General features: G+C 37.2%; 5 protein-coding genes across 7 annotated transcripts; 2 read left to right on the plus strand and 3 right to left on the minus strand.

Moving 5' to 3' along the window:
• Nucleotides 1-171: 171 nt before the first annotated feature.
• LOC149391191 (Leucine-rich receptor-like protein kinase family protein) lies at nucleotides 172-5,544 on the minus strand. The gene is made up of 3 exons (XM_089620690.1): nucleotides 5,053-5,544; nucleotides 1,613-4,274; nucleotides 172-1,064 (listed from the first exon to the last, which is right to left on the minus strand). The coding sequence occupies exons 2-3, from the start codon at nucleotides 4,161-4,163 to the stop codon at nucleotides 715-717; spliced, it is 2,901 nt and encodes a 966-aa protein (XP_089476816.1). The 5' UTR covers nucleotides 4,164-4,274; nucleotides 5,053-5,544; the 3' UTR covers nucleotides 172-714.
• Nucleotides 5,545-20,853: 15,309 nt separating this feature from the next.
• Nucleotides 20,854-21,453, plus strand: LOC149391192 (uncharacterized). The gene has a single exon (XM_089619954.1). The coding sequence runs from the start codon at nucleotides 20,854-20,856 to the stop codon at nucleotides 21,451-21,453; it is 600 nt and encodes a 199-aa protein (XP_089476080.1).
• Nucleotides 21,454-24,451: 2,998 nt separating this feature from the next.
• On the minus strand, nucleotides 24,452-29,474 carry ETR1 (Signal transduction histidine kinase, hybrid-type, ethylene sensor). Its single transcript, XM_089621232.1, has 7 exons — nucleotides 29,260-29,474; nucleotides 27,817-28,827; nucleotides 27,082-27,450; nucleotides 26,705-26,971; nucleotides 26,490-26,617; nucleotides 26,082-26,270; nucleotides 24,452-25,430 (listed from the first exon to the last, which is right to left on the minus strand). The coding sequence occupies exons 2-7, from the start codon at nucleotides 28,717-28,719 to the stop codon at nucleotides 25,088-25,090; spliced, it is 2,199 nt and encodes a 732-aa protein (XP_089477358.1). The 5' UTR covers nucleotides 28,720-28,827; nucleotides 29,260-29,474; the 3' UTR covers nucleotides 24,452-25,087.
• Nucleotides 29,475-46,534: 17,060 nt separating this feature from the next.
• MLH1 (MUTL-homolog 1) lies at nucleotides 46,535-53,558 on the plus strand. Of its 2 annotated transcripts, XM_089619659.1 has the most exons (16): nucleotides 46,535-46,999; nucleotides 47,113-47,285; nucleotides 47,462-47,534; nucleotides 47,855-47,989; nucleotides 48,100-48,310; nucleotides 48,678-48,826; nucleotides 49,178-49,276; nucleotides 49,831-49,900; nucleotides 50,040-50,175; nucleotides 50,442-50,536; nucleotides 50,613-50,721; nucleotides 51,348-51,513; nucleotides 51,950-52,111; nucleotides 52,211-52,373; nucleotides 52,580-52,740; nucleotides 53,328-53,558. In XM_089619659.1, the coding sequence occupies exons 1-16, from the start codon at nucleotides 46,739-46,741 to the stop codon at nucleotides 53,370-53,372; spliced, it is 2,208 nt and encodes a 735-aa protein (XP_089475785.1). In that variant the 5' UTR covers nucleotides 46,535-46,738; the 3' UTR covers nucleotides 53,373-53,558. The 2 variants fall into 2 exon arrangements, with proteins under 2 accessions (XP_089475785.1, XP_089475786.1); XM_089619660.1 differs by lacking the exon at nucleotides 51,950-52,111.
• Nucleotides 53,559-55,285: 1,727 nt separating this feature from the next.
• On the minus strand, nucleotides 55,286-60,243 carry LOC149391195 (uncharacterized). Of its 2 annotated transcripts, none has more exons than XM_089619499.1 (7): nucleotides 59,787-60,243; nucleotides 58,638-59,348; nucleotides 57,659-58,011; nucleotides 57,160-57,371; nucleotides 56,204-56,460; nucleotides 55,921-56,099; nucleotides 55,286-55,822 (listed from the first exon to the last, which is right to left on the minus strand). In XM_089619499.1, the coding sequence occupies exons 1-7, from the start codon at nucleotides 59,998-60,000 to the stop codon at nucleotides 55,739-55,741; spliced, it is 2,010 nt and encodes a 669-aa protein (XP_089475625.1). In that variant the 5' UTR covers nucleotides 60,001-60,243; the 3' UTR covers nucleotides 55,286-55,738. The 2 variants fall into 2 exon arrangements, with proteins under 2 accessions (XP_089475625.1, XP_089475624.1); XM_089619498.1 differs by having other exon boundaries at nucleotides 57,659-58,026.
• Between the last annotated feature and the right edge of the window lie 4,778 nt (nucleotides 60,244-65,021).

Here is a 65,021-nt window from a genome sequence, read left to right on the forward strand (position 1 = left end):
TTGACACCAAAATATTCCCTCAAACTTTTAATTCACTAGAAAACATATTAAACAAACCAAAACTTACTCGAGAACGCGTGAAATTCAAGCTCGGAAACTAGTTATAATCACGTATAAATTATGTTCATCAGGAATGCCGGGTCGATGATGGACGATGTTGTGAAGATGATCTCAATGGAAAATCTCATCTTGTATTGGCATTGTACTTCAGAGACAATTTCGATTACAACAAAAGCGACAAGGACGATGACATTTCATTTTTGAATTCCATTCATCCGCATCCCAACCCCGTGCCTGAACCAATTTCGAAAATGGTGGTTTAAACTTAGGACCTTTGCGAGCCTTCTAAACGAGACAACAAATCACGCTTAATTGTGCGCTCTCTTCCTTATCAAACGCCATCCGAAAAGTCCCAAGACAGGGCCAGAATATATTCCATTCCATCTGGTCCTACACCGTCATGGAACACCATGGTTTCACAATCTCCACAGTACGGACATCCGGGCCAAGAGAAGAAACATAAAAACAAAAAAGAAAGCTCATGTTCCTTCATCTAAACACACTTATTCACAATACATCAAAAACAAAAACACAAAAAAAAACCCTCAAAGTCATATTACAAGATCCAAGCTTTTGCCTTTTTTTTTGGATCAAAAACAAGATCTTAGCTTTTGCGTTTCTACGTAAACCGGTGGAGTAGAAGCGGGGCTGGCTCTAGAGAAGGGGCTTAACGGCGCTGGGCTTGGGATGGGCGTCGAGGATCATGTTGACGACGTCCCTCATGGCGGGGCGTTGCGTGGGGAGCTTGTTGGTGCATGCCACGGCGATCCTCAGGAGCCTTATCATCTCGTCGCGCTCTCTCTCCGTGGCCGCCACTCTGGCGTCCAGCACTTTCGCCACCTCATCGCGCGAGCTCAGGTGCGTCGAGACCCAACACACCATGTCTTTCCCTTCGCCGTACTCTTCCTCGCCTATCGCCCTCCGCCCCGTCACCAGCTCCATCGCCACCACCCCGAAGCTGTACACGTCGCACTTCTCCGTCACCTTCATCGTGTACGCCACCTCTGCGAGAAATCAAAATTAATTTCTGTATAAAGATTTTGACAGTTTTTATTCATCTGTTTTTTGGTGCCTAACTCGGTGTACTTTTTATGCGATCGTAGAAAAACAGAGTATTGCAGCCGCCCTTAACATGGAATTACAAGCCTAACTCAATTTGTCAAATCTTAAGCAAATTAAAGAGTGTTGCAATGTAACACATTGCTTTTATCTTCCTAATTGAAGCTAAAATCTGAAATGTGATCATAAATTGTACTGCCACAAGATTAAGGATTCCAAGCCAGATTACAACTAAAATCAGAAATGTGATCATAATTAAAATAATTATAAATAAAAAATAATTTAGATTTGTTGCAATGTAGCACAAAACTTTTTACTTCCTAAATGAAGCTAAACTATTGTGACACAGCAAAAGACTATCTTCAGTTCCTAAAAGATATAAATTGTACTGCCGCAGTATTAAGGATTCCAAGCAAAATTATACCTAAAATCAGAAAGATGAAGATGATTAAAATAACTATGAATTATAAATAAATATATAAAAAAAGCTCACCAGGGGCAATGTAACCATGAGTCCCGACAACAGAGCTGAAATCGAACCCTTTGCAGAGAACCATCTTGGCAACCCCGAAATCCGCGACCTTGGGCTCGTAGTTGTTGTCGAGAAGAATATTGGTCGACTTGATGTCCCGGTGAATGACAGGTGGCGAGCAATCGTGATGCAGGTACGCGATAGCCTGCGCGGTCCCGAGGGCGATCCTGTACCTGCGGCCCCAGTCAAGCTCCGGTACGCCCGGCTTGACCTCTCTGTGCAAAGCCCCGAAAACGTTCCCGTTGGCCATGTACTCGAACACCAAGAAACTCGACCCGCCTCTGGTCAAGCACGCGTAAAGCTTCAACACGTTTACGTGCCTCACTTTCCCGAGAATCTCCATCTCCGCCACCTCGCCGCCGTTCCAGAGCCGCTTCACCGCCACCGTGCCACCCTGGCGAAGCTCCACCCGGTAGACCTTCCCGGTCCCGCCGCTCCCGATGAGGCTCTTCTCGTCGAGATCGCAGATCTCCTCGGCGTCGATCTCGATCTTGTGGAACGAGGCCATCTTCCACTTCTCTCCTTCTCCTCCGCCGATCCGCTCCATCGCGTCTTGTCTCTGGTGCTTCTTGAAGTTTCTGTAGCTCAGGAAGAGGAGCCCCGAGAGGATCGCGATGAGAATCGAAGCGGACGCGATGAAGAGGACTTGTCTGCTTCGAGGCATGCTTTCGTGGCCGGATTTCGCTGCACAGGCCTCGATCGCGGAGTTTCTGAGGGATTTCGTGCTCCAGTCGATGCAGAGGCCGGGGTTTCCTCTGAACGCCACGTCGCCGCCGGCGGTGAGGAGATCCGCCGGTACTTTCCCGGAGAGAGCGTTCTCCGACAAGTCTAGGGAGCTGAGCTTGAGCTTCTCGAGATCGCGGGGGATTAGACCGGTGAGTTTGTTTGAGGAGAGGTTCAGGGAGTTCAGCGAGACGATCTGCGAGAATGTGATAGGGATTTCGCCGGTCAAGGAGTTCCGAGCGATGTTGAGGTCGACGAGCCGAGCGCAATCGCCGAGCTCAGGCGGTATTTGACCGGTCAACGAGTTGTATTCGAGGTGGAGCGAAGAGATATGCTTCAGAGCTCCGATCTGTTTTGGTATTTCTCCGGTGAAGTTGTTGGCGCTCAGGTCGATCTTTTCTAGGCTCGTCAGGTTACCGAGCTCCGGCGGAAGGTCGCCGGATAAGCTGTTGTTGCTGAGAATCAGCTGAGCGAGGTTCGTCGAGAGGCCAATCTGCGGAGATATTCCTCCGGTGAAGCGGTTGTTGCCGAAATCGATCATCTGAGCGACGGGAAGTCCCCAAACTCCTTCGGGGATTTTTCCCGACATTAGATTCTGGTTGATTCTGAATCTTTTGAGAGTCTTGCAATCGGAATAAGAGTTCGGAAACTCGCCGGAGAAGTTGTTCTCCACCGCGAGCAAGAACTCGAGCTTCTTATTGTGACACAGAAAATATGGAAACCCGCCGGAAAACAGATTCTCTGATACGTCAATGCCTTGAAGAGGCGCGAACCGGCCAAAATTGGCCGGGATTTCGCCGGAGAATTGGTTCCTGTACAGAGAAAAGCTCATCAATCTCTGCATATCTCCAAATCCCGCTGGAATTTCCCCCGAAAAATTGTTGAAGTACACATGAAAAATCGTCAGATTCTTCAGATTCCCGATCGCCCGCGGCAAACTCCCGTGAAACTTGTTGTTGGAGAGATCTATCTCCTGAAGGAGGTTCAGCTCTGCTAGCCCAGCCGGGATTTCGCCGGTCATGTTGTTCATGTAAAGCTCAATCTTGTTCAGATTCCGAAGATTAGAGATAGAGTTAGAGATTCTCCCGGTTAGCTTGTTCCTTGAAATGTCCAGAGTCTGAAGCTCCGCGAGACCGTAGATGGATTCCGGAATATCTCCCGTCAGATTGGATTTCGCAAAGAACAGCCATGTCAAGCGCTTCAGATCGCCGAGGCTCTCTGGAATCTCGCTCTCATCGTAATCGTTCACCCCTAACCCTAACTCTATCAGGCGGGTCAGATTACCGATCCAGCCCGGAAATTCTCCGGAGATTCGATTGAAAGATAGGTCGAGATACTCCAATTTCACTAACCTCGAGAGATCGGGAATCGAACCGGTGATTCGATTTCCAGTGAAGTTCAGTACTCTCAGGTTAGTCCAGTTTCCGAGCTGAGGTGGCAATTTCCCGGAGATGTGATTCGCTGGCAGAGAGAGGACGGTCAGGCTCTCGAGAGCGGAGAGAGAGGGAGAGATTTCGCCGGCGAGGGACTTGCTCTCGAGAGAGATTCCGACGACCCTCCCGGTGGCGGGGTCGCACGTGACTCCAGCGAAACGGCACGGGACAACCGATTCGCGCCACGTGGCGAGGGCGTTGTGAGGGTCCTTCAGGTGTTTCTTGAACTCGAGGAGGGCTTGCGTCTCGACCGTTAGGGCACGGCACCAAAATGGCGGGAAGGCGATGAGAGAGAATAATGTTATCAAAGCGAAGCTTGTGGAGAAGCGGAGGGGCAGTGATGTAATTTTAGCCATCGATTACGGGGCAAAATCGTAAAAGATGGTAGATTCTTTTATTCGGAATTTGGATAAAACTTTCAAACCAATGTCACGCTATTTCTTGATTGCCAAATTCGCTACTCCGCTCTAAAACAAACAAACAGTAAAACAAAAACAAAGTTAGTCATTTCCGTTGCTTGGATTGGGATTACAATTTAATAAATAAAAACTCAAAAAAAAAAGGTCTAGGAATAAACAATTAATTAGTTAACGACGACAGAATAAACTAATCGATAGCGATAATGAGACTAGACTAGATTATAGAGAGCCAAAACTCTTGTATGCCCTGATTTCGTCTTTTTCTTGGATGACTAATAAATTATTTTCGTTACCATAAAAAATTAATTAACGGATCATGACTAGAATATTATACTTGCTAATTGAGTAATGATGGTTTAGATATGCCTACAAATTAAAACAGCACTAAAAGCATGCAGAGATCTTAGGGTGGGATTTCAACATCAGTTTATGTTAGTATCAGATGATTTATTAGCACATACACACTTACTTTAAAGTCACTCATATTATATGTCCTTAATTGCATATTTGCTCACTAAGCAAAAGGGAAAGTGATTGAAGAAGAAGAAAAATAATCCTGAAGTGCAAAGGAAGTGAGAAGTGTACAAATGCTAGGAAGTGAAGAAGAAATGAAAAAGAAGAAGAATGAGAAGTAGAAATAAAGAAGAAGAAAAAAAAAAGTGTACTTTGCCTCAACTTTACACAATCAAAACTGTAGTGTAAAGAAATAATTATTATCATGTACATAATAATTATTACCCAGGTACCAAATCACCTTTTTATTATCTGTTTAACTAAACATCTTAAGAAGAAGAAGAAGAAGAAGAAGAAGAAGAAGAAGAAATACCTGAAAACTGAAGACGTGTTTCCATTTATGGTCACAGCCGAGACTTATATAAAGAACAAGAAGAAGAAGAAGAGACTGAAAACGAGAATCGTCGTCGACTTTAAATGTTCGGTCTTTTGGTTGACTATAGAGACCGATAACGAAGCCCAAAAAGAATGACACGAATAACGAGAACAGAGAATTAATTTATTACCATTGGACTTCGCGTTGAAGAAGGGGAAAAAAAAAAGAGAAGAAGAAGAAGAAGGGTAAATATCAATGATGTTCTAGAAACAAATTAATAAAAATCATCTATATCCGACATAGACGCACATCCACAGGCTTCTCGAGTCGATCACGGAGATCAACAAAGGCTTCAAAGAAATAGTTGGTTCGGTTTTCCTTTCTCTTCTCTTTTTCGGATCGTGTGATGAGAAGGATTTGAGGGATTTATTTCGGAGTGGGTTTCGTTTGGACTTTGGAATCAATATTCCACAATTACTTGCACACTTTGGTAACAGTGAAAAAAACAAAGCGCAACGCAACAAAATATACGGTTTTGCATTATTTGCCTGTGATTGTGATGGTGTCGTGATGCATCATTTTGAGGTATATTATCAGGAAAAATATAACTAGAAATGAGAAATTGTTAAGAATTTACTACTAAAATGAAATATTCAATGATAATTTTATAACTGATTGTTAAAAAATTTCAATTAAAATGAACGTTCTTACTTCATATATCTCTCTTATTCATTTTTTTACTATGGTAAAAAAATCTTCTTTTTAGACAACTAGATCTTTTTCTCTGTTTTTTAGTAGTTGACGGCCCGAGATTTGTCCTGCAAAAAACAAAAATGAAAAACTAGAGGAACACTGAAGGGCTTTGTTTTTTTCTTATTTACATAACAATTAAGGGAGTTTAAACCTTAAATTCTTCGCATACTGAATTTAATTGCTGGGATTAAAAATACTATCTTACTGATAATTTAGAAAAATAAATAAATAAATAAACGTAGAATTTGGTGCTATTATGATCTTCCAAAATTATTTTATTCTTCATGTTTTTTTTATTATGTTTCAATAATCCAAGTCTATTAATGAAAAATATAACCAAATAGGTCACTTAAAACGTGTAAATTGTAATTTAGCCAATGTTCACATATATTTTAAAAATAGCTAATGTATCATAGGTTGCAGTTTTAATTCTATGCAAATTTACGTTCTTAACCACACATTCGATAAATTTCTAGAACTTGCTACCTTTACCGCAAGGTAAACTCCGAGCATCTCGAAACCGTTGTGAAATACTCATACTTATTTTTTGTACCAAAAAAATATAATTATTTTTTCAAATTGATTTAGATTGTCTTATCGACCTGTAATAAAATTTAAATGATTTGTTTTAAAGGAATTTTTGTAGTGATTTAATAGTAAGGTTTTTTATTTATATATATTTTTTTGGGGATTTATTAATAATGTAGGACAATCGATCCAACCAGTGGAACCAAATAAAGAAGTGAGATACGGTTGTTGCACCTGCTATTGCTTTTTGTGAAAGGTCTTCTTTTTAGTTATTATCAACATTGCAAGTTAATTGAGCAATAATATATTATGCTTCTTTTCTTTCCAGTTGAAGAATTTGGTTTTGAAAATTCAAACCTTACTCCTCTTTATCCTAATGAGATGAATGAAGTATATATAATCTTGACATCGTATCATTGTTAATCAATAATCAGGTGATCATGCGTGCTTCTTTATTCTAGTACATTTATTGTTTCTTTAATATTTAGAAAGAATAATTATTGCGTGTAAAATTTATATCATTTCAATTGACAGTACACACGGTACAGTACAATGACAATTTTATTTTACTCGCTCCTATAGTGCTTTAATTCTTTGTCGTGATGTGGTTTCAAGATATACGTTCGTAAATGACTTCCTTCCAAATTTATTTAATAAAACTTCAGATATAATTAAAACCAGCGGATTGATATTACAGGTACAATATAAATTATGCAAGAAAAATTACACGGATTAACCAGTTGAAATTGTAAATTAATCAACGTTTTATGTATTTTTTAAAATAACCAAATTGAGTGAGGTGGCAATTTGGGCATATTTATTATACCTAATTTAACCTTCAATTATTATAAATTTTGAAATAAAAAAATTGCATTTAATTTCATGATTCTCAATTTAAACATGTTTGACTTTTTCTTTTACAATAATATTTTGGGAAGTTCGTGTAGGAGAATATTACTGATTTTCTTGTATTTATTTCTTTTTGTTTGCCAATGAGAATCCATATTATTTTCAGCCCAATCAAAGTCTTAAATACATAGCTTTCCTTCTTTAAGTTTACAGTTGCTAAATTTTTTTTATTTCCACTTAAAACTATCATTTCTTACGAACCAATGTCATTAAGACTATTTAATTAACATCTCTCTCTCTCTCTCTCTCTCTCTCTCTCTCTCTGTGTACGATCTCACCCTCTAGTTTGTCTAGTTTGTAATTCCAGCGTTTGAGATTGGCTAATCCGTGCAATTTTTTTTTTTTTTTAATTCTTGAAATCTCTGAGAGAACGGAGATTTTTTTTGCACGCACGGCGAAACCCTGCTAAAAAAATACAAGAAATTAAAAGGAAGATCATAGAAATACAAGCAAGAGAAGCCACAAAAATAGGTATGAAATTACATATCCAAGATTGTGGTTATATAGCAAGTTTGAAAATGGGTTAGTGGTTTCTCTGGGTATAAACTCACAAATATAAGAGTTACTGTGATAATATTTATAAGTATATATATTTATAAATCATTAACAGAAAATATTTTGGAATTTTATGTGTTCAGTTTTGATGAATTTTATTAATATGAAATATTATTAATTTTAAAATACAAATCGTCTTCGAAGTTCACCTTGAAATCAGCACTTGACCGAATGCTGTATTTTTTTTTTATTGTTGTACTAATATAAAATAAAATTTATGATAGGAATCAATGGTTAACCGGCGGCATGCACGTAAACAAGCTGAACAAATCACTTTGACAAGCGTTGTAATATATAGTATTACATAAATTAGTAAAATAGCCAACTAAAACGTTTGACATTGCTAATTAGCCAATGTGTGATAAATTTTAGGTAAATAGTCATTTCAGACGTAAATCTTAAGTAAATAGTTAATGTTTGATATATGAAAGTGATTATTTACTTAAAATTTACATCTGAAAATGATTATTTATCTAAGATTTACCAAACGTTGACTATTTAGTTATGTCAAATATGTAAAATTTACTATTTTCTTAATGGACCATAATATTATATTTTACTTATTTAATATATACTTAAATAATAATGAAAAGAGAAGAAAATTAACTCAGGTTTATGCAGATGAGGGATTTCATGATCAAACTGTCTGGTAACAAGTAAGCAGCGAACCAACCAGTATTAATAAATAATAACTACTCAAGCGTACATCTATTTCTTGTACATATGTAGCATGAAAAATTGTGAATTAAAATTCGTCTTTTTTGTTTTACTATTCAAGTCATTCACTGGCCCAAATAACCTCTGCAGGAGTCAACACAAGCAAAGATATTTGTGGTAAGCAATATAAGGATACAGATATTTATATTAAGTAATAGCATGATAATTTAGTTAATACCATAATAATTTTTAATCTGCTGGTAACTTATTGGTTCACCACTCAGGCAATTTACCTGTCCCAACCTTAGATGAAATCAACATGGAAAAACTAAGTGTGGTAAGCAATAATAACAATAAAAATCAGATTGTTTAACATTTTTATTAATAACATACCGAAAATATTCAATATTCTTTGGGACTGAAAAAGCAACCTCATACATCCCCATAATTACACTAAAAATATTATTTTTAAAGTTGTCTATTGATAAGTGTGATTTCTACAGACTTATCATGACCTTTTAAGCTTTGAATCAAAGCAAATTCTTAAGTTTTTATGATATTTTTTTGTAGTTTTACTTTATTTTATATGTCTTTCATGGTCTACAAATATTTTGAAGGTAATGGAGCAATTTCAGAATGATTCAAAAACTTATTGCATAGTTTAGAGAGAAACAAAAAACATGGAGCATGCATGATTTTTAGATTTTTAATTGAATATTTTGGATGATTCGAATAAAAATTTCTCTTAACTTTTCAACGCTTTTTTATTTGCGAAAATCGGATATCAAAGCAAAAACTTACCATCGATTCAAAATTGTTACTCATCAATGCAAAATACACCGCGCTATGCTCAAGCTCAGACCGCACCGCGGTCTCTCATTTTTTTTACATGAATTTTTACCCTTTTGTAACTATTTAGATCAAGAGCCCCGAAAATTACCCTAAAACTTATATACGCCAATTTAGATACCTTAAAACACACTTTTGTTTGGTTTAAAATTTTAGAATAGTGTTTGGTTAGTTTTTAGAATGATTATCTTAATTCTAGAGCTATAGGGGTCGAGGATTTTTGAAAAAATTTAATGTCCATGTTTTTTTTTAGATTTAGTGTAGTATCCGTGTACTTCACTAACTTAGTATTAATTAAATATGTGTTATCAGGTTTTTCTATGTGTGTGCGACCAAGATCCACTTTGACCTCTAGGGAGGTCAAACAATTGTTTTAGACTCTCTCTAAATAAAAGTTTATATCATGTAGAAAAGACCTAAATTTAATATATTTTAAATCTAAATTATGTAGAAAAGACCTAAATTTAATATATTTTAAGCTTAATATATATATTTTTTAGGCTTAAATATATTAAAAAGTCTAAATAAATTTTTTAAAATGCCTATAAAAATAAATTTGCTTTAAACTTCAAAAATAAATCTTAGAGTCGGGCCTGCGTGCAACATGCTTCAAGGATTATGAACGATACTTTATGCAGAAACACACATCTCCACATATAGTGCAATTTAATACCCTATGCACAATTCTATTAGGAATAAACACTACTACAAAATTGATTTTCTGATGCGCAAGACTATCAGATGCGACTAGTCGCATCTAAATAACTTTTAGATGCGACTAGTCGCATCTGATAATCAATCAGAAGCCGAGAAAATTCGCTCAAATTGTCTTTTAATTTTGACAATCCGATGCGACTAGTCGCACCTGAAAGTATGTTGAAACTTTCAGGTGCGACTATGTCGCATCAGATAGTTTTAAATTTTTAGGCGGGCCTCATCTCCCCCTCTTTTATTTCATTAATCTGACGTGGCGAATGAAATTTTTATTTTTTTTTAATTATAATCCGGTGCGACTAGTCGCACATGAAGAATTATCAGGTGCGACTAGTCGCACCTGATGATTAGGGTTTGTTTAAACACCAAGGTCGCGATGCTTTCTTCTCCAGCCGCTCAAACACCATTTTTTCACTCTCCCTCTCTGCTAACTTCCCTTCTCCGACCACCCTCTCCTCCGTCCACGCAGCTCTCCTTCGTCCCTCTCTTCTCGGCCTCTTCCTTCGCCGACCACCACGCCACGTACCCGTACCCGCCTCACAGCCTCGTACACATTCGGCCTCTTCCTTCGCCGACCACCACGCCACGTACCCCGTACCCGGCCACCGGACCTCGTCAGTCACCACTGCCTCTCTCTCACTCGGTATTTCTCTCTCTCACTCCCTCTCTGTCTCGCTCCCTCTCTGCCTCGCTCTCTCTCACTCGGTTTAAACTCACAGCCGTCGTCTCGATCGTGCCTCCGGACCTCGCCGTGCTCTCAGCCCCGGCCCCGCTGCCTCCGAGTCACCATTGCCTCTCTCTCTCACTCGATATTTCTCTCTCTCACTCCTTCTCTGCCTCGCTCCCTCTCTGCCTCGCTCTCTCTCACTCGGTTTAAACTCACAGCCGTCGTCTCGTGCCTTCGGACCTCGCCGTGCGCTCAGCCCCGGCCCCGCTGCCTCCGAGTCCCAGCCACCGAGTCGTTGTCCCCGAGTCCCAGCCTCCGAGCCGCTGTCCCCGAGTCCCCGGCCGGCCGTCCTAGCAGGTTAGTGTATATATTAGTTTTTTTTTATAATCATATATTACTTAGTTAACTAGGTTAGTTAGGTTGATAAATATATATTAGTGTATATATTAGTTAGTTAGGTTAGTGTATATATAATATGTTAGTTAATATGTTAGGTTAGTTAATTAATGTGAAATATGTAAGTTAATAATAATGTGTAACTTAATTAGTATTAATTTGATAATTAATTTAACATGTTTAGTAATTTGGTTAAGTTTAATAATTCTATTAGTTTAGGTTAAAAGTTTAAATTGATTGTAAATTAGTTAGTATTAATATGATAATTTCACATGTTTAATAATGTGATTAGTTTATATTAGGTTAAAATTAAGTTTTAATTGTTTTTTGACATGTTTTGATATATAGTTTGTGACATTTTTAAATTTTTTTCTTTTAATTAATTTAGATTAATTGTACGTAAATTATTACCTAGAAATTGTAATTAGTTTAATAATTACATTTATGTTGCTTAGTTTATAATTAGTTAATTAATTTGTGATAAGTTTGTGTAGTTGATTTAACATGTAATGAAATTGTAATTTAAATAAGAAAAATAGTTTTGTGACATGCGTTGATAGTTTGTGACATGTTTTGATAGTTTGTGATATTTTGTTTATTTCGATTTTTCATTTATAAATGTTGCGATCGAACCACGGAGGTTCGGTTTAGGGCTGAGCTAATTTATAGGATAGTTCTGGATGGGTTGTGTATGTTTTTAAATAATTTTGCAGGTTTTTGGTTTGTCAGTATAATAGGGGAAACTCTGCCGAAATTTCGGTAGAGTTTCGAATTAATTAGTTTAAAAACTCCCAACTTATTCAATCCGAGCTCAAAATAACGTAGAATTCATAATCTCTCTTTCATTTTGTTCTCCGTCGTCCTTTATCAATAACTCTTCCAAACTTTCATTTATCGCTCTCATTCAGCGAAATGTCCAATCCAAGTAGAGATTGGATCACGGAGAATAATCGGGTGACATTGCAGTACAAAACCGGTGTTAACGAGTTTATTCGCGCTGCAAGAAGATTCCATAACGAAAATGGCAAATATCGGTGTCCTTGCAAACCTTGCAACAACGTGAGATGGCACGACATCGGGGTTGTCAGGAATCATTTGCTGAACAAGGGGTTTACCCCAGGCTACACAAAATGGTATCATCACGGCGAGCTCGAGCGTGTCGTCCTTCCTCATGAAGAAGATTCCATCGGAGGAACAGATCAGAGAGGAATAGGAGGATTGCACGGTGCTTTGGAGGATATCAGGGATCACGAGGATTTCGACGATGCTACGGAGCCGACCCAGAGCGAGGTGCGTGCAGAGGAGCAAGTGGAAGACCTCTTCGCCGAGTTGGAAGCAGAATTGTACCCTGGATGCAAAGAGTTTTCTTCTTTGTCGTTCTTGGTTTTGTTGATACACCTCAAAGTCACGAACCATTGGACGAACAAGTCGTTTACAGAACTCTTGCAGCTCTTGAAGAAGTCTCATCCAGCTGGTAATCGAATTTCGGAGAAGCATTACGAGGCAAAGGCGAAGCTGAAGCGTTTTGGCATGGGATACGAGATGATCGATGCGTGTATTAACGATTGTGTCCTATTTCGAAAAGATCTCGCGGAAGTCGACGTGTACCCAGTATGCAACGAGAGCAGATGGAAGCCAACTGGGAAAATGATACCGCAAAAGATTTTGCGATATTTTCCCCTGAAAGATCGATTGAAGCGGTTGTACGCGTCTCGACACACGTCGCTTCTGATGCAGTGGCACGAAAGAGATCGCGTCAGGGAAGTTGGTGTTCTACGACATCCTGCGGATGGTACGACGTGGAAAAACCTGGACGAGAGATACCCAGGCTTTGCTGCAGAGCCTCGAAACGTGCGGCTTGGACTAGCTGCGGATGGATTCAATCCGTTCGGAGAAATGAGTTTATCGTACAGCATGTGGCATGTGGTACTAACTGCGTACAACTTGCCGCCTTGGTTATGCATGAAGAAAGAGTACTTGATGCTGACGCTTTTGATCCCGGGGCCTCACTCACCAGGAAAGGACATGGACGTGTTCTTGCAGCCAATTGTCGAAGAGCTGAAAGAACTGTGGGAGACTGGATTCCGCGTTCGAGATGGCGCCAACGATGAAGTGTTTCGATTGCGTGCCACGCTACTTTGGACGATTAACGATTTTCCAGCTCGATCCTATTTATCGGGATGGAGTGGCCAAGGGTATCTCGCTTGCCCGACGTGCAACCTTGACACGCCGTCTTTGAAAGTCAGAAACAGGATCGTCTACTACGACCATCGTCGATTCTTGCGTATGCGTCACCGATTGAGAAAAAGCACCGATCACTACAAGGATCGCCACGAGAAACGCAGTAAACCCGAGAAGTTGACTCCGCAAGACATACTCGCTCAGTTGGCTAGTGTCTCTTGCACGACAACTGGCAAACATGCTGGCTCCGTGGGCAGAAAACGAAAGCGAGCCGAGTGCGAACTAAATTGGGCCAAGAAAAGCATCTTTTACGAGTTGCCGTACTGGTCAGATTTGGAGTTGAAGCATAACATGGACTTCATGCACATAGAGAAGAACTGCAGAGTAGGGAAGATGGGACTTTGGCCTCGGCGTTAAACACGTGGGAGAAAAAACATCAAGATGATCAAGGCAATTGGACGACAGCTTGGGCTCAACAAGCATTTGTAAGTTACTTGTGTTTAATTACTTAATAATCAAGTTTCAATAATCTTAATAATTTTTTTAACATATGTTTGAAGGCGCGAATTATGACTCAAGTCGAGGATATGCAGCGACAAACAGCGGAGTCAGGCCAAACGTTTGACATAGACCAGGCGGAGCAGTACGCGATGGATACTGTTCTCGGGCAACGTCGAGATTGGTATGTCGGGATAGGTCCCTCGATCCCGAGATCCTCGTATCTCTTAGCTCAGGCTCAGGACGACATCTCGTCCTCAGGTTCTTCATCGAGGCACGTTCCAGATCCAGTGGTTAGCGAGCTACAAGCAGCGTTGGCCGCACAACAGGCTGCAATGGAAGAGATGAGGTGTGAGCAACGAGCTGAGATGGAGACGTTTCAGCGACAGTTCTTTGCCTACACACAGCAGCATCCGTCTCCCATGCAGACATCCCCCGCGACGCTGCACCCTGGGACGACGCCGCCATCAGCTTCAATTCCGAATGTTCAGACGCCGACATCCGCTTCAATGCCGAATGTTCAGACGCCGCCATCCGCTTCAATGCCAAATGCTGATCAGACGCCAGGTTCGGTAGAATTTCAGCGACATCGTTCGAGCGCCAGCGCACCAGGCCGCCAAGGTGCACGAGGAAGATCTGGCGGAAGAGGAGGCCGTGCATTCCAGAATTGGAAGACTTCGAGTGAAAAAAGGAAACAAACAAAATAGATTGTAATTTTTTTAATTTATTGAACGTAAATTATCAAATTTTATGAATTTAATATTAGAATTTCTATTAAATTATTTATATAATTATTCTAATTAATATGATTCAAATTATTTATTTAATTATTCTAATTGATATTATTCAAATTATTTATTTAATTTAACAAAAAAATTATTTAATTAATTTTGAAATAATTTTTTAAATTATAATTTTTAAATAATTAATAGGCTGATTCTATTAGAATCAGCATTTAAAAAAAAAAAACTTCAGACAATCAGATGCGACTTGTCGCATCTGATACCTTCGTGGGAAAAATATCAGATGCTACTAGTCGCATCTGATTGTACTGTAACCCGCCAAATATTTCGCGGGGAATTACTATCAGATGCCACTAGTCGCATCTGATACATTTCGCGCGAAGGTATCAGATGCGACTAGTCGCATCTGATACTTTTAAATAACTTATTTTGGAGGATATTTATGTGCGACGTTTGGTGCGAGAAGTCGCACCTAAAATGTCGCACCTGATAGTAATGACTTTCAGGTGCGACTTGAATCATCAGGTGCGCACTTTCAGATGCGACTTTGTCGCATCTAAAGTCGCACCTGATGATACTTTCAGGTGCGACATTGGTGCTTTCAGGTGCGACTTTTGTCGCACCTGATGCTATTAATTGTACTACTGAAAGTATGTTAGATGTTCGTAATAATCTTGTTTTTTTTTCCTATGTTATGCCCTTATAAAAAATTGACAAAATGTCGCATCTAAAGTCGCACATGATGATACTTTCAGGTGCGACATTGGTGCTTTCAGGTGCGACTTTTGTCGCACCTGATGCTATTAATTGTACTAGTGAAAGTATGTTAGATGTTCGTAATAATCTTGTTTTTTTTCCTATGTTATGCCCTTATAAAAAATTGACAAAATTTACACGAATGGAAAATTGTCAAATTATTCTGACTAGGAATGGTTACAGTCTTAAATACAAAATAATAAATAGGAATTGATTTCATAATTAATAAAATGACCCGCTACTTATATAATTCTCATGCACACGTAATGGTTGCCACTCGCGAGTCAGAACAAATTGCCATCCTAGCTGTAGACATGACCATTTTGTCATTGCTTGCTATTATTTTATTTTTAAGGAACTATTTTTCTTATATCATGCATATGTATAGATAGATAACATTGTATATATCTTTACAGCTAGGTAGCTATATATATAACAATATCGGCACCGACACATGGCTATCCTTAAGTATCACATGCTTCATAAGGATTTGCCCATCTCCTGCTGTCCCACCTTTTACTAGGCAATTAATTGCATAGAAGAACAAAATAAAAGATTATATATATACGGAAAATGATACTTAAAAAAATAAGGTTTTAAAGATAATGAATTCAGATAATTTTCAAAATTCAAAATAATAATTTTTTTTTTTTTATGATTTTTAGACATTTATTTTCGATAATTTTCTACTTTAGAAATTATTGGCGAATTCGACCCGATTTTGCATACTTCGAAAAGCTTGAAAGTTGATCCTTCAAGTTTAGATGAAATAAAGAAGGTCTAATTCATAATAAGAAATACAAGAGTAACAATAAAAGAAAGAATTATATTTATAAAATTAAATAAAGTAAGACGTTATTCAGTTATCAAAAGTTGATATCATAGATAGTTTATATATATATATATATATATATATATATATATATATATATATATATGTACAAAATTTATAAAATAATTTCTTACCAACAAACTGTTTAATCAACTTAAAATATGGGCTTTACTCTTTGATACTTAACGTATTTTTTATTTAGCTATCTGCATTTTTATTTTAGATAATATTAGTACTTATAAATAAATAAAAATTATATTTCAGTGAAAAATGTACATTCGAACATATAATAACTATATATTTTGTTTGTAAAATTGTTTCGATGAAACTTCTTAAATGGATAGATCTCAAGAGAAAAATGTGCTACGTTCATCTCAATCAAAATTGGTTTATGCTTCGACGATGATCCACAAACTCTGTTTATACCAGATGGAATTCCAAATGAGTATTTTAACAATATTACTAAGCAAATATTTAAGTAAAGACAAAAACAAATCCAAGTTAAAATTAATAAATAAAGTGTAGTTTATGACATTAAAATACACATATAAAAATTATGAGCTTGAAACTTTGCCGTTTTCGTTGATATTAATGAATATTGTTAAGAGGAAATATAGAAATGGTAAATTTAAGGAGGCGAACGTCAAATAAGAGGCTGTCAAAAAGTTTTATTTTAACCTTTGAAGCATCTTATGGTAATTATTATTAAGATTGTTGAGCGTGATTTTCGATTTTCATAATTCAATTACGACCTGATAATGGTGCATATATGATATATCATAGAAATAGAATTATCAATCGAATACCCAATTAATGTCCTTTCTTACCTTGAAGAATCTTTAGTAATGATTATGATCACTTATTTTTTCTGTACATGAGAATGAGTCAGAATATGAAGAAAAAGAAGAAGAAGAAGTAGGTTACTCTGATCTCTATTTTTTGCTTCATCTTTTTTTAAGTAAATTATATTCTCACTCAACAACCATATACAGAAATCAAAATTAATTGAATAGGGACCCATATGGGGATACAGATGTTTGTCAGCTGGTAATAACAACCAGATAAGAGACATCGATTTGACCCTCTCTCGGACAAATTAAGAGCGTAGATAGTCAAGTGTGAGGGTACAATTATATATATTTTGATTGTCCATAAATTTAATAATTTAGCACAGAGAAAGGAAAGGTAAGATGCAACAATCTTCCACCTAATTATTCATAACAAAGGTAACGTACAAGTGTTTTTAATTTGGCTCAAAATCAGTTAAATTGATAAAAGTATATTTACTTACTCTTACCGTATTTTCGTACGCCATTTTTATGAATTATCTAGAGTATATTCTACACACGCAATATATCATCGCATATATGCCTTTGAAGAAAACAAACAAACAAAATAAACTCTGCAATCTCTAAGAAAACATATAGCACTTTACGCTATCGTCTTTTGCATTTTGACCTTTTAACTTTCGTTTGTAAAAATTAAATTTTTTTTTTATTATGAAAAAACTTTGTAACTTATCTTGTGTTGTTATCACTGCAACGATCTCTATATCCAATTCTCTTTTCCAAAATAGATACAAAACGACTCCACTGCCCTGGATATGGACTATTCAAAAGATCCCACTATCATCTTATTTCCAATATAGCTATATTCCAAGCATAAGAAACTCATATATCTTGAAAAAGGTTTCTATTGCAAGTGTGTTGGGCAATAATAACACTAATGAATAGTGGGAGTTAGATGATGAAACACGTCTCCCGATTCTGCCGATATCGTCGATGTGCTAATCGTGCTAGTCCTTTTCCACATTCAAATTTATAATATAGTGCGTTGGATTTTAATTTTGTCTTTTTTTCTTGAATTAATGACAATTACACAACACCATGTTCTAACTTCTATGTATGTCTAATAAACTTGTGACGTAAATTTGTGTTTTTTTGTTGGTATACTTCCTTTCAAATTACGTGGATGATCAATGACTGAGCACATATAAATGTGCGATGTATAAGATATAGCACTTTCAGTGTTCGAATTCGTGTCTGTCCAACGTGGAAGTACGATTATGACATGGTGGTCAACCAACTATAAATGATCACGTTGAAATATGAAAGGTATTGATTTTGGTGGTGATCAGGGAAATACAAATCCTGTGTTATTTGTTTATTTGTTATTTTGTGCAATGATTTTATATCATAAATAATGAATAATCACACGCGTCAGCATCATATATAAATAATAAAATACCAATTGCTGTAGAGTTGATAGTGTTGAAAAAAATGTCAGAACAATTATCCCTCATTAGTTCGGTGGAGATCTAACGGAGATTTTAAAGTTAATTTAGGTTAACTATTAAAATAAGTTGAATACCATAAAATCTAGGCTAATTTATTCAGAACAAGCGTGTATCTATGGACTATATAATAATGAGAGAGAGAGAGAGAGAGAGAGAGAGAGAGAGAGAATTGAGAAGCCAACAAGCGTTGCCGTCTAACGAAACCCGTAACGACTTTTGGATGAAAGTTGGATGTGAAACTATTCATCTTATCATAAAACACTATTCATTTTATTTTACTATCGGTTTTTTTCTTTAATTAGTCACATTATGTTTTCATATTATTTTTTTCTCACATAGTATTGTGATTGCCACAAGAAAATACATATATTATCTACTTCATTCTACCTTACACACAAATGATTACTCATCTTTTTTTTCTTTCTCTCTAGCTCCTTGCATTCTTCATTCTCAATTCTCAAATTAACTTATATTCTCTTCGTTTGGTTTGATTATTTATCTTTCTCTCAATTCTCGTCTTCGTCGGCTTTTCACGATTTTCAAGTATTATCCAACCTCGTTGCATGGTTTAACCCCGTTGCTTGGCATTTTAAAATGTCTTTGTTTCTCTACTTTTGATTTCTATGAATTGGCTAGCTGATATCACGATTTTTGTATGTCTTCCGGCCCTCTTGTAGTTATAAGAAGATGAATCAATTAAATGTTGATAAGAGTGATGATGATAGGTGAAATCAATGATGAATGGTTGGTCGTGGATTCATTATACTCACGATTCGATTGTTTATTTATAATTGTCGACTATGTGTATGTATAGAAGTTATATTGATAATCGTTATACTCATGTTAAACGCTCGATTGACTAGTCTTTTTCAAGGTTCGACATCCCGGGGGTTCCGGTCGGGATCCCCTGAACCGGAGGAGACCGGGACGGGACTTGCAGAAATCGGTCCCGTGAACCAAACCCGGTCGAATCCCGGTCGAACCGGACCGGATCCCCCGGACCGGGTCCCGTTTTGGGTATAAAAAGAATTGTTCCTAAAATCGTGAAACCCTATTCTCCCGAGGAACAAATTTGCGCGTCCCGTCCCCACCGGGTCCCGTCGAATCGCTGGCTCGTTTGCTCAAATCCCGGCCAAATCCCGCGAAATCCTTCACTTCTGGTCTTCGTCCCGCCGGATCCCGTCTAGTCGAAGCCGAATTTGTCTAGATCCCGGGGAACCCGAGAGGTATCATCCGAGTTCTTCAATTTTTGGGATTTTTTTTTCAATTTTTAGTTATGAATTGATGATTATTGTGATGATATTGTTGAATTTTAATTAATTTCGAGATTAGTTGATTATTGTCATGATGAATTCAATTTGAAATAAAAGTGTTGATTACAATTAATTTGATGATTATTGTAATGGTTATGTGGATGATTATTGTGATGGTTATTATGTTGATTTTTGTCACATGAATTGATGATTATTGTAGAATTTTAATTAATTTCGGGATTATTTGATTATTGTGATGGTTATGTTGATGGTTGTTAATTGTCATATGAATTGATGATTATTGTAGAATTTTAATTAATTCCGAGATTATTTGATTATTGTGATGGTGATGTTGATTGTTGTTAATTGTCATATGAATTGATGATTATTGTAGAATTTTAATTAATTCCGAGATTAAAATGTTGAATTGAAATGATTATTATTACGAGGTATGTCGTCCGACCCGACATACAAGTATTGCGACCCCATCGAAGGACGAGCACGTGATACAAATGCAAGTTTTGCGGGCACATCATTGGAGGTGGTGGAATCACACATGTGAAGAACCACTTGGCGAACGTGGACAAGTCAAGAAGCGTTAAGTTTTGCGACAAAGTTCCTCCTGAACTAAAATTGGAAATGCAAAATTTACTCCACGGGAACTTACAAAAGAAAAAGCAACGTCAGAGTTTGGGTGAGTCGATACGAGCAGACCTCCGAAAAAGTCTAGGGGGGAGTCGAGACTCTGACGAAGATGTAGACGAAGAGCAGGAACTTCGTCGCGTGATGAAGAGGTCACGAGAGGCACAAGCTGCCGAACAATGGCGGAAAGAACGTGAAGGTCCCGGTGGATCCTCCGGAACTCCTCCAACGACCGCACTGTCATTGTACCGGAGCGATAGTGCGCGACAAAGGAGGGTTGATGAAGCGCAACCCGGCATCAAGAAGAGGTTGGCCAAAGCCATCGGCCGATTTTTCATTCACTCGTAAGTTGCCACAAACAAGACACTTGACCATCACTTCCTGAACATGATTCATGTTTCCAGTGAAGTCGGTAAGTAAAAACTTTTTATATCGATTTTACAAATATAAATTGCAATCTTTTGTATTTGACTTAGATATATTGATCTTATTTACCTGTAGGACCTAATGTCCAGGTGCCCAGCCCGAAAGACATTCACGGGTGAATACTCGACGAAGAGGTACGAGACATGCAAGCGTATGTCGAAGAACAAAAGGTCAAGTGGAAGACGTACGGATGCACTATCATGGTCGATGGATGGACGGGACCCACGAGATTAAGCACAATAAACATTATGGTTTATTGTGGTGGGTCCGCCGTCTTCCTGAAGTCAATTGACGCGTCCGACAAGATCAAGAGTGCGGAGTACCTATTCGGGATACTCTCCGAGGTGATTGATCAAGTAGGACCAGAGAACGTTGTACAGGTCGTCACCGATAACGGGTCCGACTACAAGTCTGCGGGGAAGAAGCTGATGAGGAAGTACAACTTGTACTGGACTCATTGCGTCACACATTGCCTAGACCTTATGTTCGAAGATATTGGGAAGAGGCCAAGTATCGACAATGTGGTGAAAGCCGCTCAACAGACGACCAAATTCATCTACAACCATGGCTCCGTTTTGTCCAAGCTACGAGAGACTAGTACGGGTGAAATTGTGAGGCCCGATGCGACAAGATTCGCGACCAACTACTTGGCTCTCAGAAGTCTCCGAGCCAAAATATCACCTCTCAGGAACCTCTTCACGTCTCAATGGTGGGATGATTTGAACTTGTTGTCCTCACGATAAGGGAAATGGGTTGCCGAAAACGTTTTACAAGCTTGTTTTTGGCAAGGTGTCGACGACGTGTACGCTATATTCGAGCCCATGTACACGTGTTTACGACTAGTGGACTCAGAGGTGCATCCCACCATGGGGTTGTTGTACTATGTTTTCACTGAGATGCGAAAGCGGTTGGAGTCACTTCATGGTCGTCATTGGGTCGTAGACATCATCGACAATAGGTGGAACAACCAATTAGGCCACCCGTTACATGAAGCAGGTAGTCTATTTTTTTAAATTATAATAAGTCAATTATGATCCTAGCATTATTTTAAATTATGTGCAGCTTTTTTCCTTAATCCAAACTTGCAGTATAACAAGGAAATCCATAAGGAGAGTACTCATATGGCCTCGGTGACCAAAGTGTTCAACGCTCTACACCCCGACGAAGATTCATCGATGTTGGCAAGTGAGTTATTGTCATTTCGAGACATGCGAGGTGACTTCGCCCAGAAAAGTGCAATGACTACGAGGGGCACCGTGAATGCAGGTACAATCTCATGAAAATGTTATTAAAGTTTTTTGTTCACTTTTTAAGTCTTAACTACATTCGTATTGAGTGCAGCTACGTGGTGGAAACTATATGGGAATCATACACCTACGCTGCAGAAGCTGGCAAGACGAATCCTATCGCAAACGGCGTCCTCATTTGCTTGTGAGAGGAACTGGAATACGTTTGCTTTGATTCACACGAAGCAAAGGAACCGTTTGGCGCACTCAACGCTCGACAAGCTTGTCTTTGCAAGCTACAACATGAAGTTGAGCTTGAGAGACAAAAGAGCGAGGTATGCGGACGAAATGGAACCTCTCGATCCTCTTGATATCATTGAAAGGGCTTTCGATAGGTCAGGCGCGGATAATGATGGCGACGATGAGCTTTACCGTTGGATCGATCCGGTCCACATGGATGGTGCTGACAACTTGTCCGATCCTTTGGCGGAATCTCATGCTCGGACAGAAGGAATAAACGTCGAGCAAGTTTTGAGTGAAGAGGTCGGAGTTGATACCCGTGGTCATGATTTAGGTGGCGACTCGTCACACGGGGGTAGCGGGTCACCATCACACGGGGGCGACGAGTTTCAATACACGGGCGGGGAGCAATCCAGGGCCGGAGGATCTCAATACCAGGGCGGCGGGTCTCAATACCAGGGCGGCAGGTCTCAACACGGAGATGAGCCATTCAATCCGTTCTTTTTTGCTCCAGAAAGTGGAGGAAATCAAGGCGGAAACCAAAGAGGTATGAACGATGCGATCTCAATGTCGGGTAGTAATGAAATAGATACATTGACTTCAGAATTTGGAGGGTTCTCTATTACACCCGACGGCTCGGAGATTGGTTATCCACAGTTCCCGGCGTCATACGACCGTTACGAGAATCAGTCTTACTCATCCTACACTTATGTCCCCGTCCCCGTCCCTGTCCCCGTCCCCGTAATACTCGTGATCGCAGTGGAAGACACACAGGAGTCCTACAATGGGTACGGTCAAACCCCTTTCACACGTTGGGAGGACGGTTATCCTCCGTACTCGCGTCCTATTAGTCTTAGTCAAGAGACCTACGATTATCACTTCCGTACGTGGTTCAACACATATTCTAGTTACATGACGTGGTACCAGTATAACATGATGGTGGATGATCAACCACGTCGTAGATCTAGGCGACGCAGATTTCAACCCCCGAAACACTCCACTTATAATTAGTGTATTTTATCGTACGTGTTGTAATAATTTTATACTCTACTTATGGTATTTTTTGTTTAAGAACTCAATTTATGTTTGGTATGAACCTTTGTTTGAAGTATGAACTATGAAAACTATTTTTATTATTGTAAAATATTTGTCTGAATCCCCATCGGGTTCCTCCATTTTTTGTCGGGTTCCTCCATTTTTTGTCGGGTTCCTCTCCGATAAACAGGTTCCTACCGGTACCGGTTTCCTTTTTTTTTTCCTTAATCCCCCTCGGTTTCCTCTTCGGTAAGCGGTATCCCCCAAAATTGGAGTCCCGGTACAGTAACGGTAACGGTACGGCGATCCTCGGTCTTTTTATTGAATCGCTAGGTTCTCAAATTATTTAGTCATTTGAGTCCTCTACTCACACCAGTCACACTTTACTTTTGACAGTTAAGTACCTAATAGATTTTGTTTTGTTTTATTATATTCAGGTACTTAAATTATATATTGCTGATGTTACAATGACCAAGTAATGAAAGGTGTATTTATCTAATCATGATAAGTGACATTCTACTGTTTTTGGTACGTGTACGAATAGTCTATCGTTAAAGGAAGTCTATTTCATTTATTTTTAATGGAACTCTATCTTCCAAACGATTCCTTGAAGTTGAAAGCACAAATCAATTAATATGTTTTTGATGTCTTTGGTGGCATGGCATCTGTCATCAGGAGCGCAGGTTCGTTGAATAGAATATTTTGACCTCTTCAAACATTCAAAAAAAGTAAATGGTAGTGTTCTAAATTTATTTTTTGTTTTTAAATTTTATTTTCTGATTCTAATTTTAAATTTGAAAAACAGATTTAAAATTACGTTTCAGAATATTTTAAAATATTGTTTGATTATGTTTTACATTCAATTATTGTAGAGTTTAATTTAAAATATAAGAGAGATAAAATAAAAAACACATTTTCATTGTTTTCTAAACAAATTTAAAAAAAAAAGAAACATGATTCTAAATTTATTTTCTAAATACTACAACCAAACATGTTTTCTAAAATTGTTTTCTAAACTTTAGAATTAAAAAACAGAAAACAAATTTGGAATCACAATTCAAACAGCCCCTAATTCTTTGGGAATTATTAAAGAAATTATTTTTTTTTAAATATTATCTTTTACCTGATTAGAAATCTTATGTTTAAACTTTGAAGTTTGAACAACTGTTTATAGATTCGACTCGATAAATAATACTAACTGATAGTCCACTCATGACGAGACTAATCACAGACAAATTGATTTATAACTTGCTTAATTTTTTATTTTAATCATGCTTTGGTACTTTTGTCTTCAAGCAAAATATCTGTCCGTAGAAGAAGTTTTCCACTTTCCAGTAGTGAAATTCCCTCGCCACTTTCTATCAAACAGAAAGGGGCGAACATTCCTGAGATTACCTGGAAAAACTCACTTGAAAACCACTTGAAGGAAATTATTAGTTTCTTTCACCAAAGCAAACAATATCCTTTACCAAAAAAAAAAGTGTGCCTCAGCTAGATATTCATTTGCTGCGTTCAGTTTTTTTTTTTTTTTTTTTTTTTTTTTTTTTTTTTTTGTTCCCTTCTATTCTTGTCCCCTCTCTTCTTCTTATCTAATGGAATGCACATGAAGCTCTATAAAATAAAAATAAAAATAAAATAAAACAACCTGCCTTTTAGGGGTCAAATTATTTGCACGGTTCACCTCATCACTTCTCCCATGGAATCGCTGCAATGCCGTTGTGTGTGCTTATTATGTACACAAGACAGCAAAAATCGCTCTAACATGCTCTCTCATGACCTTCTTCTCTTCCCTATGGGATCTTTTTTCTCTTTTTTACGGATTTGTTCGAGACTTCTAGTTGTGTTCCTAGTAAGACGGGCGGGCAGGTCGGTCTTTTCACTCGTACAAAACCCGATGTTCGAGCAACTCCGCGAGAACGCTCCTCATCTTGTCCACGGAGACGGGCTTGAGAATGACTCCGTCCAGACCGAACCTAGCGCAGCTCTCCTTGGTGGCCTTGTCGGTGTTTCCGGTGAGAGCCACCACGAGCGGCCGATCGTGCCGTTTCCCGAACCGCTCGCGGACTTTTCCGGCGAAATCATAGCCGTCCAAGCCTACGTCCAGAAACACGACTCTGTGATCGAGGGAAGCCATTCGTAAGCACTCGTCACCGGAGCTCACCGCAGTCACGTCGCACCCCAGGTACACCAGAAGCCCCTTTGTCGCCGACCGGCTTACCCTGTGGATCGTCCGAACAGTTTGATTTTTATCATATATAAGAAGAGTACTATAAAAGCAATAAAATTTTGAACTTCAGAATCGGATAAGAAATTCTAATCAGAACTCTCAAACACTTCCTCGAACGACTTAGCAAGTTTTTATAACTATAAAACAAAAACTATAGGAAGCATGAAATGATGGAACTTGACGAACTTCCCATGCAAAGTTAAAGGTCAAAACTGCTCAATTCTTATCCCCCGGTTTATTCTGTAAAATAATTTATTTAGCAACTTGTGATGGATTCTACGCATAATATTTGTCTAGACAAGAAAAATCAAACACTGGATCTTGTCTTGTGGGACACACAAATAATATAAGAGTCAGCTCTGTATCGCACGTAAACCAGAAGAGTTCGTAGTCTATGCCTACCCTAGAGGCCACATGGGAGAAACATTAAAACTAGTAAATACTGATTCACCATATGCATGTCGGTGGATCGAAAGTGAATGGAAACAGTAACTGTCACGATATTCCCTATTATCTCTAGAAGCCCTTTCAGAACAATTCCCCGGGAACCCAAAACGGGGGAAAATGGGATATAAAGAGTAAAGCTAATGGGAATATATTATATATAGATAAAAAGGAAAGGAAAAGTGATGAGAATACTAACCCATTATCATCCATTACGAGAACTTTTAGCCCAGTAAAATTTGTTTGAACGTGATTGGTTTGCATTTTCGGCGCAAAAGATTCATTGGATCGCTCCGGATACCCAAGTTTGACAATGAAGCTTGCTGTACATCCCTTGCCAAGACCTTCGCTTTCAATCCATATGTGTCCATCCATTAGGTTCACAAACCTGATCACATCAAGAAAACGTAAATAAAACACAATCCGGGAATACCTTTCGTTTTTTAGAAATAACATAAAATTAAAACGAACGGAAAAAAAAAAAAAAAAAAAAAAAAAAAGATTCTGCTAATCCAAGAACATCTGTTTGAATAGTAAACTTAAACCCCACAAACAGTTTGAATGCGAACAGTTACTGAAATAACAAATATAATTCTTGGCTCACTACCTTTTACTGATTGCAAGGCCAAGGCCACTACCACCAGAATTTCGAGTCGCTAATGGCTGAGTTTGTGTGAATTTGGTGAATAGCTTCGGAATATCCTGTGGGTTAATTCCCGATCCTGAATCTTTTACCTATAATATGGCAGACGAGAGAACATTAGCCACAAGCCAAATCGAACCTCAAATCTGAAACCAAGAAAACGGTTACTGAATACAAACCTGTACACACAAATAAAAGTGGCCATCGCTTGGTAATGGGATAAACTCGGGAGTTCGATACTCTCTCAATGCATCTGATTTTACAACAAAGGCGGTAACTAAAATAGTGCCCTCTTTCGAGAACTTCACGGCATTACCAGAAACATTCAAAATGGTTTGCATAAGTCGCTTTTCATCTCCAACAGCATATGCCGGCAAATCTGAAGCTATGTTTAACTGAATAACCAATTTTTTGACAGATGCGACGGGCTTAATTAAGTTAATGACCTGCAAAGCACAAAACCAGTTCGATCGTTAAATGACTTGTCGATTCACAATCTTGCAAAGTCACAGCAACCTTATAAAAAATTATAGTATTTTTGGGAGATAAATTCTACCTCTCTAAACACGGAATGAAGGTTAAAAGTTTCTTTGTCAAGTTGAAGGCTGCCATCTTCGAGCCTCGACAGATCTAAAACATCGTTTATAAGCGTAGCCAAAAGATTACTACTCCTCAATATTGTTTCAACCATCAAGCGTTGCTCTGGAGTCAGATCGGTTTCCTGTAGCAACGAAGAGAGTGCAATGATTGCATGCATGGGAGTCCTCATCTCATGGTTCATTACAGCCAAGAAATCATTGCGAGCACGAATAGCGGTTTCTGCTTCGCGCCTCGCGTGATCAAGAGCCACATTTTGCTCAAATAGAAGATCTCTTGCTCTCATTGACTCCTCTAGTATAGCAGCATGGGAAAGAGCAACAGCCACCTGAGTTCAAAGATGAATATAAACTAATTACTCTCAGCAAAACAAATCTATAGAACAAAGAGACACATTTTGATGATTCGATCACAGCCCATTTCTTCATCAGCTTCTATTTCACCAAATATATGCATACGACGCAACAGCTACACTTACGAAGTTCTCTACCAAGGTCTTCGTATGAAATAGCATTAAAGTAAATCTAAATCTGAGAAACGGATACTGATTGATTTTTCTGTGTTACTTGCACACCGAGACTTCTTTGGATCATCAATCAACACATATAGAACTAAGCATTTACTAAAAATAAGAAGCTAAAAACAACTTGGAGATACTTCTTAATGATTAACAAGAGATCGCAAAAACCCATACCTGATCGGCAACGACTTCAACGAGCTCAAGCTCGTGCACGTGCCACTGCCTCGCACTGTTCGAGGGAAGCATCAACACCATCAAGGCGTACCGCTTCGTCGAGAGCTCAGGCCAGTCATTGATCTGGAAGTTCGAGAGATGAAGAAGCGGGACTCTGATAGCGACAACATCCCCGGGGACGGACTTCCCCGCGTGGGGCCTCGGCCTCACCACCGGAGAACTCGACGGAACCTTCATCGCTCGGTTGCTACTAAACACCTGGGTGATCACCGGAAGATGAATCGGCACGGTGTACTCGAACTGGTTCTGCTGCCGGAGCGTGTACGAGAGCTGAAGCTCCAAACCCGTCCGAGTCGGCATCCACAGAGCGCACTCTTCCAAAGCCAAAGTCCTCCCGAGCTCGACGAGGGTCGTCCTCAGAATCGTGTGCCGGTCGAGGGTGCTCCGAATCTCGTGGGTCAGCATTCTGACATGGCGCCCGGTCTCTTCCTGGGTCCGGATAAGACCCATCTCTCTGTCGAGCTCCGCGGCTTTCTTCTTCAGGAAGAGCTCTCGGGTCTTGACGCTCAAAAGGTCGGGGATTATGTGGACGAGCATCAGAGCGGTCGCGCAAGAGACCGCGGCGGTCAGGACTTTTGCGGTGGTCATCACGACCTCGACGGTTCTGGTGTGGAGACCGAAGGTCCATAGGTTGATCAGGTGGGTCGCTCCGCAGAGGACGATGAAGGCGCCGAACTGGACGAGGACCCATCTGTAAGGGAACACCGCAGATTTCTTCACGAAGTAGATGAGCTCCAATGGGATTGAGAAATAGGCGAGGGCAATGAAGAAGTCGGAGATGTATTGGTACTTCATCAACAGTTCGTCCGCCGGCCATTGCGGTTCAATGCAATTGCAGTCCATGATGACTGATTGAGCCACGCCCAGCTCAACCGGTCCTTTTTCTTCTTTCTTCTTTCTTCTTTCTTTTTCTTTTTCACTTCACATTCCTGGTAACCCTAAATACACTTTCTGCGATAAATTCCAGACGCAAACATGTCAAAAACACATATAAACAGCACAACAACAAGAAGAAGAAAAAAATCGCCGATATCCATTTTTGACTTGGGGACAAATTCGAATGTAAAAAAGAGTCCAGATTTTGATCAAACACTACCCAGGAAAAATTACAAAACCCAAGAAGAACAATTTTGACTGAACCATAACGCTTCAAAGCTATGTGTTTTTGTGTGGAAGAGACTAGTCGATCCAAATTTCCAGACCTTTCTTATTTCTTCAACTACTCAAATGGATTTCTCTCATCTAAGATTCGAATTCGAATCCCACACCAATCACCAAAATAATCAAACAGCAAGGGAGAAAAAAAAAAAAAAAAAACAAAAGCAATCAAACAAGTAACGGTAGAGAGAGGTGGAGAGAAAATAAAGAAGTAGAATATTGTACCTCGAATTGCAGTAAAGCCATGGAAACAGAGCTACGATTGGCTATTGTTCTGGTCCTGTTCGGATTTTCTCGGACAAGAAAAGCTCTGCAATGGAAGAAGAAGAAGAAGAAGAAGAAGAAAGAAAGAAAGGGATAGTTGTTAATTGTTGGTAAATGTATTGGTGTTGATGGTCATATGTCAAGTCAAACAAAATGGCAAGTTCTAAAATGTGTCTCAGTTCAATTCACTTCGGACACAATTAAGAAAATACTTTCGAGTTTTTGGGGAGGAGGCCCTCCAACTTTCGGTTAATTCACCCTTTCGCTGGAAAGCGGTGGGTGGGTTTGGGTCCCACGTGCTTCCCCCCTGGGACGAATATACCAGTTGTGGGACCCACTGTTTGCCTTCCCTATTTGCTTGGATTTTCATCGAATCTGTATTATTGCATCAAGAATAACAGAAAAAAATTTATTTTTCAAGCTTTTTCTTTGTTTTTTTTTTCCAGCTTAAGCTTTTTAATAAATATTATTATATAAATATCTATAATAATGTGTTGCGTATTGTGAAAAAAAAAAAAAAAAATTTCCAGAAAAAAAAAGTAAAGCGTCGGCAGCTTTTTAAAAAAATAAAAATATATACCTATATATATTTATCTATTTTTATTATTTCTGGGCAGGCAGGGGCAGTTGTAAATTTAAATCCGTTTTAGAATTTATTGATTTACACATGAAAAAAAAGGAAAAAATTGAATATTAATATCTATATTATTATTATTTTTTATAAATATTATTATTTTCTATTAAATCTTATTTATTAAGAATAAACTACTAGTAATTCACCTATGACAGATGCTACATTGATAAGAACCAGATAACAACAACTCTATTGTTTCGGACGTATCTTTATAGTCTCTCTTATACTATTGCTTTGTTTGGTGTTGCCCTTCTTTTTAAAAAAGATGTTTTTATATTTTACCGTTTGAAAAAATTGAGTTTTCAAAAGCAGAACTCCACTAAAGAGTTGAAACTGAGAATCTCTCGATTCAAATGAAGTTATTTTCTACTCAAGAATTCAACTTAATTGTGATGAGTGGATCCAATGAATATTATCTATGTTTACCCTTCATTAATATCATCAGCTAGTCGGGATTTACAAAATTACTATTTTACCATTCTAGCTGTTATTTCCTCAACTCATTTGTCGCTTGTGAATAAGTTAGAAACAATGTATTGACGAGGAGCTAACAAGTCACATTGATTCATCCAAAAGAGTCATGACTCAATTTGGACACTGGCCAGTTCATTTATTCACATTCCAAGGAACAAAGCATGAGGTGATATACATTGCATTTCAGCAATCTTGTACATGAATTCCATATCTATGAGATCTTCATGAGACTTTATTACATCAAATGTACATAAGTAAAAGACTAATACTCTTCTTGTGGGCACCATTGACAACAAACTCCCACTTGACTCAAAGAAGATGTGAGTAGTCATTCATGCCTAATCCCTCCCGATGATGGTCGAAGACCTTGTTCGCTAGGGCCTTAGTGAATGGATCTGCCAGGTTGTCCATCGTTGAGATCTTCTTCACCTCCACGTCTCCGCGCTGCACGATCTCTTGAATCAAATGGTATTTCTTCTCAATATGTTTAGAGCGCTTATGGCTTCGAGGTTCCTTTGAGTTAGAGACAACCCTACTATTATCACAATAAAGGGTCATGGGCTCGTCGACGTTTGGAACGACTTCCAAATACTTAAGGAATTTTCTAAGCCATACAGCCTCCTCGGATGCTTCACAAGCAGCCATATATTCTGCTTCCATTGTGGAGTCAGCAATGCAAGATTGCTTAATACTCATCCACACAACAGCTCCACCATTAAGGATGAACACAGATCCCGAAGTGGATTTCCTGGAATCCTTATCCACTTGAAAATCGGAGTCGGTATATCCCGTCATAGTCAGGTCAGTACCTGAATATGTAAGCATCAAGTTCCTAGTTCTCCGAAGATACTTAAGAACATGCTTAACAGCAATCCAGTGCTCGGGTCCAAGGTTGGATTTTGAAAACGGCTAACCACGCCAACTACGAAGCAGTTATCTGGCCTAGTGCAAAGCATAGCATACATGAGACTTCTAACGGCTGAGGCGTAAGAAATTTTTCTCATGTCCTCAATCTCTTGTGCAGTCTTGGGAGACTGGTCCTTAGAGAGTGAGACTCCATGCCTAAAGGGTGTTTGGCCCTTCTTGGAGTCTTGCATCGAGAAGCGATCCATGATCACATTATCAATATAAGATGCTTGAGAGAGCGACAAAGTCCAATTCTTCCGATTTCGAAAGATTTGGATCCCCAGAATGTACGCAGCTTCTCTTAGATCCTTCATATCAAATTGCTTTGCAAGCCAGATCTTAACCTCAGATAATTTACCCACATCATTACTTATGAGTAATATATCATCGACATACAATACCGGAAACACAATTTTGCCTTTGTGTATTAACTTGTAAATACACGGCTCATCTATTGACTGCTCAAAACCGAAGCTCTTCACAGTTTCATCGAATCTAATATTCCATGACCTAGATGATTGCTTTAATCCATAAATGGACTTAAGTAACTCATAAACCTTGGTCTCTTGACCTTCTTCCACGAAATTGTCTGGTTGAGCCATATAAATGCGCTCGTCAAGATTGCCATTCAGGAATGCAGTCTTGACATCCATTTGCCAGATCTCATAATCGAAAGCTGCAACTATGGATAGAAGTATGCAGATGGATTTAAGCATCATGACTGGAGAGAAGGTTTCTTCATAGTTAATCCCTTCTTTTTGGGTGTAATGCTTTGAACATCTCGACGTTCCCATCCGGACCCCTTTTCTTCTTGTATATCCACTTACACCCTACATGTTTAATCCCTTCGGGAAAGTCTACAAGTTTCCAGACTTTGTTGACATACATCGAGTGCATTTCAACTTTCATGGCGTCAAGCCAAATGTTTGATTCAGAACCAGCCATCGCTTGGCTATAGGAAGCAGGGTCATCCATGTCAGAGACGGCTACGAGAGTATCTCCGTAAGACATGTACCTGTCAAGCTTTTGAGTAGTCCTCCCACTACGTCGAAGTACTACTTGACGAGGTTCTGATGAGTTAGGTTGTGTTTCAGTTGGGGTAAGAACAGTTCTTACAGATTAGTTAGAAGTTTCCTCACCCAACTTTTCTGCAAGCACAATTTTGCTTCTAGGTTTTACATCTTTCATGAAGTCCTCCTCAAGGAAACAAGCGTTCGTGCTAACGAAAGTCTTGTCATCATTGGGACTATAGAATGTGAAACTTTTGGTTTCCTTTGGATATCCAACGAACAGACATAATTCTGACCTACTAGCCAACTTGCTAGTCTTTTACCTTAGCACATGTGCAGGGCAACCCCAAATTCGGATGTGGCCTAGATTTACTTTACGGCCAGTCCATCGTTCATAAGGAGTATCAGGAACTGTTTTTGACGGAACTTGGTTCAGAATGTAAGCGGCTGTTTCGAGGGTGTATCCCCAAAAGGAAAGAGGGAGTGATGAGTAACTCATCATTGATCTAACCATCTCCATTAGAGTTCGGTTCCTTGTCTCTGACACTCCGTTTTGTTAAGGTGTGCCAGGTGTTGTAAGCTGAGAAGCGATACATTCTTCTTTAAGAAAGTCATCGAACTCTCCAGACATATACTCTCCACCTCGATCGGATTGAAGGGTTTTGATATGTTTGCCAGTTTCCTTTTCCACTAAAGCCCTAAAGACCTTAAATACGTTAAAGGTCTCGGATTTGTGTTTGAGAAAATAAACAAAACCGTATCTTGAGTAATCATCGGTGAAGGTAACGAAGTATCCGTATCCTCCTCGTGCATGTGTACTGAGCGGACCACATACATCAGAATGTACAAGTTCCAGCAACTCAATGGCTCTTCGACCCTTAGCTGAGAAAGGTCGCTTAGTCATTTTTCCTTCTATACAAGATTCACAAGTAGGTAGTGAACCTATTGCAGAGGCTTGGAGTGGACCATCCCTCACAAGTCTCTTAATCATGTCTAGACTGATATGACCAAGTCTTAAGTGCCAGAGATATGTTGATTTTATTAGATCGGAGGATTCAGAAAGTTTGATCCTCTTTGGCTCCCTAACTAGATCTTTATCTATTTCAGTGTCTAAAAGAGAAGGTTGTGTGAGATAAATGTAAAAGAGAGCATTCTTCATACATGCATCAGTGACAAAATAATTTAAAAAAGAAATACGAATTCCATTCTTTAGAAACTTTAAACAATAATCTTGCTCAAAAAGTCGAGCAACATATATTAGGTTTTTCTCAAAGGAATGAACATAATAAACATTATTCAAATTTAAAGTGCGGTCTTCAAAAGACAGCGTCACGGATCCCACAACCTTCGCAGACACTAAGCTCCCATCACCCCACTTGAAGCAGAAGTCGCCTTCCTCTAAGCTTTTGCTTTTCCTAAAACCAGCCAAGGAGCAGCAAATATGGTAAGCAGCGGAGTCAAGAATCCACGATGATACATTATCAGCTACTAAGCAAGCTTCGATAACAACTACAATACCTTTTTCCTTAGTTTTGAGGTAGGCAGGACAGTTCCTACGCCAGTGACCAGGCTCATTGCAGTGATGGCACTTATCGTTAGACTTGTCCACCTTCGGAACCTTTGGCGTCTTCTTCTTCTTTTGAACCTTAGGTTGGTTCTTCTTCTCGACCTTGTGAGGTCTCTTCTTAGATCCAGAGGTGGAGGCAATAGCATGTACCTCTCCTTAAGTCCTCTTTTTCTTATTGAGTCCCTCAGCCGTGTGAAGCTCCTTCATAAGCTCGGTAATAGTGTACTCTAGCTTGTTCATGGAGTAGTTCAGCTTGAAGGTATCAAAAGACTCGGGGAGAGTTTCCAAGATCATATCTATTTTGGTCTCCCCATCAATCTCAGATCCAAGGATCTCCATTTCGTTTAGATAACTAATGATCAGCATCATATGATCTCTAACGGAAGTTTCAGCCTTCATGCGATAGTTCATAAACTGTCGGACCGCTTGTTGCCTTTCTTGACGTCCTTGTCCTCCAAACATCTCATGGAGATTGTAGAGCATATCGGTGGTAGTCTCGATGTCATGATGTTGTTGTTGCAACACATTGTTCATTGATGTTAAGATATAGCACCTCGTAATCTCATCGGATCGGAGCCAGGCCGCCAAGCCGTCTTTTTCCTCTTGTGTCGAATCATCATTCGTTTGAGGACAGGGGGTGGTGAGTACCCATTTGTGCTTGTCCACGGTAAGGACGATGTCGAGGTTACGTTTCCAGTCGATGTATTTTTTCCCCTTCGAGTTTGTTCGAGGAAAGGATGGTTGAGAGAGGGTTGAGAGACATTATGCTGAAAAGTTGAAACACGTTTATGATTAGTCTTTTGGTTTATGATTTAAGTTTGTTTAAGTTTTTAGGATGAACAAGACAAGAAAAATCCAAAGGTGTTATGAACGAAATGACACTTTACTCCTTCGAGGGAAGGCCGCAATGAATCTCATTTCATAAGTAAATGACTCATCATTAATGCATAGCCAAGATGTCATTACATCATATTTGACTAGCCACCTTATAAAAAAGTTTGATCACTCACATCCTTTCGCAGGGCCTCGAGGGAGGATTACTAGGGATGAAGTCTAAGTGTGTAACCAACCACTTAGTCCAAAAGATCGACTTTGAAAAACAATCCATCGAGGGGGAGGTCTTGTCTCATTGTCTCACTCTCGGACTTAGCTCATTGAGCAATGATCAGAGCAAAGCGCCGTTGAGTACTCTCATTTAAGAGAGGGCCACGAGGGTGACTCTTAGTCTGGAGACAATTACACTTTTCATTAGTGTTGGGGATCGTGGGTTGTAAACAACAAATATAACCCTCCCACTTAGTTTTTAGAAAAGGCACATCATCTCTAATACATTTCGGAAACATGTTTTCCTAGTGCTTAGAGAGATAGAGTGGACTTCTAGAAAGGAATCCAAGATCTTCATGTTCAAGGAAGAGCAGTGTTAGTGCATAAAGGCACAAGGTACATACTTGGAAATTTTCCTATTTTCTAATCGGGAAAGTGCATGAGGGAAATATGAACTTCAACTCACTCAAACACTTGAAAGTTTGAGATTACACATCTTTATTTTTCGGCTCATCTACGAGGACACCTCCCATTCAAATTTTCAAGAGCATATCGATTTTGAACATATGTGATATAGATATAGTTTTGAAAACATTTTGAAAACTTATATGATTTGGATGACAAAATATTTTCAAGTTTGAAAGTGAATACGGTTTTTCAAAATTCAAACTAGTTTGTAAAAAAATAATTTCAATTAAATTTTCAAAAATAAAAACATTTTAATCTTTCACATTATGTTTATAATCTTATAAAAAAAATTGCTCAATAAAATTTTCTCATTAGAGTTCTATAACTCATGGAGTGGGGTCCGAAATCCGGAATTGAAAAATTCTAAAAAACTGGACTTTCGGAACAGCCACGTACCTCGGAGTAAAATCACCATAACTGGCGGCTCCAACATCCTTTTGACCTAAAACAAATTGCATTGGAAAGAGGATAAACAGATCTTTAATTTGATTCAAGAATCATTAAATTTCAAATTTTGAGCAGAGAGTTATGCCACTTTTACTGTGGGTTTTTCTTGAGCTCGAAGAAAAGAGGAAATAATTAAAGTTCGGACTTGAGTGCAAAAGAATCGAGTGTAACGGAACGTTTTAGAGAGTTGTTAAAGCTTTTATTTGTGTTTTATTAACATGGCAATCACATGGTATAAAAGTAAATAACAACAAACCTAAAACGAAACGAGTAAATAAATGAAACTAGCAAAACAATATAACTAGTCACAAAATTACCCAGAATTTCTCAAACTTTAAAAACACGTTTTTCATTATAAAAAATTAAAAACTTTTAGAATTGATTCTAATGTGTTTTAATAACATCCCAAATTCATAGAAAATCAACATGATTTTTAATTTAAAAGCATGAGCTATTAATTAAAAAAAATCTAAGAAAACAATTCTAACTTGTCAAAAAACGAGTAATCTTTCGAAAACGATTTTCAAGCTCATAGTTTTAATCACATATACATGCTTATCTTTGACCATAGCTCTGATACTATTTGTTGGAATTGATCTAGGGTTAAGAAAATATTTAACGCTTCTAGCAAGCGGCGGAAAATAAAAATTTTCTTTTAAACAAAGTAAAACGATTTTACTAACCTAGACAAAGAGCAAGCACATGTTCTTATTAAAACTATCTAAAAGTGATTACACGTTTACTAACCTTTATGAAGCTTGATCGTTGAGAAACTTGTGGAGGTTGAATCGCTCGTCTCCCCACGCAGCTCGTCTTTCTTCGTTCTTCGAGGACTCGAGTAACCACGAAAGTTTCTATCACATAAATATCTCGAGGTAAGAAGGAATAAGTGTGTGGGCACTTTTAAACACGACGACTCAAGAACAAGTCTTAGAGTCGAAGAGCTAAAATAAACACTAGGTCAAATTTGGACCTAGGTGCCAAAACAAAAACGAAAAGAGTTAGAGAGAGAGAGAGAGAAATGGACCTAGGTCAAATATTACCCTTCTTCCTCTTAAGTCACACGGCCAAGGGTGCTTCTAGAAGGCCTTGGATTTGTTTCCTCTTTTGCTTCCTCTCTTGTCTTGGCCGAATTCTCTCTTTCCATGTAGAGGAAATTTGTTTCCTCTTTTTCTTTTGGCAAGTATCTTCATACATCAATGCACAAAATTGGTCTATCTTTCTTTGGTTTGGACGAGCAAGGGTCTTCTAGAAGGAGCTTCTAGATGTTTCTTCATTTGTTCATGACAACATAAGAAATCCCATTAAGAATTTTCAAGTAAAATTCCATGAAATGAAATTAATCCTCAATGCCCAAATTCATTAAGTTGGCCGTGTGGATCAATTCATTGTCATCATATGACAATATCAAAAAACTTATTTATTGACATTCATTTCGTCTTATGTCCAAAAAGACAAAAAATACTCTTTAGACAATATTCGTAAAACTTGTCTAGTTCTTTTTTTGACTTAGATTCTAGTTTAACTAATCCTACTCGATATGACTTGTGACAGTGAACTCATGGATCCAAATGAACAAAGCTTGAGCTAACATACTTGGACTCAAAAGTTCACAAACCTTTTCCAAGTTTAGCTTAATGTTAACTGACTCCACTAAAGAGTTGACACTGAGAATATTATCCACTGAATATTATCTATGTTTACCCTTCATGAATATCATTATCTAGTCGGGATTTACAAAATTACCATTTTACCATTCTAGCTGTTATTTCCTTAACTCGTTTGTCGCTTGTGAATAAGTTAGAAACAATGTATTGACAAGGAGATAACAAGTCCCATTGATTCATCCAAAAGAGTCATGACTCAATTTGGACACTGGCCTGTTCATTTATTCACATTCCAAGGACCAAAGCATGAGGTGATATACATTGCATTTCAGCAATCTTGTACATGAATTCCATATCTATGAGATCTTCACAAAGTTACTCATGATATCTTCATAACTTAGTACTTCACCAATAGGTCCTGTTCAGAATCACATAGTGAACCCGAACTCTGACTTTCTCAAATGAGAATACGTAAGATATGAAATGACATGTCTCATTTCAGGATCGAGGTAAGCATGATGCAATTCATACGTAGTGACTTCGAGACATAAGAGGTTAAATGGTTTGTTCTTATTCTGTCTCTAGAAGTGCACTGTAAATTCAGTACCTTCAGAAGATACCTAGAAGAACTATAGAGTCTCAAACTCTCAATGTCCCATAACCAGACATCATAGATTTTGCTAACAATTGTACTGAGATCAATAGTCCTTTGATCCTTAGATTGCAAATATATTGTTTTAAGCAAATCATGAAGAGTTTGTTCATGCAAATCTACATTTGTCTCTTCATATGTTGTTAGGTTTGTTTAAGGACTAAAGACTATAGATTATCATAAAGCTTCAAACAGACAATGAAGAATGAATGAATGTTTCAACTTTTATTAATAATTCAGCAGTTACAAGCAAGAGTCTTCGTGAGACTTTATTACATCAAATGTACATAAGTAAAAGACTACTACTCTTCTTGTGGGCACCATTGACAACATTATTTTCCTTAAAAATTTATATTGAAATAAAGAAAGACCATCCAACAAAATGTATATACATATAGTGTGACATTTCGAATTTTCCTTATTACGTTTCCAGCTTTATTCATATGTTGTATTTGAAATATTCCAACATCAATGACAAATTTTGAGGAACATCATACTCAAAAAATCATTTTAGACACACTCGGAAATTGTTTCTAATTTAGGAAGGTCTTGTTTTGAGTCAAACTTTCTATTTTAAGAAAGTTGACTCAAGATAAAAAAGTCAACATTTAATTTTTGATACGATCTCATGTCATGAGATATTTAATTTCATGTTTCATGAATCAATTTCATTAACTCACTTTTAGATGATTTATTATTGAATTTAATCAATAATGTGACACATTTTTTTATCGTGATACATTTACTTCTAGCAATAGCACACTTTTCAAACAACCTTTTGGCATCAAAAGCCAAATTGTTTGACTTATTTCTCTTGGTTTAGCCTATAAGATGATTCTAATAAGACACAATTTGTTTTCTTGAAAGTTGTTTTAATAGGTTGTTGTGTAAGAAACCTTTTGGTGGTGATAAGTTTGTCTTTTCCAATAGCTTGATAAGAACAACTTTATCTTATGCATGATCATGCATAGAACGTATAATAGGACACCCTTTTAGTGTATGGATGTGTAAGGATTTTTGGTGTGTTTCAATAAGGAAAAAAAAATAGAAGAGTGGGAGAGGTAGACATGCACGGTTTGTCCAAGCCATCTAGCACCCAATATTTTCCTATAAATAGACCCCAAGACACTCTCTCCTTTCATCACAAAATTTCCAAAGGTTAGAGAGAAAACAAAGTGAGTTAGAGTGGAGAGAGACAAACCATAGAATATAATATTCATTAGATTTTCTTCTAGAGATCAAGGTGAAGATTAATTCTTGCCCTTTCTTCAAGTCCAAGAGGTTATCATTTTCCCGTCTGAATTCTTTATAATTATAGTTCCTTAGTATGTTCTTGTTTTAGTTTTATTTCCATGTTCCCATCCAACTCTAGAAACTAGAGCCTTACAATGCATGCATGAAATGTTTTATTTTTCTTCAAATCTGCCTTTTAATTTATGTAACTTTGGTAATTAGTTTTTTTTATCACTTCTAAATACTCAAATTGTTAATGGAGTATACCAAAACGAAGCTACATATGTCTTCTTTTGTAATATGTTTTTATATGTATTTTATGTGTTTTATTTCGTTCATAAAAATCCTCTAAATGCACACTGCTAGGGAGATATCCTTAGGACCCGAGAAGTGATGTCATGCTATGGAGTATATTTTTAAACAAGTTGTTGTAATAGTTTTAATTTAAAAGTAATTTTTTTGTAATATATCTATTATGTCTTTTATATATTCCAAAAAGAAATTTCAGAAAATAAGTTTTAAAGAGTTCGAACGAGTACTTTCAATTTTGGGTGCCGAAACTGTTTTCTCACCCAGACAGATTTGTTTAATGAACTTAAAAATAATTCTGGGAACGTTTTACAGATTATTAAATTAGGTTTAATATGGCATTTTAAAGGTACATATGTTATTGTTGTTTTGCAAAAGGAATCACCGATTTCCGATTCACGAGCTATCCGTAATTAACAAAAGTGTAAGTATAGGTCATTCTGAAAATAATTTTTCCAGCAACGTTTTTACAAACTTTCAAATTATATTTTCGATATGCATCATATTTTCCCGAGCCTTAGATCGTTCTTAGAGCTTTAATATTCTTATAGGTCTTTTATCCCTTAAGCTTCGTTTTGTAAGAATATATATAGAAGCTCATAAGTTATTTTCCTATAGGTTCGAGAAAGAGTCGGATTCCTAGCTCGAGTGCTAAGTATCTTGAAACGGAGAGGTGAGTTCATCTCACTACAATGCAAATTAGTTCAAAATAATATCATGTGAAAGTATTATTTAATTTTATGGATGTGTATTATTTTATTACTATATGCATGTTAGATTACATTATTATGTTTCCAAGTTTATCTTACCATATTTGTGAACTATGTTTAATATGTATTAAAGTTTTTTTATCCAAGAATTTCCAAGTATGCTTTAGACTTATTTTATTTCATGAACTTTACCATGCAAGTGATTTAATATATAAGTATGCAAGTGAGAACACTAAGTAGGTGACGTATCGGCCTACGCCAGAGTAGGTTTTTGCGACCCACCTCGTAGACGTTTATGTCTCGATAAGGTGAGTCGTACATGTTCAGGGAGGGCGGAATCAATGTTTGGCCGCATTGTTTCCATAAGCCTCGGTGCGCACGATACGATACGATCACTAAGGGTCCTAGAATGAATCAAGTAACAAGATACATATCACGTTGATAATAAGACTTAATAAAACTTTATAATATTTATTTATTATTATGTAGAAAAATGTTTTGTGAGTTTTACATGAATTTCACTGAGCTTTAGCTCACATGTTTGTATATGTTTTTCATTGTTCGCATTGTAGGACATGTGCAAGGTAAATGACTTTGAGTTGGGATCGTGGTGGCGACAAGAGTAAAGGGTGGGGATGGATACCGCTACACTAATTAAAACGTTTTCTGCTGCCAAGTTATTATGATAATCGTGTTAATCACGTTCCTTTATATTTATAACATCTTGAAGACAAATAATTATTTTAGTTATGAAGAAATAATTTATGTACTTATTCATATTATAATACTCTAGAGTTAAAGTATTTAGTTAAGAATAAATATTTGTTTCAGTTCTAGTTTTTCGAAGAAAAAAAATTATTTACAACTATGAAATGAAATTTCAAGCTTCTATGATTAGATAACGACTTAAAAAAATCGGGTCGTTACATATAGAGTTTATAAATAATTTTAATTTCCTCTTCTACTTTCTTTTAAATTTTTTATTATTCTCTGGTTCACCATTTTTCATCTTAAAAATGGAGTTTATAATTTTGAGTGTGTAATTTTGAGTTTATAAGAGCAAGTCCAATGCTAGAGTTGCCAACTTTTGACACATCACCAAAATAATATTATTTAATTATATCTCTCTTTCACATCATTAAGTTGTCAACTTTTAACAAAATCACTCCAATGCATTAACTTTAAAAGTTGCCGACCATGATTCTTTTATTGTTTATAATTTATTTATAATTTAGATTCATATGATAAATTTAAAAATAAATTTAATTAATTAATATAATAGATTGCACAAAAAATAGACTCATATAATAATAATTTTTTTTTATTAAAATAACATAACATTTTTTTGAGAAAATCATAACATTCAAAACTTAATAAAATTAGTCTTAATATAAGTACACATGTATTCATGATCCTTCTTTTGCTCTGGAGTCATTTGTGATGTGTCAACAATTAAATAATCCATATACTGCTTCATCATACTATTTTTCCTCCTTTATCCTACTATTTTCCTCCCCTGGCTCTTATCTCCGCCAATTTCTCCAATGTTGCTGCTTTGTGTGCTTGAGCTTCTAAAAATGCGCCATTAATATCTTCTTTGTCTTTGGTGAATTGCATTCCATTTAAGCTCATCCTTCAACAATCTCCAACAATAATCAAGCATAAAAGTAGAGTTATTATTTTCTGACCTATGCATTTGATGCGCATTCTCCATAATTAGCTCATCTGACCAACCACTACGGTGTGCTTGTTGTACTTGTTTATAACACCCATTAAAACGTGTCACCTTTTGACTCAGCTTTGTCCAATGATCTTTGCACTGTTTTTCTGATCTATGTTGCTCTTTTTTTGGACGATCTTTGTTGAAGTAGTCTTCAATCCGATTCCAAAAACTTGTTGACGTTTGGTCATTCCCAATGACGGCATCTTTAGACGTATTAAGCCATCTACTTATGAGAAGTACGTTTGCTTCTTGGCTCCATTTCACGTTTTGTTTTCCTCTACGACTCGACCCTTCTTCATGTTGCGTCACCATGGTTTCCAATCCTTCTGCGATAGGTGTAGTTAGACTTTCGGAGACGGTGTGGATGGTGTTTGTCGGGAGGTGTTTTGTAGGCATATGGTGATGAGGATTGTGGAGTGGAGCCAAAATTTAAGGTAGGGAAAGAAGACATAGAAAATTGAAAATTTGGGTGCATAAAGTTTGGAGGTAGACAATTTGGGGAATTTTGTGAGAGTTGAGAATATGAAAAATTGAGATTTTGGAAGTTTGTAGATGAAGAATTAGGAGAATTGTGATAATCCATTTAAGCAAGTAGAGGATGAGGTGATGTTTGAAAGAATTGTGAGAAGGGTGAGTTGAAATGGAAATGATATGCTCCTTTATATAGGATACGAGTAGTGTAATATGGAGACACAAGTCATTGGAAGTATGACAAAAGTAAATATGGTGGTTAGGAGTGGTGTAGTATGATGAACATCTCTTATTTGGAATATGGAAAAATTAAACATGGTGGATGAGAATTGTGTGTAATATGGAGAGCAATATTTTTATTAAATAAAGACAACATCTTTTTTATTAAATAAAGACATTTTAACTAGAATTGACAACAACATATCAAGGTTAAATACCTAATTAGAATTGACTCCAAAACGAGACCAAATATGCTCTACCAAGTCCGCCTGCGAATTAAGGTGCGTGACTCTGTTGCGATTTTTTCGTACGCAAGTGCATGTACTCGCTCAAGTAGTAAAGTTCGTAAGTACGAGTCGATCCCACGAGGAAAATGTTTAATTAAATTGACAAGATTACTAGCACGAATTGAACCCGATGATTGTGATGGTTATCAAAACGAACGAAAATTAAAAACAATTAAAAAACGATAGATTAGATAATGAGAAAGCAAGACCTATGGCTTCACAAGTTATTCCTATGGTTTGGCTTCGGAAATTAAGCACAAAACACACACTCTTATGTTTGCTAATCACGCTCACGATAATGGTAATCTAAAATTTCTCTCGAACATCTACGAATCTAAACCTATGCCGAGATATCTTCTCTCGATCTCAACCCCTAAAAACAACGGCTAGCATTAAAAACAAGAATGTTCACATGACTCCGAAACAGCCTATAGCTATTTCTAGCCTAGGAATGTATCCCGGTAAATTAATCCTTGTGCACGACTAACCTAATCTCTTCCGAGCATCAAGCAATCTTAATATCATGAACAGGGTAGCTAATCGAATTCAAGCATTACACACGCAATTAAAATAAACAAACATGATAGAGCATATGAATATTAATTTGACATGATTGAATCCATAACCATATTCCTAACTCGTTACACCATAGCCCTTAATGAATTTAGTGCATGATTGAATGGAAAATAAACGGAAATGAATATAAAGCAATCATGACTAAAAACTGAATTATATTAATAAAAACGGGAGTTCCAAAGATTAAGAGAATAGAGATAAAAGCTGTGAATGGTGAAAACAAAATTGTGGCGACGATGATCCTCTCTGAACGCTTCTTCTCTCCCGGGAATTTTTGCGGCCGAATGAAAAAAAAAACTAAAAATAAAAGCAAAGATATGTTTCTAAATAAACTAAAGTCTTTTTGTAGGTTTCCTAGGTTTTTCGGAGCTCATATGGGCCGTCAGATCGCATCCAACGGCTTGGATTACAATTAAAACGCGTGACAAAAAACGTGGGAATCGGGGCCTGTGCACCGCACACATCTTCCCGTGCATTGCACAGGTCTTCTGGGCAGCCTGTGCACCGCACACCCAACGCATAGGGTGAACGCACAGGGCTGTGCACCGCACAGGGCAAACGCACATGACTCTGGAAGTTTGTGCATTGCTTGGTTCACCTTAAACCACCTATCTTGAGCTCCGGGTGTTGGAATTGAGATCCGAAAGATGTTCTGAACTCCTTGCGATTCCCCCATCGTCCTCGGATGCTCTATTTGTCATTTTGAACTTCAAAACTTTGAAAATTAAGAAAAATACTCCAAAACACATGAGAATGCTCTCAAACTAACTTCTTTTCACTTCCGAAAGTACAAACAAACACGTTTATAACGCGCTTATCAGACTCTATCGTGAATTTATGCATTTTTCTTAAGCATGGTTTGAAAATCAGAAATAGGTCCGTGTAATACTTTAATCGTTGGGGTGCAGGCAGAATCTTCGTCATAATTAATGTTAAGCATTCCTTCATATGTATCTCATTCGTCATCAACAATAATATTGTGCAATATAATGCACGCATACATAATATCTTTAAGAACATCTCTTTGCCAAAAATGTGGCGGTCCTCTGACAATGGAAAATCGAGATTGAAGTACTCCGAACGCCCGCTCCACATCTTTGTGTACTGCTTCTTGGCATCGTGCAAATAATTTTATTTTCTCTCCTTGAGGCAATGGGATAGTTTTAACAAACGTACCCCACTATGGATATATACCATCTGCTAGCTAATAATCGTTGTTGTATTGTGTACCATTTACGATAAAATTGAACTCGTGGAGCTTGCCCTTGTAAGATGTCGGTGAACAATGGCGATTGATTTAACACGTTGAGATCATTGTTGGATCCCGGCACGCCAAAAAATGCATGCCAAATCCAAAGATCTGCTTTGAGCATATCATTGGAATGTTGTAATCACCTCGTGTGAATTGACCTTTCCATGCAACAAGACAATTCTTCCACTCCCAATGCATACAATCAATGCTTCCCAACATAACAGGAAATCCGCGTGCCTCCCCCATTTGAAGTAACTGACGAACGTCGTCACCATTGGGCCTTCGCAGGTACTGGTCACCAAAAATTTCATTCACTGCTCGAACAAAATTGACAAGGCACTCGATAGCCGTACTTTCACCAATTCAAACATATTCATGCTCTATAAGCCAACATTCGAATAGCTGCAGTGCACTTCTGTAGCGATGAAAGCCTTTTTCTCCCTATTGCGTCTCTCTGCATCTGGAAATACGTCGAATGAACACCAAAGGCATGCCCTATGCGTTTGAATACATGTCTACGCATTCGAATTATCCGAAATTGATCTTCCGAGTACACTGGTTTATCCGAAAAGTAATCTTCGAACAAACGTTGATGTCATTCTTCACGACGCCTATCCATGTACGCTCTCTTACTTTTTTGTTTTCTTGAGCTACCACCAAGAATGACATCTTTGTAGTACATTTCATCAGATGCGTCTGTACATTCCGCTATAATAGTTTGACGAATCCATATTTTTGTGTAAAATATTATGATAAAAATATAGTAAAATGTAATGTATATAAGAGATAAGTTTAGGGAAAAATATATTAGAGAAGATGAGAATGTGATTTTATTTTGTAGAGATGGTATCATATATATAGTACTAATATATATATTATTAAATTGAATAACAATTCCCTAAAATTGGAAATATGAGAATGGTTGGAAACATATACAAATTTGGGAATATACAAAAAAGATAATTGAAAAGTATGAAACTATTTAAAATTATGTAAAAAATGGGACTCTGGACGTGTAAAGAATTGAAAATGTAAAAAAAAAAAAAAAATAGACGAATGAGGTATAGCATGTATAGTTGAGAAGTTGGAAGTTCATAATTTATTTCAATTTTTTTATTAAAAAAGTAAAATAGTGAATATTTTTTTGTTTTGATAAGAATAGTACATCTTTTCAATAAATGTTTTCTTGTGTGTACTAGCAATTGGGAGTATATTACTTCATAAAGAATAAGACAATTTTCATTAAATGCTTCTTGTACATGAACTAGTCAATGCAATAGAGATTGAAATAAGACAAAATACATAGTTGGTAGTTGAGAGTTTTATAATATTTTTTATTAAAAAATAAAATAATACTAAATTTTTTCACTTGGCATCGGTGCTAAAATAAGCAACAGTATCAAATTTACTCTCTTTTTCATACTAATTTTAATGGGTAGGCAAACAATAAATGTCATCAATGTCACTTTTTTGTAACTAAAGTTGCCACGTATCAAAGATGCTATGTGGAAGGACTTAAAACCTCTAAAATATCATTGTTTATATATAAAAAAAACTAATATTACTATGATAATATTTATATATATATATATATATATATATTTTATTTTATATGATATATTTTCATATTAGCACCCTTTCAAAATATTTTTATTTCATCTAGCCCCTTCATCATTGTTGGAGAGGTTGCCTGTTATGAAAGATTTCGCGCTAGAAAGCCCTCTCTGGCGGCGGTTTTTGTTCCCCTAAAACAACACTCTTTCATCAACTCTCTCTCACTCTCTCTTTCTCAAGCACACACAAAAAAAAAAAACCTACTTTCTCCCTCTCGATAATCTTAAAGATCCTGCGATGGAAGAGGAAGCCATGGAAGTCGAAGTATCACCGGAAGAAGAAGAGAGAGAGAATCGGAAAGAGCTTCCGAAAATCCGCCGTCTGGAAGAGTCAGTGGTGAACCGAATCGCCGCGGGAGAGGTCATCCAACGCCCAGTCTCCGCCATTAAAGAGCTCGTCGAGAACAGCCTCGACGCTCGCTCCTCCTCCGTCAGCGTCACCGTCAAGGACGGCGGTCTCAAGCTCATTCAGGTCTCCGACGACGGTCACGGAATCCGAGTCAGTCTCTCTCTCTATCTATCTCTTCTCTCTCTCTTTATGCTTTCACTCGGCAGCCAAACAGGAAATGGAATCGAAAATTTCAAGTCTTTGTATTTGTATGTGTTTTAAAGTACGAGGACTTGCCAATACTGTGCGAGAGGCACACGACGTCAAAGCTGTCGGCATTTGAGGACTTGCAGTCAATCAAATCGATGGGATTTCGAGGCGAAGCGTTGGCGAGCATGACCTATGTTGGCCATGTCACTGTCACCACTATCACGGAAGGTCAATTGCATGGTTATAGGTAAAGGATTTTTGTATACTTTTTAGATTGATACATTCGGAATCATGTCAAGGCGTTTGGACTAAGTTCTTTATAGAGAAACTGTGGATGCTGATTAATATATGAATTTGAGAGTTGTTGCATTTTGCAAGTAACGATAAAGATTGTGTTATGCTGCCTCTGTTTCGAGGTTTCAGGGCATCTTATAAAGATGGAGTCATGGAAGGCGAGCCAAAGGCGTGCGCTGCCGTGAAAGGAACTCAGATAATGGTAGGGACCAGAAAATTTGGCCATAGCCTAATAAAAAGTAGACTGAGCAAAAAAAAAAAAAAGAAAAAAAAAGAAGAGCGGTTACTTTTAGAATTTTAGAATTGAATGTTTAAAATATACCATATGATTCGAATATATGTTTCTAAAAACGCTTCCAGATGAACTGAAGCAGTCTATTTATTGAAATGTTAATGAACTTAGTGATGTTTTTCTTGGTTATTTAGTTATACTATTGGGTGTTTTTACGAGTATATTGTTTTATCTTAATGCAATGCATGGTTAGGTTCACCAATTGTGATATTCTTTGTATGTATTAATAGGTTGAGAATCTATTCTATAATATGGCTGCTAGGAAGAAGACGCTGCAAAATTCCGCCGATGATTACTCGAAGATTGTAGACTTGCTAAGCCGCTTTGCCATTCATCATACTAATGTTAGTTTTTCTTGCAGAAAGGTGAGTCTCTGGCTGGTTATTTCTATTTGACTTCTACTTAACCTTCAGTTAGTTTGGAGATTCGAATAGAATCGTGGTTCGATTTCTCTCTTTCATTGATTATAAATCAGTTTGGAGCGCCCCGAGCAGATGTCCACTCTGTTGGCACGCCTTCAAGAATCGATGCTATCCGGTCAGTTTATGGAGTCTCAGTTGCTCAAAATCTGATGAAGGTTGAAGCTTCAGACGACGATCCATCTACTTCAGTTTTTAAGATGGATGGCCTCATATCCACTTGCAACTTTGTTGCAAAGAAGACAACAATGGTCCTTTTTATTAATGGTAATTGATTTCCTTATTGCTTAAAATGAGTAAAAAGTGTAAGAATTTTATGTCTCAATATCTCCTATCACATGGATCGTTTTGCTAATGCATAGTTGATATTTGAAGGTGGTATTTTGACTATTTTCAACACTTAATGTATACATTTCCAGTATCGAGAGCTAATGTATATACTTAATGTATACTTTATTTTGTATTCTTGTAGTATTATTATGGGTACAATGAGTTGAGACATTGAATACTTACCCAGAAAACATGTGATATGTAAATTTCATACGAAAACCGAATGTGTGTTTTAAAGAGCAGAAAATATGTATTTTTTCTTCTTCTACAACATTCTAATTTGAGTTTTTATATATGAGTACAGATAGATTGGTTGAATGGACTGCTTTAAAAAGATCCCTCGAAATAGTTTATTCTGCAACGTTGCCGAAAGCTTCAAAACCCTACATATATATGTCGATTGTGCTACCACCTGAGCATGTTGACGTGAATGTTCACCCGACAAAAAGAGAGGTATGAGCTTGTACTTTTCTTTGAATTTTTCAAGTGAAACCTTTTGTGTGCTGAAGAGCATTGTGGGTATTATTGTACACGGATCGTGTCTATTTGAGTGCCCATATATTTCCCTTTAGTACTCTATTATGTGTTGCAACACATTTGTAACTAGGTGATGCCCTGGGCCCGAGGCATGGACTTATATAATTAATATCATATATGTGATTCAACAAATGATGCAAAAATGTCAGAATGCCAGAACCCTGAGAGTGTCAGGCTTGTAACTTTATAATTTGGTAGGGGAAAAGTTGAAGAACTATCTATATTGTTTTGCTTTGGTTCTACATTGAAGGATATGGGGATGTGCAGGTTAGCCTTTTGAATCAGGAAGCCATAATTGAGAAGATACAATCTGTGGTTGAGTCAAAGTTGAGGAACTCCAATGACACAAGGACATTTCAAGAACAGGTAATTTTGTATCTCAGTCGTCTATTTCACATTCAACGCCTTCTATTATTTTCTAGTATTGAGGTGAAAGATTCTTACTCTTATCCTATGTCTTGAACTCTGTTCCTGGTATCCTTTTGATACGCGGCATTTTTTTTTTACTCTCTTGTTAAATTTAAGTTCATAGATACTTAGGTGTCAAACACATATGCTACATTCGTTTGTCCAATCCTCTATACCATGGTTTCCACTTGTTGACATGTTCAGCACAATAGCCAGTGATAAACCTTCGTAAGATTGCGCTTAGAATATTCTATTAGCTTTATATTAGCAAATAAAGTTAACAAATATTACCTATGGAAAGATGTCAGTTTTTTCATAGAAAAAAAGGTCTGAGGTTTGAAATGGATTTTGAAAAGCGCCACCGAATAATTTGGTATATTTTATATTGGAGGCGGAAGTTCCTTTCTTAGATGGTGTATTATATTTCTACTTGGATTTTTATTTCATATTTTATTAATCTAATTCTTGAATGAGGCTTTGTTCTTGGCTCTCATTTGGGTAACATATGACAGACAATTGAGCCGTTTTCATCTAGTCAGGATATTTCAGTCAAGAGTCCAGTTCTTAATCCCTCACCATCTGGTAATTTAATCTTCTTTCGTTATTTCAACGTGCACAAACTTTGGTGCTTGTTACTTTATGACTACTAGATCGAGTAAAGTTGCTTGATTCTCGGCATTGTACGTATACTTATAGTTACATATTTTGGTAACACGGATAGGGTCAAAGCCGCTGAAGATTCCAGTGAACAAAATGGTTAGAACGGATTCATCAGACCCTGCTGGAAGGTTGCACGCTTACATGCAAGCCAAGCCCCATAAACATCTAGAAGGGAATTCTAGTCTGACGACAGTTAGGTAGAGTTGCTTGCTAAGTTCACATTGGAACATTTGGATTCAAAAGATAGATTACCTTGAAGAACAATAAATTTAAGTTCAATGAGAGAAAGTGGATGTACTTTTCAGATTTACTGTGGAACTTTCACATATCATCTTGTCTTTCCAAATACTAATCAGGGGCCATTATGTTTGCCCGTGCTTCGCATTACAAGTGGCTTAATCTCGAAAACCAGTTTCTCCTTTTCCCTATAATTACCAATTATCTAAAAGGTCAGCACATGTAGGTCATCTGTAAGACAAAGAAGGAACCCCAAGGAAACCGCAGACCTCACCAGCATACAGGAGCTTATTGATGAGATAGACAACAATACTCATTCAGGTGATTCTCTTAGTAAATTCTTGCATGGTCTAGAAGGAAATGCCTCTAATTTACATTTATATATTTATTTCTGTAGGTATGATGGACATTGTTGGAAACTGCACATATATTGGAATGGCGGACGATGTTTTTGCTCTGCTTCAGCATGATACCCATCTCTATCTGGCGAATGTTGTGAACTTAAGGTAGGGGTTCTCTCAATATCTACTCTGTGTGGGCTTGTAATCCTGTTTATAATATGTCATTTTTTAAACTAGCTTGTTGTTTATCAATTTTATAAGCAATGACAAAGTAGTGATCGATCAAGAAGAACCGGGTGATTTGAGAGACCCTCTGCCTCACATACTCACTCTAGTCATGACCCTGCAAACGTAATAAACTCAGACACCACACTGCCAGCTAGGAAAATTAGGCAGTTTATTACACTGCAAATAAAAGCAAATGATGACATAATATTGGTGATGCTCCTAAATTGGCTTTGATTTTCTGATCCATTAGTCTCTTCCTTTTCTTTCTTTTTTCCTCTTTGTTCTCCTTCTGGGGTTTCTGTTCCTTTGGTAACAAGTAAACGGATTATCAGGTTTACTTGTATCAAGTTCTTAGTTACTGAAGTTTTTGAGTCCGTTTGTTTGTTTTCAGCAAGGATGTGATTGGAGATATTTGTAACACGAACTCCATGCAGAGTTGTGAAGTATGGCTATTAATATAGATACACCACTTGGAAATTCTCTGAAAGTTTAAGAGGTTGATTTATCCGATTTTTGTCTATCTAATTCGTTCGCTATAATTATTCTTGTAATTTTTCTTACAGCAAAGAGCTCATGTACCAGCAAGCTTTGCGCCGGTTTGCCCATTTTGATGCAATTCAACTAAGCGATCCTGCATCTCTGAAGGAATTAATTTTGTTGGCTCTCAAAGAAGAGGATATAGAATCTGGATTCCAGGAGCGTGAGGAATTGAAAGAAAAGATAGCAGAAGTAAGTTTTTATCCCGGTTGACTGTTTTTCTTGATTTCAGACGTTTTCTTGCAGAACCTTTACCATTCAATTCAGTTTAATTCAGGTAATTTAATTAACGAGTCCTGAACTAGCATCAAAATTGGTGAAGTGAAACAAGACAAAAATGAGAATCTTTAATTGGGTACAAATTTTAACTTTCTAATATAAATATTTTTAAAATTTTATCAAACCACGGTGTTCAGTTCTTTATTGTCAACCATTGTTGGTGATTTTATTTTTGTTCAAGAGAATTAGTTAAATATTATCATATTATATCTGTCATACACTTTTTTTTTTTTTTGTGTGTAAATTTGGCTAACGCCTCTATTAATACAAGTAGTTATTGTTTAAAAAAAAATATATATTTCATAAATATCTATGTTTATTTCTAATTAAAGTCACTAATTTACTCCAGATTAACACAGAACTACTCAAGCAAAAGTCTGAACTGCTAGAGGAATACTTCTGCATTCGTCTCGATGCACATGGGAATTTATCTAGGCTTCCAGTCATACTTGACCAATACACACCTGACATGGATCGTGTCCCTGAATTCGTGCTTTGTTTGGGAAATGATGTGCGTTTTATCCATTCGATATTGGAATGGCTATAGAATGATTATCTTTAAGGTAAGTTGAGTATTTTGTGAAAAAAATTTATCTGTTCATTACTTCAGGTGGATTGGGAAAACGAAAAGAATTGCTTTCAAGCCATTTCAGCTGCTCTAGGAAATTTCTATGCTATGCATCCTCCTGTGTTGCCCAACCCATCTGGTGATGGTTTGAAATTTTATGAAAAGAAACAATCGAAGAATCTTGGAGAAACAGAAAACCCTTCAGGTGAAAAACGCATGGCTGATTTGCTTCCTGCTGATTTCATATCCCTTATCGAACTGGCAGTTCTAATGTTTTGAATTATTGATCGTGGATTTGGAGCTTGCTGACATGTTGTATCAAAGGCAATTCCATTTTCAATCTGAAATGTGTCTTTCTTTTGTCATTCTTATTTTAATTTTGTTTCTGCTCTCTTTTTCTATCTGCCACAGGAGCTGATTTAATGGAAACCGAAATTGAACATGAATTGGTAGCCGAGGCAGAAACTGCTTGGGCACATCGTGAATGGTCAATCCAGCATATCTTGTTTCCAGCCATGAGACTCTTTCTCAAACCGCCAACGTGTATGGCTACAAATGGAACTTTCGTGCGTGTAAGTTCTCTCTCTGCATGAAAAAAATACATCACCGATTTGAATTTTCGAGCTATCCAATTGAAACCGAAATTTTGTCTGCATGCTGGGAGAGGAGAATCGGGATTTCTAGTTTTTTTTTTTTTTAAATTATATATACGTAGGAAGGTTTTCTTGTTCAAAACTGTCTTGTCTTTACAAGAAACATATATATTTTTTTTTACTCGGTCGAGTCTTTAGCGTAATAGATAGATTTTGGATCAAATGAGCACTTTGTTGAACCTTTGGCCTAAATACCATGGGAAAATTACCTTCAGGTACCTTTCGTGGATATTGCTCTTCCTTGGGTAGGTAGGCCACAGAGGTCCTTATCTTTGAAAAAGAAAAATGGACAATTAAAGGTTCTGTCTTTGCTACAGTTAATCATGAAATCCGCACTCATTGTATCGTTTAAAATTAATGCTTATCTGTATCCTAGTACAGCATAGTGTCTCACCGTGAGTTGTGACCTAGGAAGTTTTTAAACGTGTAAAACATGTCGTTTTGTCAATTCGTTTATGTTAAAAAGCAATGTGGCCATCATTTCTTGTGTGTATTCCTGATAACAGGTTGCTTCACTGGAAAAGCTTTACAGGATCTTCGAACGATGCTAACGTCTTCCAACGAGAATAGTTTAAGATTGAACATACTCTACCTGATTTTTCAATATCCGTGCATGACAGGAAATAGGAAATATTAACCTTTTCAGTGGCATGTAGATTCAGGTGGTGGCGATAATGTTTGTAAATCAGACTTTTAGCTTGGAATTTTTAATATAAAGGTTGATTTGAGTTTGATTATCGGTCCTTAGATATGAACAGGTTACATACTTTGTTCTCTGACGACTAGCAACAAATTATAAGTAGTACATAAAACCCCCTATCAAGCAAAGCCTAGAGTTCTCTGTGTGAACTGAGCATTAGACATTTAGAGCAATCCGTACAAGTTGAAATCACAAATCTCGTGATTAATTTTGGGCTTGTGGAAGCAAGTGGAAATTCACTTTCAGTGGGCGTGGAATTCCGTGTTTGATTGGAAGAAATTATTCTTTTCCGTGCTCGACCGGAATTCCACTCCACATCCATGCATTAAAAAATCTATTTTAAAAAAATTACATTAAAAAAATAAATAAAATAAATATTTTTTCAAAGGATTAAAATGTAGTATTTTTTAAAATATGTACTAGAATGTAAAAGTGAGAAAATGAAGAATAATTTAATAAAAACGGCCTCCTTAAAACTTCTCCGAGGATCATTAGAGGAAAGAATACATTTATTTATATTCATAATTATTCAAAGTTACAAATACAAATCTAATAATCAAGACTTGTACTTGAAAGATCCAAATCGAAATCATCCACGAGATTGAAGTTAACAAACGTCTCTTGAGCTCGTCTATCATGTAGAGGCCAATCTTTTCGAACAGTTAATGTTTCCACCATTTCAGGAGCTAGACTACTTCTTCTATCATTGATAATGCGACCGGAGCTACTGAATGCGGTCTCGCATGAAACAGTCGAGACATGTATCGAGAGTATATCGCGAGCTATTCTTGACAAGATAGGAAATATGTTTCCGCGTTGTCTCCACCATGCTAGGACGTCAAGTATATCTTGTTGCATGGAAACAAACCAACACGTATTGTATAGTGCGAACTCCTCGTTGCTGGCCGAATCTTGAGATGTTCTACAAGAAGTTGGCAATGGACTTGGAAATCTATGCACATCTTGTACGTGTTGAGAGATGTTGAACACATGCATGTGCTTGTTGATTGGTTGCGTGGTGGGCTCGGCTCAGGTTGTAGTCCGATCCTCGATTGAAAAGTCATGAAAAGAGAATAAAAACCTTGCACGACCCTGGCGTGATCGCTTAAAATGTAATCTTCACCAGTCATATCCAGTAAATATTACAAAAAGTCCCTATATCCTTCAAATTTGATTTTGGGGTGTAAAATGCACTCAAAGCCGTATAAAAAAGGAATTTTGACTAGACCTATTTTGCTTTCATGGTTCTAATGCATGGTTGAAAAAGTGCGTCGTATATGAAAACTATATCGTAAAAATAAATATTTGAGAATATTTTATGAGAATTTGAATAGTGGAAGATAGTATGAGAAGATTGTATTGTGAGGCGTGAATAAATATTGTAAATGAGAATGATATTTATAGGAGAATGAAAAAAAGGGTTAAAAATAAAACAAGAAAAGTTATACGGCCCAAAGTATACATTTCTTACCATTGGCAACGTTCATATATTCTATTTCATTTATGGCCGTTGGATTTGCAACGGTTACAAATCCAACGGCCCAGATAAAAAAAAAACAATTAAAACAAAATTTTTGTCAAAAGCAATAGTACACACACGGAAGGAAGGATTTCCGTGCTTCCTTCCGTTCATCTTCGCCCATGGAACGCTTCCTTCCACAAACGTTTCACGCCCGGAAGGAACCGGATTTCCGCCGTCCTTCCGTCCGATAAGCCCAGGTTTACTCATGATCAAAAGCAGAAAATAATGGATTCAAAAGAAAGTAATAATCAAATCATTTTTCATCTTCGTTGTATATGTGTCATACACGGCCCAAAGTGCCAACCAAATCGCCTAGTTGAATACCAATTCCAGGCTAACATGGAACTATTGTTTTTTACTTGTATAAAAACTAGTACAAAGGTAGGTATGCATTGCTCTACTTTCTCTGATACGGAATTATGTGATGAAAATGGAATGAATATAATGAAAGATTATATAAACTAGATTTCGATTCTCCTTGCACTTACAGACAAATATCCGCGCCCCCAGTAAGCAAGCGAACTGTAATACTGCCTCAAAGCTATCCCAGGGAACAAAAAAATTTCGGCGTAGCAAGACTTCACTCACCCTATTATTGCAATTTGCAAATAGCTGCCAGAAGAAACAACTTCAACAGGCACCGGAGAAGTAGTTAGCCGATCTAACCAGATTCCATGAATCTATGACATGCTTATTCATTCAGTTTCTTTTGGCTGCACAGCTCTCTTATCATCTGATCTATGATGATATAACTTGGCAATGGCTCTCCTTTCACAATCCTGAAATATATCATGCAAATAAAATCAGTCAGCGCTAGTGTTTGTGCAACTCTTTTCATCACATATAGCAACTTAGTTTAGCATTTTGTCATTCTTACTCTGAACATGTTGAGACGAAAAGGTTTTCCAGGATTCATCATTCTCAGCTTCTGGTATGTGTAAGCAAAACTTAGTTGATCTCGAGGAGTAAATCGGTCAACCTCATTAAACCAGAGACAAGAGAACAGATTCGACATTGGCGTGTGTGCCCGTATGATAAAAGACCCTTCTGGCACATCTGCGAGCCGGAAAGAGAAAAAAAAAATGAAAGAAAATAAATTAATACGGGCAAGATTGCAGTATATTTCATTTGCAATTTCATCTAATCGGGAGATAAATTACTGCTAGGAAGAAGCTTGTTCGGATCCGAGGCATTGAATCTTGTCAATCCATCAGCTTGATAAAACTCAAACTGCTGGTCGATAACAGTATGATTGTACTTGTTCAATCTCTTATTCTGCGCTACTTCTTCCCACACGCAATGCCTGTCATAGTGATTTGAAATTGCGTATTCGTGACCCTTTCGCCACAGGAAGTATTCCAGTATGCGTAGAGGATCAAGTTGTAGCCGTAACTTGCTATCCAACCAAATTGAATACCTGACAAAGATTGTTTCAAGGTCAAGAGAGCTTATTTACATTAAAAATGCACGTCTACTTCTATAAAGTTCATCCATTAACATTTTAAACTGTAAACGCAAGATAGAAATTATTTTAACACTGCCCGTTTTGGAAAATTGTGGATATCACATTCATCTACAGTGTATCACCAGAAAAATTGGGTTTCAGAGCAATATGCTTTAGAGGAAAATCTAAGATTATGCATGCTATCTTGGTGAAACAAATGTCTCTAAACAGATCCGCTGACTTCATTCTGAATTCCACATAGAGATATGCAGTGAACCAATTATTTGATAATACAAAGAGCAGCTATTTTTATTTATTTTTTATTTATTTAAAGATAAGAGCCAAGACAACATCAGCTCCAGCTTATAGAAATAAAATAACCAAAGGACCTGTTGGTGAAATGCACACAGAATCCCCAAGAGCAAGAGAATTATTGCAGAACAATCCCATGTGACAAACACCATGACCCATGTGCAACAGTGCAAATACCAACTGTACCAATGCTATATTTTACAATAAGGAGTTCTACGCACTACTTGTTTAAACCATTTGCAACATAATCTTAGTGTTTCCAAGATAATTAAATCCAATTAAATTTAATTTTTTTACAAGAATCTAGTTGGTTTCGATCAGCAAGAAACGTCTTAGCATTCTTATTAGCATTGCTCTCACCTTGCGGATGGGAAAAGACGATGAGGCAAAAGCTTTGGTATTTTTCCCACTCTTCGCATATCATCGTAAGGCATATTCTTGACCACCACAATCTTCCATAGCCCAACAAACCCCATGCTGTCTGGTGTTTTGCCTTCAGCAGTGAGCATTTGCAATGTAATTTCATCAATGAACATAACAAAACAAACCATTTTCCTTGACATGCGAGTCATCTGAAATTAAACAATTGAGAATGAGTCATCTTCCTGTTAACTAAAAACATGACCAGGAAAAAATGGAAAGAAAAAAAAATTGTTCAGATCTACTAGGGACTTCAAGTGAAGGCAAGCAAAATCACTTGTGTGCTATGCACAAATAATAAGAAAGGACTCGTGACTTGGGGTGAAAACAATGATATAAAACAGTTCAACCAAAATACCATTATGAGGGAATGAAAAGAATAGGCCAAATATTTAAGGAAACGTGAAAATTCACAGTTGAAATTAAGTAGTATCCTTACCGATCTACCAGTAGGCGTTCTCAAGTGATCAGAATTCCCAAATATACAAGAAATGACAGCAATATGGCATTTGCTGATGTAATTTATGTCATCTTCTGCCAAATCAAATCCTGTACTTGGGGTTCCTTCAGGACCCTTAATGAAGCCACAGTTAACAGTTTGGTCACGTGCAACAAACGAAATCTCTCTTTCCCGCAAACTTTGATGCCCAGAAAATCTTGGTTCCCAGGGCTGTGTTGTGCTTGGCTTCTCCTCCATTTCAGTATACTGCAAATTAAATCTTGCAAATTTTCGACTTTCTATAGGCTCCATAAGCTGTTCGGTATTGTCCAAAAACCTAATATCACAAGAACCTGAAGAATTTGAACCTGATACGTCAGGCACATAAAGAAAAAGAAACCTGTTATAATACATAAAGATTCGCCAACTAAACAGGGTAGTGACTGCTTGATAAGAAAGTCAAGATTATAGCCACGAAACGCCAGGATTTTTTCATTCTTCCTTATTGAATCCTTGACCACACCAACTTATTACTTATATCATTCGTATTCCTTGCAGTTTATCCATTGTATATTCTCAGCTCTGTTTTTCTCTCCCTAGATTTCCAAATTGAGCCAAATCGATTGAGCTGCTTGTCCTGTAGTTGAGCGTATCTTTTTCAAATGATAACATTAAAACTAACTACGCACAACTTATTTGATGACAGTAACCTACCATTTAATACTGTGAAAAGAGAATCTAAAATTTTTCAACTCAAAATCCTTTAATATTAATTAAGTTTCCATTAGGAAATGTATGAACAACAAAACAAGACCCAAAGTAAAGAGCAACTGAGCTACTAGCTCCGAGCCACCAATTGATCTGGTTATACCATAAGATGAAGGTGCGACTCTAAGGAACAAAAGCTAAAGAATATGTTTATGCATAATTATAACAAAGAAAAAAGAAGGAAAAAAAAAAGGGGGAAACAGCACAGTACCAGAGAACTTGCGACGCTTTCCTTTCTTTTTTGATTTTTTTGAAGATTGCACATTCACAACACTTGCATCTCTAGATTTCCTACCAGCTTCCCCAGAATTTTGGGAGTGCTCGGAAGATTCCCTTTCATGAGATTTTGTGGGGAGGCTCTCGGTTTCTTGATTAACATTACCATCTTCCAAACGGGGTTTCACTGCCTCAAGCTTGTCATCTTTTTCATGTCCAGCATCATCATAATCTTCCCCGCGAGTATCGCGATAGTCTATCCCGTCATCGTATTCGTCAAAAACATCAACCGCGTCGTTTCGGTTTTCCAAATGCTTATCACCCGACGCCTGATTTTGCTGATCATCTTCTTTCAACGAACTTCGCGGTTTCTTCAACGAGGCCTCGTACTCCGCTTCGTACAACTTCAACTCATTCCGCCCCGCTTCATTGTACAATCCAATGCCTCTCCCTTCTGAACCCTTGCGAAGAGGATTTTTTACAAAGCTCTTAACTTTTGCAGAGTCCTCTACATTATCACCGATTTTACTGTGCTCGACCAAATCCTCATTGTAATCATCATCTCTCCTACGATCGTCCTTATCCCAATACCTCGAATCTCGGCCATGGACCACCGAACCCTTACCAAACTTGAGAACCTTATTAGTCTCCGTCCTCGTCACATTAGCTAAGAAATCAATGTCGTCGTCATCGTAAATATTTACTTCTGCAAATAATTATAATAACCAGTCAATTTATTTACTCGCCTTCATAGAGAAAAACCTAAATCCTGGCGTAGGAACAAACAAAAAAAAATTAAGATTTATACTCTAAAAATTCTTCAGATTCGCCAAAATGCGCAGAAAAATAAGAAATTTAATCTGAAGCCTAACCAGTCCAATAGGCACATCGAACAAAGAACTCATCTGGGTATTCACAGCTCAAGTCACGAACTTCCCTAACTACAGAACTAAATGCAAGTCTCGGATTTCATTTCCTTCTCTAGATTAACATAAAAGCTACAAAATTAATAAACATCTCGGCAAGCAAACACTAGAAACAATGACAATGCAGACGAACTGCAATCAGTTTTCCTCGACTCTCTCTGACCAATCAACAAACGAACAAACAGTTACAGTAGCGAAGAGGAGAGAGAAGGAATTACTATCGGAGGAGTCCTCGGCGGCGAGGAAGTAGTAGACGAAGAAAGTGCCGCAGAGGATTACACAGAGAAAGGCTGAGACAGCGGCGATGGGAAGCCGATTGGATCGAGCCGATCGGCGATTCCGACCTGGTTTGTTTCCGGAACGAACTCCGATGGTCACGTGATCCGACACGCCGTTGGCACGTGACACTCCGGCTCCGGCGAATCGAGCCATTCTAGCATTGTCTCATCGGAAAACACCTCAAGATCGATCGCTTTTGTATATGAATGTAAATACACATTCAACTTATTATTTATTATTGTCGGTTTTTATTAATGATCCCGTTGCGATGAGAGTGAGTGAGAGAGAGAGAGAGAGAGAGAGAGAGAGAGAGAGATTGAAATAAGTGTGAACGAAGAAGTGAATGAATTTGATTTGATCTGATCTCTTCTTTGATAAGACGGAGCAAAACAATTAAAATGGGTGTTCGATTAAATAGATTGATTTATTTAATTTAAGAATTTTTTTATTTCCTAAATCTTAGATATTTATCATATAATTTTCTTCACTGTCATGCAAAATTATGACTTGTCACCTAAAAGCATAGTTGAGTTTTTGGTTCATTTTTTTTTTTTTTTGCACAACGTTCATTTTATTATTGGTTTCGGGTCTGGAGCTATTTTTATTTTGCATTGATCAGAGCGCTTGATTTTTAAATAGTTAATGAAGCGGATTTGTTAAGAAAGAAATGGGATTGATTGTGGCCGGGTTGGTGTAGTTACTGATTAGCGCGTGATCATATTTCTCTCTTTTTTCCGTCTATTTAGGTGACAGCTTGTATATATGGATGGCTTAATTGCCCTTGCCTTCTTCTTACCACATGAAAAAATATATATTTATATTTGCGTTAAATCAAACTTGATATCTTTTTTTATTATTTTTATTTTTGGGTCTTACAGTCAACTTGGTAACAATAAAATGAATGCTAAAGTATATTTTACATTGTCAACATAATATTTACAAGAATATTTGTCCAAACAAAAAAGTAGAGTTAAGAGAAAAAGAAATTGTAAGGAATTAACAGTCAATTTGATATCACCTGATCATACCAATACGAAATTGTTTAAAGGCCAAATCATATATATATATATATATATATATATATATATATATATATTTGCATAAAGCTAAAACAGATTATAACTACTTTATTGTTAGTTAGATGAGATTAAAAAATATGACTGTTTAGCCCAAAGCAAATATTTCCAAATGTGACTCGTGCTTTATAATTTGTTTTAATACTTCATTCTTACAATTTTAGATTTTGGTGTAATTTTGTAATGATTTGACTATATATAGGTTATTAATTCTTTTTATATAAGTTATTACATGTTATGTTCAGCACATTAAAATTTGATATTTTAGTTAATATGGTATGTTTGGGCTTGTCACTAAAAAAAAGACACAAATTTATAGTCTCAATCAGTATTGTTGTCATTAGCACTTTTGTCCTAAAATCATCTTCTCAATATTTGACACTATTAGCAAAAAGTACCAAATTTGGTGTTATTGTTCACCAACTTTTTTATAATTATTTATTAAAATCTTATTTTGTAAGTGTTAAGAAGTGTTTGGTACACTCAAATAACTATTACAATGTGGTTCCTGACTTTGCTTAGCGACAATTTCAACTACTTTCAAAGCAAAGTCATGGGTTCAAACTCGCGTAATTTAAATTTGGGCGTTCGATAGTGAAAGAGACAAAAAATTCTCTATAAGCCGGTACATCCAGAAGTTCTCTTCCAATCTTAGCACTTAACGCGTGTAGCAATTCCGTCAATCGAATAAGTAGGCACGGTACGTACATGCCAAAAAGTTATCTCTTCTAGTTTGTACCGTCAACGAATAAAGATTTCAATATTTTTTGTTAAATCTTAAATCTGATAATTCCTCTCAAATGAACCCTCATGAAACCTATACTCCACAACAACAATACGAATTTCAAAAATATTTTCAAAGTCAAGGGTCTTAAGATCCAGACGAGACCCAAGATCTTAATCAAGCATATCAAGATCAATATCAACGATTTCAAAATCAAGATCACTAGCCACAACAAGAAGAGGAGGAACAACCCTATCACCGACTGTGGTGGAGCCAGGATTTCACTTGAGGGGGGCCTAAAAAACACATTTTTTTAAATGTGGGTAGTACCACGAAGTATTATTAATAATCTCTCACTTGTGGCGGAGGAAAACCGTGGCTATAAGAAAATTACAATTGTCCTCTACGAGTTTTCATAAGTTGATAATATTCCATAATACTATCTTTTTCAATTCTATCAAAAATATTTTTCTCTATGTATACATTCTGTTGTCAATGGTGCCCACAAGAAGAGTTGTAATATTTATATTGTACATTTGATGTAATAAAGTCTCATGAAGACTCTTACTTGTAATTGCTTATCCATTAATAAAAAGTTGAAACGTTCATTCATTCTTCCGTGTCTGTTTGAAGCTTTATGATAAAACATTAGTCTTTAGTCCATAAACAAACTAAACAACTTACGAAGAGACAAATGTAGATTTGCATGAACAAACTCTTCGTAGTTTGCTTAAAACGATACATTCGCAATCTAAGGGTCAAATGACTATTGACCCCAGTATGATTGTTAGAAGAATCTATGATGTCTGGTTATGAGGCATTGAGAGTTGGAGACTCTATAGTTCTTCTAGGTATCTTCCGAAGGTACTGAATTGACCAGTGCACTTCTAGAGACAAGATAAGAACAAACCATTTAACCTCTTATGTCTCGAAGTCACTACGTATGAATTGCATCGTGTTTACCTTAATCCTGAAATGAGACATGCCATTTCACACCTTACGTATTCTCATTTGAGAAAGTCAGAGTTCGGACTCACTATGTGATTCCGAACAAGGCCTATTGGTGAAGTACTAAGTTGTGAGAACGTCATGAGTAACTTTGTGAAGTTCTCATAGATGTGGAATTCATGTACAAGATTCCTGAAATGCAATGTATATCACCTCATGCTTTGTTCCTTGGAGTGTGAATAAATGAACTGGCCAGTGTCCAAATTGAGTCTTGACTTTTTTGGATGAAACGATGTGACTTGTTAGCTCCTCGTCAATACATTGTTTCTAACTTATTCACAAGCAACAAATGAGTTGAGGAAATTACAGCTAGAAGGGTAAAATGGTAATTTTGTAAATCCTGACTAGCTGATGATATTCATGAAGGGTAAACACTGATAATATTCTGTGGATCCACTCATTACAATTAGGTTGAATTCTTGAGTAGAAAATAAATTCATTTGAACCGAGAGATTTTCAGTGTCAACTTTTTAGTGGAGTCAGTTGACATTAAGCTAAACTTGGAAAAGGTTTGTGAACTTTTGAGTCCAAGTATTTTAGCTCAAGCTTTGTTCATTTGGGTCCATGAGGTCACTGTCATGAATCACATCGAGTAGGAATAGTTAAACTGGAAGCTAAGTCAAAACAAGAACGAAAATTGTCAAAATGGTATTTTTGTCTTTTGAGACATAGGATGAAATGAATGTCAATAAATTTTTTGACATGGTCATTTGATGACAAGTAACACTCGGCCATAATAAGATTAATCGGGCCTTGTGGATTAATTTCATTTCTAATGGGCCTTTTTCATGTTGTCATGAACAAAATGGAAAAGCTTCTAGAAGCCTCTTCTAGAAGGTGTTAGGCGCCCAACACACCCAAGGAAAGAGAGAATATTTTGTGCATAAATGTATCAAGATACTTGCCAAAAGAAAAAGAGGAAACAAATTTCCTCTATGAGGAAACAAGTATTTCGGCCAAGGCAACCAAGAGGGAAACAAAAGAGGAAACTAATCCCTTGGGGATTGACTTGAGGTAGGCGCCCATTTTGGAGATTTGGGCAATAAGGGATTGCTCATAAAGGCTTGGAAAATAAGAGGAAACTACTTTTTTTTCCAAGGCCAACCCTTCTCCTATAAATAGGACCCTCATTCCTCTCATTCCATTCATTCCACATAAGTTAGAGATTGAGAGCCTCTCTCTCTAGAACTTGTGGTTACCGCCCCTTCCTCTCTCTCTCTCTCTAGTTTATTTTCGATTTTTTGTTTTGACACCTAGGTCCTCATTTGACCTAGTGTTTAGCTCTGCGACTTCAAGACTCGTTCTTAAGTCGTAGTGTTTAAAAGTGCCCACTCAATAATTCCTTTATTTCGAGTGATTTAGTGATAGAAACTTTCGTGGTTGCTCGAGGTGCCGAGGAAAGAAAGAGAGACGTGTTGCGAGGGGAGACGAGCGTTGCAAACTTTCCAAAAGCTTCTCAAAGTTCAAGCTTCAAGAAAGGTTAGTAAACTTCTATGCTCATTATAGCTTTTATTTATATGTACTTGCTCTTTGTCTAGGTTAGTAAAAAACTGTTTTTACTTGAAAAGAAAATTTTAAAATTCCGCCGCTTTGCGAAGCGTTAAACTTTTTCTTAAACCCTAGATCAATTCCATCAAATGGTATCAGAGCTATGGTCAAAGATATGCATGTACATGTATTTGAAAATATGAGCTTGAAAATCGTTTTCGAAAGTTTACTAATTTTGTGACAAGTTAGAATTGTTTTCTTAGATTTTTTTTAATTTATTGCTCTTGCCTTTAAATTAAAAATCATGTTGATTTTCTATGAGTTTGGGATGTTGTTAAAACATATTAGAATCAGTTCTAAAAGTTTTTAATTTTTTATATTGAAAAACGTGTTTTAAAGGTTTGAGAAATTTCGAGTAAATTTTGTGACTAGTTATATTGTCTTGCTAGTTTCTTTTATTTACTTGAATCGTTTTATGCATGTTGTTATTTCTTTTATACCATGTTATTACCTTGCTAATAAAACACAAATAAAATCTTTAGCAACCTCCTAAAACGTTCCGTTACACTCGATTCTTTTTCGCACCTAAAAAGGACCAAGCTTTAATTATTTCTTTTTCTTCGAGCTGGAGTAAACCCGCAGTAAAAGTGGCATAACTCTCTGCTCAGAAATTGAAATTTAATGATTGTTGAATCAAATTAAAGCTCTGTCTGTCCTCTGTCCAATGCCACCGGTTTCAGGTCAAAAGGACATCGGAGCCACCAGTTATGGCGATTTTACTCCGAGGTGCGCGGCTGTTCCGAAAGTCCAGTTTTTTAGAATTCCGGATTTTCAGCCCCACTACCATGAGTTATAGAACTCTAATGAGAAAAATTTCT

This window comes from Urtica dioica, chromosome 7 (genome assembly GCF_054948205.1).
Source record: "Urtica dioica subsp. dioica isolate 48M chromosome 7, U.dioica_male_clone48M_v1_H2, whole genome shotgun sequence".
In the NCBI taxonomy this organism is placed as follows: Eukaryota; Viridiplantae; Streptophyta; class Magnoliopsida; order Rosales; family Urticaceae; genus Urtica; species Urtica dioica.

Bases quoted from the DNA above. Each gene is read 5' to 3' on its own strand.
- LOC149391192 (XM_089619954.1), top strand. From the start codon at position 20,854: ATGCAAGCGTATGTCGAAGAACAAAAGGTCAAGTGGAAGACGTACGGA.
- LOC149391191 (XM_089620690.1), bottom strand. From the start codon at position 4,163: ATGGCTAAAATTACATCACTGCCCCTCCGCTTCTCCACAAGCTTCGCT. The intron at 1,065-1,612 runs GTGAGCTTTTTT...GATTTCTCGCAG, and splicing joins TCATGGTTACATTGCCCCTG to AGGTGGCGTACACGATGAAG.
- ETR1 (XM_089621232.1), bottom strand. From the start codon at position 28,719: ATGGACTGCAATTGCATTGAACCGCAATGGCCGGCGGACGAACTGTTG. The intron at 26,972-27,081 runs GTAGAATTTATC...TGTGCTTTGCAG, and splicing joins TTCATTCCGTGTTTAGAGAG to GTCATTAACTTAATTAAGCC. The intron at 26,271-26,489 runs GTAGTGAGCCAA...TGATGTGATCAG, and splicing joins GGCCTTGCAATCAGTAAAAG to GTTTGTGAACCTAATGGATG.
- MLH1 (XM_089619659.1), top strand. From the start codon at position 46,739: ATGGAAGAGGAAGCCATGGAAGTCGAAGTATCACCGGAAGAAGAAGAG. The intron at 47,535-47,854 runs GTAGGGACCAGA...ATGTATTAATAG, and splicing joins TGAAAGGAACTCAGATAATG to GTTGAGAATCTATTCTATAA. The intron at 52,374-52,579 runs GTGAAAAACGCA...TATCTGCCACAG, and splicing joins AGAAACAGAAAACCCTTCAG to GAGCTGATTTAATGGAAACC.
- LOC149391195 (XM_089619498.1), bottom strand. From the start codon at position 60,000: ATGGCTCGATTCGCCGGAGCCGGAGTGTCACGTGCCAACGGCGTGTCG. The intron at 57,372-57,658 runs GTAAGGATACTA...GTTTAATTTCAG, and splicing joins GAACGCCTACTGGTAGATCG to ATGACTCGCATGTCAAGGAA. The intron at 56,100-56,203 runs GTAATTTATCTC...TCCGGCTCGCAG, and splicing joins GAACAAGCTTCTTCCTAGCA to ATGTGCCAGAAGGGTCTTTT.